Genomic DNA, 55,927 nt, shown 5'->3' with positions numbered 1-55,927 from the left:
TTTTTTGTACATTTGTTGGTTGTTTACTAGGTTCCGAAGCTGGAGTAGGAACTTTTGAAATAGTCACTGGATCAGTTTGGGTGAACGCATCAATATACAGTGTTTTTTTGCTAGAGGTAGATTTAGTTACTCATGAATATGTTGGTGTGAGTGCTGGAGGTGTACATTTTGCATTGGCAATCTGTCTTGCTTCTGGAAATCCAATGCTCTGTGTATATTTGATATGGAGAACCTGCTTTTTGATTTCCCATGTCCTGCAGTTACGAGATTTGTCTGAATGTGGTTTGCTGCAATTCAGACAACGCAACGGACGGCTGCAGGTGTCATGTTCATGAGAATGGCCATCTTGACCGCACTTTGGGCAAATGTAATCACCGTTGCAGTTCTCCGCGTAATGTTCGCAATTGTAGCATTAAAGAAGATTTTGTATATGTAGCACTTTCTGTCATGAGATAGCCAACTTTTATAAATGAAGGAAGAAAATTCAAAAGTAATAATAATAGAGTTTGTGCTTATTTCCTTTCTTAATCGTTTAAATTTGATACGTCTAGCAAAAGTGACATGTTGTTTATTAAGGTCTTGCATAATTTCCCTCTACGATACCCAAGCAAGGTCGGGATAGCGGATGACCACCCTTGAGGAATTCAGAGTACGTTGCGCAATGCACTCACACGGACAGTTGAAGAATGAAGCTTTGCCAAGCAGATTTTGCGCATTTGCTACTTTTTCAACCCTAACGAGAAGATCCCCTGTGCGAAGTTCCTTTACTGATTTCGGTACTCCAGCTTTACTTTACAGTGTTTGTTATTGCAAATGGAGAAAGTCTAGACATTCTGAAATTTTCATTGTTAGACTGAATAAAAAGAAATCGTGGAAATGCCATGTTGGATGTGTATGGTCGGTGAGAAGGATCCTCATCATCCGTGCCGTCAGAGTCTGTGTCGGTATGCGGTCGTTTATTTCAATTTTGGTTTTCAAAATTTAATGGTTTAGATTCGTCACTCGCAGCCACCACCCGCCGCGGAGTTCAACAAGGGAACATGTAAACAGTGCGGATATCCATCTTATACATGTTAGGGATACTGCAGTGATAAACTCGGCCGGGTATCTTGCATTTTCTTTTTATATCATCAGCAATATTACAAAAAGTGCAATATCAAGGGATTTTCACTTTACCAAACCGATTGACCCTATGCCACCGCCTCCTAGGAAATAGATACTGAAATTCATTTTACAATGAAGTGTTTACTAATTTTATGTGAATGTACTTTAAAGCTTACTGAATGCAGTAAAATATAATACAATAGAAGCAAAGTACATTTAATTTTGTGTGACAATAATTAGCACCCCACGCCCCCAAAAAATATATAGACAAATAAATAAAATAAAAACAAACCCGCAGATATTTGTGCAACGTAGAAATGAAAATAAATATAGATGTAATATATCATGAAGAATACGAAGATGTAAGCGTTATTGAAATGAGATTTCCTAGGGCTTGGTATGACCAGCCGATTGATTGTTCCGGGCCAGTACAACCTATAAAAACGACTAGACCGAATTAGAGGCCAAAGATGTGTATTGGAACCCACACCCCGAAAAGAGGATGAATACTTGTAAACAAGCTACATCACTCCCCCTGTGTGCTATGGTCACCTTAACATTCAGGACCTTCCTTTCCGGCTTACGGGCCGCCACCCACGGCAAACAGGCGTCTCCATTTTTGGGGGAGATGCAGCTGAAAGTTAGATATTTAGCATTTTAGAAATCAGGTTCTTCCACACACACATTATGGCCATTTTCGTTTTGAAGATTATAATTTATTACTTTTGTCTCATTAATATGTTAGCTTCGGAAGATGTTGCTTATCCTTTGTAAGAGATTATTATTTAGTAAATTACTAGTACGTTAACAGTTTAAAGTGTTTGAACTTAGCATATTGTCTTAATTTCGTCGGGTTGAACATACCGTGTCCGTTTGGAAAGCTAGGTAAATGAATATGATAGTAAACAAATTTACTCAGCTATAACAGTATCGCATGTTGTGTAGTATTCAGTATGTTTAAATTTGTTCTTTTATTTTTAAAAAATCGCGACCTTCAATATTTCACTCCTTGTTGTCAAATTTATACATTAGTCAGTTTATTTCTGTAGAATAAAAAATATTCGTGGTAGCATGTTGTATTTTAAAATGAAACGGCTTTCAGAATGGTCAGCAATAAATTATTATAAATTTAAAACATGCTTCTATAAGTCGACCTTGCTTTAGCATTATCTTTCAGATTTTGACAGCATTTTTATCTCACCAGAGCACGAAGTACTCAATGTGAGCTATTGTGACCGGCCATTGTCCGGCAGCCGTCGGCGTGCGTCGTCCGTCGTGCGTCGTCCGTTGTGCGTCGTCCGTCAATATTTGCCTTGTGAACACTCTAGAGGCCGCATTTGTGATCCAATCTTTATGAAACTTGGTCAGAATGTTAGTCTTGATGATCTCTAGCTCAAGTTTGAAACTGGGTTATATGGGGTCAAAAACTAGGTCAGTAGGACAGATCAAAGGAGGCCACAGTTGTGGCCCAATATTTATGAACCTTTGTCAGAATGTTTGTCTTAATAATTTCTAGGTCAAGTTTGAAACTGGGTCATGTGGGATCAAAAACTAGGTCACTAGGCCAGATCAAAGGATTAGCTTGTGAACACTCTAGAGGCTACAGTTGTGACTCAATCTTTATCAAAATTTGATAAGAATGTTTGTCTTGATGATTTTTAGGTCAAATTTGGATTATGTGGGGTCAAAAACTAGCTCACCCGGTCAAATCAAAGGAAAAGCTTGTGAACACCCTAGAGGCCATAGTTACGAACCAATCTTTATGAAATTTGGTCAGAATGTTGTCTTGATGATTTCTATGCCAGTTTTGAAACTGGGTTATGTGGGGTCAAAGTAATTCAATCGTTATGAAACTTGGTCAGACTGTTTGATGATCTCTAGGTCAAATTTTAATCTGGGTCATTTGGGGTCAAAAACTAGGTCACATGGTCAAATCAAAGGAAAAGTTTATGAACACTCTAAAGGCAACAGTTGTGACTCAATCTTAATGAAACTTGGTCAGAATGTTTGTCTTGATGATCTCTAGGTTAAATTCGAAACTAGCTCATGTGGGGTAAAAAACTAGGTCAGTAGGCCAGATCAACTCTGGTGAGCGATATAGAGCCATCATGGCCCTCTTGTTTATAAAACGCTTTACCCCCACAAACAGCATACTTCCATTGATCATTTCAAGCTATAGACCATAACAAAGTTATTAGTTTATTTGAATTTGTCCATAGAGAAATGAAGCGTGCAACACTTCATCAGAAGTAAGACAAGACATGTAAATAAAGCATTGCCAAACCTTTCAGATTACACTTGTTATGGTGTAATAACATGTTGACCTTGTTGACGCCGTTTCAAGTATATAAGATGCTGGTCAAGTTGACATTGTCTATAATATGTAAAGAAAGAAGGAATTTCATTATTTCAGCATATAAAGCTTACATGTGAAAAAAAAAAATATATTTGTTTCTGTCCACACTAAATTTATGAAACTTGTTGAAAAGCAATCCAACTCGTTTTGTAGATTCAATATGAAAAGACACACCTCTTTAAACCTCCATTCATGGTATATTATATCTGTCTTATAGAATGGTCATAGACATGGTTTCACACACATGTTTTATATCGGAAACCTTTGACTATCTGCGTCAATATTGTCTAATGTTTTCGTTCTAAAAACAGGTTTTTTTTCTTCTGAGAGGAATATCATACGAGCCATCTCGTTGGAGACTGACCCAATCGTCAGAAACGGTTTGCATTAATACTAAATGAAACATAAATGCATTTTTCATTTTTTTTATCACATATTATAGACCATCAATTGATTAGCTTAATTCTTATTATATTACAATGCTAAACTTATTCATTTGTGTCCTTATAGTATATACTCATGTAAATACATGTATGTATATCATATATTTTTAATTGGCATTTATATTAATTCCTTGATCAAAATTAAATTAAATGTTTTTCATCGAACCGGGTGCTTTGAAATACATGTTTCTTGAATTAATTAATTATACAAAATGTAGCTATGCATACACTTGTCACTGCAATAAACAATTTCTGAGTTTCCATTAGTGCATTTAAAGGGTGTTTATATGTTACAACAGCTTTAAGTTGTCTAGTCATAAATATTACATGGTTCCTTATTAACTGTCTTCCTTTCGTCAATTTGAATACTTTAGTAGTCGTTCACCCTTTAAGGAAGACTAGGCTGTTGGGTATGATACTATACGTCAAACTTGCTCGACTGTATGAATAGCGCATATTGTCTATGTGCTTAAACTATATAGATTTTATCTTTGTAGTTCTCATTATGTTTAAAATAATATTGCTTTCAAAATTTTACTTCCTGCTGGTAAACATATATACACGGCCTGTAAACACTGGCTCGTCCTCTTTAAGGAGATGAGTTGAAAAAAGAGCCAATGATACTTCCGAGGAGGCGCTAATGACCGGAACTTTATGCAGAATGTAAACAAAGAAGAAGGGTGAGTAGATTGTTTCCTTTCTCAGATAAATGTAAGGCCCTATTTCAAAAATTAGCCAATGTAGTTCCACTCAGAAATGATTATACTTTTTATATATGCAGGCCATTTTGCAAGGTAAATGCATTCCTTGACGTGAGAACTTTTGAAAGTTGGAAAATGGGGCAAGTTCGAACCAAAAGTTGAGATTTACCTATATATTTCGTCCCAATTTACACATATAAGAGTAAATATACATTGTACCAATTTTTCCCATAATGGTATGTTAAATCTGTATTATTTATGTGTTTTAACGGCGGGTTTTACCCCTCTATGCTCGATTTTGGCTAAGAGGAGGAGCCAAAGCCTTGGAGGAGGCGCAAAAGTCCAGAGTCGGAGCCACTGACCAGTTCATTTCCTAGGTGATGAACACTCGTATAAAGCGTTTTCGTTCTCGCAATGTAATATCTATTCCGTTTTAATGTTATAATTTGATGCTTGAAATTGTATTATACTACCCAAATGCACATAATCTACCTAAAATAACAAGAGCTGTCCGTAAGACAGCCCACTCGACTTTTCTCAGTACCTGACTCTGAATTAGAGCTTTGCCAGTAAAACTTTATAAAACTTAAAACTCTAAGTTAAAAAGGGGCATAACTCTGTCAAAATTCAATCAGAGTTATAGAGATTGTTTCTCCTGGTGAAGACTTTGATAGTAAATAACTGTTTTAAGTTTCAAGTCAATAGCTTTGATAGTAACAGAGATATTTGACTTTATAAAAAAACAATTTCCAACGGCGACGCCGACTCCGACTGCGACGTGAACACAATATCGTTTTGACGATTTAAGCATTGCTGGTCATGTTAGAATGCACACTTTATTTATAAAACTCCCTCGATATTTTTGTTCAATTGTTTGTTTTTTTTATCTTTTCAATATATTTATGTCTTTTCTAATTCATTTAGAAACAATTTTTTTAAGAGTTATTTGAAAACATAAATAAAATCGAGAAAGGCAGCGATACTATATAATGTAAATATAAGAAATGATTTATTTTTTCGATATTCCGCAGAATAGGATCGGCAAATCAGTGAATCGCGCTAGCTGGAATTAAGTATCAACATACATGTTTCCTTACAAACGTTATTTAAGTAAAATTAGAAAACTGTATTTATAATTCTGTAACTGTAAGCTCAGTAACGGTCAATACCCATTCTTACTACGTAGCATTAAGTAAAAACAAATCTGACATCAAATATTGCCTCAACAGATAGCACCCTCCCAGTACTAAATAATAACTAATTAATATGACTTTGACTGCAGAACGACGACTGACAAACGGACAAGAATAAGACAAAAGCTATATGATACATGCGGTTCGACAGGGGAATAAATATATAACGTTTTCAGTTTCTTTGTTATCGTTACAACATCTGGGAGAGGTATTTTGAGTGTTAGCATTTTCATATACGTATATGTAATCGAATTAAGCAATTTACAAGTAAACAATTATATTTATTTAGCATTTGTAAGTACCTAGTGAAGTACATATTGCAATTGCATTTCAAGACTACCACAAAGTTAACACTAACTATTAAAAAATCCAAATGCGTTGGACATGAAAAACCGTTTGTGCATTAGGAAATGTCCCTTTCACAGAAAATATCATAATTATACTACTTATAACGCCATGATAGCCCATCATTAGATAAGTGCAAAAGAAAAGAGAAGTGCAAATATCTCGTAATACATTCTAAAGAAATGGATAGGATGTTGTTAAAACATCAACCATCAGAGGTTTGTCACAATCCAAGGAAATCATGATAAAGATCTGGTATGTGAGAATTGACGACACATTAAAAAAAAAAATTCAAAGTGCTTTGGCTCCCACTCCGGTTCTTAGCGCCTCCTCTGCGGCGTTGGCTCCTCCACATGGTGATAAATGCACGTGTACGGGACAAACACGCTAGTAAACTACGTAAGTTATGCAGTAGTAAGATATGCTTTTCAGCAAGGTTGATGCAGGGACTATAAAATGTTAAATTTGTGTAAATTAGGGTGAAATATATGGGAAAATGTCCACTTTTGGTTTGGACTTACTGTATTTTCCAACTTTCAAAAGTTCTCACGTCAAGGAATGCATTTACCTTGCAAAATGGCCTGCATATATAAAAAGTATAATCATTTCTGAGTGGAACTACATTGGCTATTTTTTAAAATAGGGCCTTACATTAATCGGAGAAAGGAAACAATCAACTCACCCTTCTTCTTTGTTTACATTCTGCATGAAGTTCCGGTCATTAGCGCCTCCTCGGAAGTATCATTGGCTCTTTTTTCAACTCATCTCCTCAAAGAGGACGAGCCAGTGTTTACAGGCCGTGATATAGATATATGTAGGCATTGTGCCTAATTTAAAGAATATTTAAAAAATGGAATAAAAAAGTAAATATTGTCATATATGATGTCATTGCATGATACAACAACTTTTATTTTCAATGTTCTGTCATCAGAAATGGAATAATGTTCAAAAGATGATCATCAACAAATAGTCCTACCTGTGTAAAGGGAAGGTAACTGTGTAACAAAATATTGGTTACTTAAGACAGTACTTGTTATCTCCCTTATCAATTTGCATATAAAGTGTCAGAACTGACCCTAAATTGACCTATGGTCTGTTTCATGTAGCAATCAAAGAAAACACTGATGTTCTTAAATATTTATTTAATTCTGTTTATATGAAATATGATGATTTATATAATGTTTTATGAAAATAGTACAAGTATGTTAATGAAAGTGATATAAGTATGTGGTATTGCACTTAGTTGACAGTAAAAAATATGAATTATATAATAATGGACATTTTCATGAGATAAAAAACATAGCTACAATTCATTAAAAACATAAGATCATCAAAAATAAGCCAGCCAATTTATAGGAAAAGACAACTTCATAGTAACAGAGAAAATCAAAAAGTACTGGAAAAGAGGTCAAATGTTGCCTTATAGTACTACTTCTTAATGTTTGAATAATGCCAGCTCAAATCAAAATACAACATTTTTGGAAACTTTTATGAAAGTTTTATGAAGGCTGCTAAAGACCAGTAGCCTGTAATGTGATATAAAATCTGAAATACAAAACGTTTGACTAGTACAGTGGTGACATCACTTTAGTGTTTCTAAAGTAACCATGCCACTATCAAAGTTGACAGGGAACTTAAGGAAATTAACCTGCAAAGTTTCGTGAAGACTAATCAATAATATATTGTCCAGACAAACAAATCAGGACAGGCACAGGCACACATTTGGACAACTAAGTCTTCATTTCCGTAAACTGGCACAACAAAAAGTAATGACAATATAAAATACTGAAAACATACTCATGACAAGTACAAAATGGCCAACATTTCTGAGTCATAGAACTTTCTGATCTTATGATGCTTAATGAGGTAACATGTTACACAAAATATTGCTATGGTAAGAAAATGGCAATACTTATGAAAAAAAGCCAAATGCAGTTATGGAACTAGTGCATTTAATGTCAAAATATTACAGTTTGTAATTGTAAGAAGTTTGATACATTTTTCATTAACAAAGACGAAAGTGGAAGGTGTTTTATGTATTTTTATGATAAAATATGTCTCCCACCTATGTATACCTTTAGCAATAGTATGGCAGCTATTTTGTGCAGCAAAATGGAAAGTGTCGGTGATATGCAAAAATATACTTGGTACTGATCACTCCTGTGAAGTTTCATCAAAATCTGTTAAGTAGTTTTGACCTGTGAAAGCCGACAAGATTTTTCTATTTTTAGCTCTGGCTGCAATTTAGTGCATCGAAACGAAACATGCAAGCGATATGCACAACACTATGCTTGGTACTGATCAGTCTTGTGAAGTTTCATCAAAATCTGGCCAGCAGCTTGTCCTCTTAAAGCCAGACAGGCTTAATGCGGACAGACGAGAAGGCATAAACAATACCTCTCCCCACCTTTAGATGAGACATAATTCCGAGACAAAACCTTACATACAACACTTTACAAAATAGGGATGCTACAAAAATGGATGTGCAATACCTCTACCTATTCTTCAGTGAAACTAAAAAGGACAAAACACAAATAATATGGAGGACTTATGGGCCATGACACGTACGATAAACAAATGTTTTAAGACTGAAGAAAATGCATTGACTAGTTCAAAAATTTACATTAGTGTTTTAGTTCAATATAAACTTTGTCATACTAAAATGATATTGCAATTATAATGACCAATCACTTTTTAGATTTATGAAGGAGAAAAACAATTTATGCCAACTTTAAACTTACAACTTTTAAAGTGAAAATTATCAAACGTTTTACTGTGGTATTGCATGAAATTAAATTTTGTCACCATACAAATAATTTATGATTTTAATAATACTGATCACTATGGTCTTAAGTTTGATTTGTGAACAAATTGTGCTATAAACTGAGACAAAACAGTATTGATACACTGCAAGACACAGCATTTTGAAAATTATAACAATGTAATGTTTACATATTCTCAAAGTTTCTGAATCACATTTACATGCACGGCTGGACAGGACTTGTTGCTCTCTACATGTGTGTCCTACAATAACAGCAAATATGTAACAAAATTGATTCAGAAGGCTCCTCTATACTAAACTGTGCAAGCTGCAGACAATGATCTTGAACAATATCTGAACGGTGACACTGAAGATTTCACAGGTACATATCTGAAGAAAGAAATGCATAATGTAGTAACTGTATTCGAGGTGTCTGCAGCTCTTTAATATTCAAAATATGTATATTTCTGAATATAAGGTAGAATAAAAGTGTTACTGGATTAACAAAACTTCAACATATCTTATGCATAAGACCCATTTTAGTAGAATATATCAAGAGGCCAACAGTTACCCTAAGTCACTCACTTGACCTTACCATTTGACCTAAAATATATGTATGACACACTTTGTATTTTGGAATATTATGATGGCAGGCTATATTTTATTCTGTATCTTAAATACTTTGAAAATAACACACCTTATACTTGACATTTCATAATTTATATCTTACATTCACCTTTTAAGCTTATAACAATAGAATTGTGTTTACCTATTTAATTACTTTCAGGAGAAAAATGTAAGATATTTGGAAAGTTACATTCATAAGTCTGTAATTATTTGGTACTGTATAATTTCTTTTTGTAAGTGTAAAGTTTATATAATTATCATACTTGACCCTTGGTCTCATGTGAAACAAACTTTACACAAGCCTCTTGAAGTGATATATACCAAATCAATAACTGAATTACATTGTAACTCTTTGAATATTGTAAACAGTTACCTGAAGGTATCAATATCTGTGTTTAATTAAGTCATACAGATCAACACTGGCATTCTCATCATATGAATCCACAGAACATTTTACACTGAAATAAAGAAACAACTTCCTATAAATTTTGTACTTCCATTACTGAAAAATACAGAATTTACATTAAATTAGGACTCTAATCCATTGAAAACATCAAGTGACAGATATAAAGAAAACATTGCATTAAAAATATATTTAAACAAAATGGTTATTGCTATAGTGTGTTTAAAAGCTTTGAAACATGGTTAGTGGCTGACAATAGTAGTTCTTTTATCTCTGTATCATATGAAAGGCTAGGAGTTAAGAAGTCTGAATAGATATCTTTACCTAAGTCAAAATTTCTTGATTCAAAATGGTTGGGTGTACCATCCTTCATGAAACTTCATAAAATCATTTTAATTACATTTACAATGTGTGTCTGTTAAATGTTAAGGGGAATATAATTTTAATAACTGGCATTATATTACCCTTGACATCTTAAACTTGTTAAAGAGTATCATTATACATCATTGTACCATCAGACCATCTTTCACTTCTGTCAACCTGACTAGACATGTTTGACACCCTGAAATATATAAATGATAAAATCTGTGAAAAGACTCATCATGCAAAAACCATAACACCATCTTTATAAAATCACCTTAACACCTTGATGTTAAAAAATATTATTTCAAATTATTATTGTCCATTAAAGTATAATGTATCCCATCCATAATTATTACATGACTCCTTATATAATTTACCAGTTCATAGTTTGGAATGGCTTCCAGTCTAAACCCAGAAGTTGAAGAAAAACAAATTATGAAAGTTTATTTATGGTGTCATTTAAAAGAATGACATGCCTGTTAATTGTCAACTGTTTGCTCTTTTTAATATTGATAGGCAAACCATTCAATAATTGCATTTTATTAAATGCTGTCTAATATCACCTGTCAATAGTTTACAAGTGTTAATTAGATGTCACTGACTTGTTTACTCTCAACATCATAAAGAGAGATAAAACTACATGTAAATTGTAAAACATTGTATGTGATACCATTCCATCCTGTATAAATTGTCTTTAAAAAGAAATTACATAGAAGTATTGTCCCACTGTTTTGACTGCCCCTGCTCTATCTAACTTTTCAAGCTTCTGCAGCCACTTTAATATGTCATCTGTTCACTTGTACTTCTGTCTGAAATGAGGTAATTATAATATTTCAATAACTTATAATGACTATATTATGTTATTCTTTCCCTACAATTTGCAACAGTTTATTTTGAAAATTCATTTGATCTCATTACATTCTGTTCTGACTACAGCTAAAATACATAGAACAGACTATAAGCTATTATAAGGTCAAAGGTCACTCTAAAAGGAAAAATCGGTAAACTTAGGCCCAGTTAATCACAGATGCTTTAAATAAGCTGTCATTTCACACAATAATTTGCTATAGGATTATGTATCTACAAACAAAAAACAAGAAAAAACAAAAATTTAATAGAAAGAACATTTTGGGCAATTTAAAAAGCGACAATGAAAGTGAAAGTAGAAAGTCAATATTTTCTTATCGGCTTTTCTTTCACAATTTCCATTTAAAGCGTAACAGTTTACTTTCATACTATATTGAATAATCCATAAACATTATACTTACCGTTTAAATGCATGAAAAATCCTCATGGAACCCGTAAACTTATAATTTGTTGATAACCTCTCGGTTTTCGGCCGTTTTCACGTGAAAATACGAAACCGGTGTTGACATAAATGTTCTACTTCCGGCGGTATTCGATTGCGTAAATCGGCTCTAGTACTATGTCTAATATATGTCATTTCAATTCTTTAGGATTAGGATTAGTATCTGCAGATGTGAAATTTTTCGTGTTAGCAGGTCGTGTTTAAAAATGAATCGGACATTTAAGATGGTATGTAACTAAATAGAATAAATTGTTAGATCAGTCGACCTTAATTTAGCATTATTTTTCAATTGTTGTCAGTATTTATCATCACTACATGTATCTACTAAAATAAAAAAAAAAAAGATTTGGTTTAAATGAGTCTGTTCGTGAAAACAAAATGAGACGTGCAACAAGTAAAAGAAGATAAATTGTCAATGGCATGTTATAACGCAGTGACTATTTCTTTATTTCATCCATACGCTTTGCAACCTGATAAAAAGAAATAATGACATTGCTGTTGGATTAAGTATTGTTAATTTTTCTTTATCTATAATTCCTTAGAGAAATGTTGCTATGTAAAATGTTCTTATGCTCTAGGCTATATTAAATTATTCATGGTATATTGTAACGGTGATATACGTTTTTGCCGACATATACATTGAAAAACCTAACGTGGTAGCATTATCTTTAATGAAATTTATACGTGAGCAGTTATAGCTTCATTTTTTTTTAAATGATTCCTGATTTAAGTGCTGTACGGCAGCCGTTTTACAATAATAGACAGCACTCTGCTAGGGGCACTGCGCATATTAGTACCGCTAATGAAACACAGTTAAACCATGTCTGCTATTATATTTTTTTGTTGCGTCCTTTTGCAAGGATCTTATCGATCCGACTCATGAAAGCAATATCCTTTCATAGTTTTGAAATAATTGCTTATCCCGTTAATCTGGAAATCCACTTTTATTAAATTTCATGCGGATAGGATATAGCCATGAAATCACGACCTGAGAAACAAATTCGTGAAATATCTTTTATGATATCATGTAACTTCTGTCATGGGCGTCAGTCGGAATGTCATATGTAAATACGTTTCAAGGAAAAAGATACATTAATATTTAAGACTGATTAATATTAGACATTTTCAAACAAACGACTTTAAGACGAAATTTTGAATATTCACAGAATGTATTAGCGCGTTTCTATTAATGAAATATTGAGGAAAGACACGGCTGGGTTGGCTTATTTACAATTTTATTACCAGTTTAAATTACTTGCTTATCAATATAACAAGAATTTTGATTAATATTAGTTTAGAACGTGTATCATAACGTTGTAACTTGTACTATGTTTCATGTAACGGTATCCATTATTTCATATTTATATGAATAATTTTGCATCCTTTCAGAAAAAAGATATTTTACCAAACAAATAAATTTTCTCTCTAAAATAGTTATGCAATTGATAGGATATGTTACAGAAACAAAAGAAACAATATTATTATATTCTTAAATGGTTTAAATGTTCAACTCATTTAGAAAGTAGATATGGCATTGGCTCAACAGTGAACCTAATTTAAACCATGAAAAAACATTGTGGATGTATGATCGTTTCCAAACGTCTAATTATCAAAAAAAACCAAAAAAACACTAAGTTTCGAGACGGTTAGGATTTGCTCAATCAATGTAAGAGGATAAGGAAATTTTAGGAAAAGACAACAAGTGTTTCAATATTTAGAATCTAAAAAATATTCTATCTGCTTATTACAAGAAACACATCCATCTATACTTATAGCTGAAAAATGGAAAAGAGAATGGAAGGGAAAATCATTTTTTAGTGGAGACAAAAGCAATAGTGAAGGGGTAGCAATCCTTTTTAATCGTAACTTTACAGGAGATATTTTAACATATCATGAATTACTTGAAGGGCGATTGATTATAGTTAGCATGATTATAAACGAAAAACAAATTAATATTATGAATGTATATGGGCCGAATGAGGATAAAGCTGATATTTTTACGATTATTGAGAAAGAAATTAGTCAAAACTTAGAGGAAGATTTTATAATTGGTGGTGATTTTAACACCATTTTGAATACAAATACAGACAAAAGAAATGGAAAGATTGATAGCCATAACAACTGCAGACAGAAAATAAATGATATCATTAACATCGGAAACTTAATAGATATTTGGAGATTATGTAATCCATCAAAATTACAATATACATGGCATTCAAATACAATTTCAATCATCTCCAGTAGACTTGACTATTTTTTATTATCTGAGTGTTTAACGCACTATGTCAAAAATTGCACTATACAACCAGGCTACCAAACAGACCATTCATTGGTTGAACTAGAATTGGATTTTATTAACACAAGAAAAGGCCCTGGTTATTTTAAATTAAACAACAGCATTTTACTTGAAAAAGAATATCAAACAATAATAAGAAATGCCATTCGAGAAACCGTAACAATTAATAAGGACGCAAACCCAAACATTCTATGGGAAGTCATTAAAGGCACTATAAGAAATCAAACAATAAAATATTCCACCTATAGAAAACGAGAAGAAAATAAAATAAAATTGAAACAGAAATAAACAAAAATATAGAAGTATTGGAAGAAAAGATTTTAAGCGAAAATAATAATAGCATTAATATAAAAACTTTAAAGGAAGAACTGGACAAAAAAACAGGAGGAATTGAATCAAATCATTGATAACAGAATTAATGGAATGTTGATCAGAGCAAAAGCAATAAGTATTGAAGGAAATGAAAAAAATACAAAATATTTTGCAGCCTTAGAAAAAAGAAACGCAGAAAAAAAACAATATACAAATTGAAAATCAACGATAAAGAAATAACATATCAAAATGAAATTTTAAAGGCAGAAGCAGAATTCTATAAACAGCTATATAACAAAAAAGAATCCAAAACATGCGATTATGATTTCTTTAGACCCAATTCGCGAACTTTAAATGAAAACGAAAAACAAAAATGTGAAGGGATATTAAACGAAAATGAATGTTTTGAAGCTCTTAAGGAGATGAAGAATCAAAAAAGTCCAGGTTCAGATGGCATGTCTGTTGAATTTTATAAAACATTTTGGACAGAGATTAAAACGTACTTTATTCAATCTATTAACTACTCTTATAACACCGGACATCTGACTAGTTTGCAGAAACAAGGTATTATTTCGCTTATGCCGAAATCAAATAAAGACACACAAATTTTGAGTAACTGGCGCCCTATAAGTCTATTAAATATAGATTACAAAATTGCCGCTAAAGCCATAGCAAACAGGATAAAAAAGATTATCAATTCTATCATAAGCAGTGCACAGACAGGATTCATAAAAGGCAGATATATAGGGGAAAATGTTAGGTTAATATATGAAATAATAGATTTCGCACAACAAAATAAAATACCAGGACTTTTACTGTTCGCAGATTTCGAAAAAGCTTTTGATACACTAGACCATAACTTTATGATAAAGTGTTTAAAACACTTCAATTTTGGTGACTCTCTTATACAGTGGGTAAAATTATTTTATAATGATATAACCAGCATGGTAATAAATAATGGCTATCTATCAAAACCCTTTTCAATACTACATGAGTGAGACAAGGCTGTCCTCTATCCTCTTCCTTATTTATTATTTGCATTGAAATCCTCTCAAATTATATTGAGACTGATGAGATCATTAAAGGCATAACAGTTAATAATGTTGAAATAAAACAATCCCTGTTTGCAGATGATGCAACCTTTATCAATAATGGTGCAAAACATTCATTTGAACAACAAATAGATGTTATATCGAACTTCGAGTGTATATCCGGATTGAAACTTAATATCAACAAAACTAACATACTAAGGATAGAATCATTTAAAGATACAAACCTCCGGTACTGTAAAGATAAAATGTTTAATTGGACATCCGAATCAGCTCAAACATTAGGAATGATATTTACAAATGATAAAAAAGACAGCATAACGTTAAACCTGATACCTAAGATTCAAAATTTTACTAACTGTTTAAAACAATGGGAACATAGAAAACTAACACTACTTGGAAAAGTAACTGTTATAAAATCATTAGCTTTACCAAAACTAATTTACCCTCTTACAGTGTTACCAAACCCATCACATGTAGTAATGAAAGAGATTAAAACACAATTGTTTAAATTCTTGTGGGATAATAAACCAGATAAAATTAATAGGGAGATTATTATACTGGACTACAAAATGGGTGGTATAAAAATGATAAATCTAGATTACTTCATAAATGCTCTAAAAGCTTGTTGGATCAGAAGGATAATAGATAAAAGTAACCAAGGACAATGGAAGATCTTTTATAGTACATTATTATCTAATGTTGGAGGAGAACTTTTATTTGAATGCAATTATTCTCAGAAAGAAATGGAAACTATATGTAAATCCAACATTTTTATGAAAGATTTATTAACAGCTTGGGTAAATATTAATACACAGGACAACAATAAGAGCATAAGTAAACAGGTAATATGGAATAACACAAGCATAAAACTTGAAAATAAAACATTTTTCTATAAAGACTGGTACGAAAAGGGAATAAAGCATTTGGAACATTTATTTGATTACAGAACAAAGGCTTTCTATACTTTTGACGAATTTAAATTTTTATATAATATAGAAAACAACCAATTCTTGAAGTACTACAATCTTATAGCAAGCATTCCACAAACTGTTAAACAGGTGCTTAAGCAAGAGAATATATCTTATGCACGAAATGAATTACTTATAGATAAATTAAGAAAAACAAAAGAACCAAATAAACTACTTTACGACACGCAAATAAGAAACAGACCAAAACCAATAATTAAGGTTTAGGAGTATATCACCAAAATACAGAAATATTTTATAAACGAACAACATCGTTACCAATATTTTACCTGACCATTACATGTTCTGCCGTACTGTCCCGTACTGAAAATATTCTGAAAAGTTGTCCCCCTTTGAAAATGAATGCCATTTGTAAAGAAATAAAAATAAACAATCGTTGAAAACTGTGTTTCACCTAGTTATGTGAAATTTCAACACTCGCACGCTATTACAAATGTATCAAAACAAACATGTGTTACAGTTCCTTGAAAATGGTGAGTTTTTAAAAGCGCTTGACTGTCTGGAAGTGGGGCCTGTTTAAACAGTTCTTTTTTCGGAATTCAATGCTTATATCAGTATACTGACACTTGTTTTCTAGAGTAATATAAGTAATATACACGCTATCATTACAGAAACAACAAAACAATTGTCAGTATACTAATATAAACATTGAATTCCGAAAACAGGACTGCCTAAATGGGACCCACTTCCGGGCAGTCAAACGCCTTCAAAAACTCACCATTTTCAAAGAACTGTTACACATGTTGGTTTTGATTCATTTGCAATCGCATGCGAGTGTTGAAATTTCACATAATTTAGTGGAAAACAGTTTTCAGCAATTGTTTATTTTTATTTCTTTACAAATGGCTTTCATTTTCAAAGGGGGGCAACTTTTTCAGAATATTTTCAGTACGGGACAGCACGGCAGAACATGTAAAGGTTAAGTAAAATATTGGTAACGATGTTATTCGTTTATAAAATATTTCTTTGTTTTGGTGATATACTCCTAAACCTTAAGTCGGAAATGAAATGGTCAGTGATTATATCAGAGAACCCCTCTCGTTGGTCAAACATATACATGCAATCACAGAAAGCAACAATAGATACAAAAATACGAAGTTTTCAATACAAACATCTGATGAGAATTCTCCCAACAAACAAATCATTATTTAAATACAAATTAACAGAATCAAATTTATGTTATTTCTGCAATATGCATGTTGAAACTTTAGAACATATGTTTTGGGAGTGTAACTGTGTACAACAACTATGGAACAAATTACATATTTACATTGACAAGAAAAATCTCAAAATACAATTTAGCTTAGAGGTAGTCAGTTTTGGTATCGCTGAAAGGAACGTAAAACGAAAAAATGTGATAAACTTTATAATATTTCTAATGAAATCTTACATTTTTCAAATCAAAAATAGAAAACAAACACTCAGTTTTGACAGTTTCATATCATATCTTAAAATCAGGATAAAACTTGAAAAAGAAATTGCATTATCAAATGACAAAATAAACCAACATAATATCAAATGGTCTGGTTTTGAGGTATGAATGTAGATGCTGTTGGCTATAATAATAATAATAAAAAAGAAAATATCTTACATATTTTATTCTTCATCTATATAATAAAATGATACTTTCTAGAAAGTGTGCTTACAATTTGATTTTTACATGATTGTAGCATAAATAACCATTACAATTTTTAGACAACTATATGAGTTTGGAGACGATCTAAACATCCCTTACATCTACTCTTTTTAACTTTTTTCCTCTCTTACATTTTTTGTTCTCTAATTTTTTCATCTAAAATATATATATAGAAAAAGTCTTCTTTTGACATCTAATACTACAAATGTTTGTTTATTTAGATGACCATAAAATACATGTTTTGTATCTATTGTTAAAAACATTTGTCCAAGTCATCATATTTTGTAAATGTATGAAGATTGAAAATTAAATTATAAAAAAAATAAATAAATAAATAATAATAATAAATGAAAGAAGAAGATAAGTTCCGAAACAGAAACACTTTGTAAGCTCTATAACTGGTCTTGAAAATATATCGCTTACAAGTATCTTGTGACGAGTGCACAACAATCATAAATCATAAGTGGAACGAAGACACATCTATCGAGAAATACAATCACTGCTACAGTAATTGTACCAGTCCTTTTAAGCAGCACGTTTGAAGCTCTGGGAAACAACGTTCTCTCTCTCTCTCTCTCTCTCTCTCTCTCTCTCTCTCTCTATATATATATATATATATATATATATATATATATATTAAGTGTATTTTGACTGCGTTTATGTTGAAATAACCTCCATGTGAAAAACTTTGTAATTTCATGACATTAAAGAAACCGGCATTGCGTGATTCTTATATGTACTGAGTATGTAGAAAGTAACCATAATGTCGTGTTAAAGTAATGATATAGAGAATATTAGGTTACTGTCTTTCTTAATTAAACCAGCAAGTCATAAAAACTTTATCCATCCAAAACTCTGCTAAATAGAATAAACTTTTCAGAGACGAGCTGTATAAACTTGTTGATATAACACAGTATATTTTAGAAATAGATTTTCCAAAAAAATAATCCTTTCACATTTTAATGATCTTTAATTTGCTCCGCCCATTTTTTTCGCTTCGGTTAAACAAGATTACTTAGATATTACAGCAAAAATATTCATCATTTCCTTACAGTTCGACTTCTGAGTAATCAAAATTATAGGGGCTTACTGGGTACTCATGTACAAAACAGGTGATGAAGTTTCGACTTGTACATAAGACAGCTGAAAACGACTCTAAAATAAAATTTAATGTCGACATTCTGATATATTTACAGGTATGGTGCCTCTATATACTAAGGTGGATATTTTTTTCTTCAAGATTTCCAGCGAAAGTGGAAGGTGATTCATTTTCTTATAGAGTGTTTTACGTGAGAGATATTGTACATACCATTGCCTATCAGGAACGGACCAAATAAGCCATTTCTGCTGTTATTTTGCTTATTTGCGTTAATACATTATAAATATTAATTAAGGTATTTCAGACGGGTTGTATATGTACTTCTGATGATCACAGAATTAAATATGTTAAGAAAATAATGGAATAACGTTTAGTGTTACTTTTGTTATATACGATATGAAGGTATAGTTACAAAACATATAAAACATGGTCACGACGATGTATCATTTTGTAGGTGTTGTCCAAGACCAGGAATGTATTGACAACTGTAACTGTTGTAAGAACGGTAAATGCCATCCTGGAATTCGTAATTGGCCTAATGTCTGCTCAGATGGATGCATCGATCGTCACAGGGGTGCTAGATGTTACGAGCTTTGTACATACAATAATTGTTTATCGTGTCCAGATAGTATGGATGTATGTACAATATGTTTCGACGGTTTTCATCTTGGGCCGAAGACGGATTGTACATCAGAATGTCCCACTAACTGTAAAGCTTGTATTTCCAACACAATGTGCACTGTTTGTAAGGACGTTTATTATAACAAGGATGGGTCGAAAACATGTCCGTACTCCCATTGTCCAGAAAATTGTATGTGCAATCATGGTAAAACATGTACAACTTGTTAAAACGGTTTCTATGACATAGCTAATGAATGTAGTAAAAGATGTCCGTCTAACTGTATGTCCTGTTCATCCAGAGAACTATGTACTGATTGTAAACATGGATTTTATAACGGGTATGAATTTGACAATGATCTAAGACATCTGTTCAATAATTGCACACTCAGGTGCAGAGATAGCTGTTCAGTATGCCAATCATACGACAACTGTTTGCGATGCATAAGAGGGAGGTATGGTAAAAAATGTCAACATGATTGCGCAGTTGGTTGCAAAGATCAAACATGCAATATTGAATCTGGTTATTGTTCCTGTTCCTCAAACTTTGATGGTAACAAATGTATGGGTTGTGTAAGTACAAGATATGGAACATATTGTAATGAGACATGTCCAGAATACTGCAAAAATGATAAGTGTAACAAAACCTTGGGCTACTGCAGTGAAGGCTGTATCACCAACACAATAACTGGCGCAACGTGTAATGTTTGTACAGTCGGGATGCACGGTATATTTTGTAGTAAAACTTGTCCTACAAACTGCAAAGGTAAAATTTGTAATCGAACCACTGGATTTTGTTCTAAGGGATGTGAAGGAAACTTTAAAGGTCTATTTTGTGAGACTGTCATTGATTTCAACTCATTTAGATTTGAAGATTGAATACTGCTTAAGCCGGTGCTAGGGGGCGTGGGCATTGTTGCATTTTCCATTACTGCTCATGAACAGACTCAATCAAACCGAGTCTGCAATTTTCACTGTTTGCCTTGTTCTCGGTGCTTCCGAGGGATCTACTTTCCAGATTTTATTTACTTCACAACAGCGGGTGTTAAGTGCTGTGTGGCGGCCGTAAAAAGTGGCCCCGACTTCATCTCAGTGTTGTTATATTTTCTGGTCCTTCGGGATCATTGATTTCAACTCATTTAGATTTGAAGATTGAATACTGCTTAAGCCGGTGCTAGGGGGCGTGGGCATTGTTGCATTTTCCATTACTGCTCATGAACAGACTCAATCAAACCGAGTCTGCAATTTTCACTGTTTGCCTTGTTCTCGATGCTTCCGAGGGATCTACTTTCCAGATTTTATTGTATTCAAGGAAAGTATGGAGCAGCATGTTACCAAGACTGTCCAGTTAAATGTGAAAATTCTTTATGTAAGAAAGAGATTGGAAATTGTTTCCAATGTACAGGCAATTTTGATGGGGACAAGTGTAATATATGTAAAGATGGATTCTATGGGCTGAATTGCGTTAGTTTATGTCCTTGTCACTGTTTCAACAAATCATGCGATATTAATAGCGGAAAATGCAATTACGGTTGCAAAATCAATTATTCCGGTGATAAATGTTGTGTACAGAGCAATAACTGCATAGACTGCTCCTCTGATACTGAATGCCAAAAATGTAAATCTGGTTATTACAGTAAATTGTGTAAGAAAAAGTGCCCAGTTGACTGTCTAGATTCCTGTGATATCTCAACAGGCGTTTGCAGCGATTGCATAACAAACCATTTTGGACCCTTCTGCAACTTAAAATGTTCTGAAAATTGCTATGCTTCACGAAGCAGCGCCACACATAATTGTGCGTCATCCGACGGAACATGTATGTTTGGCTGTAAACAAGGTTTCTTTGGACTTTATTGTAATGAGACATGTAGCAGTCTGTGCATCGACACATTGTGTAGACAAGAGAGTGGTATATGCATGAAAGGTTGTACAAGCTCAAAAGACGACCAGATTTGTCTACTCAGTTTAGGTAAGACATCATGTGCTGTATAGCAGATGTTGATAATGTTATTGCAATTTCGTGTAAGCTTATCGGCGGTTTGTTTCCAGTTTTTAAAATACTTTGTTGATAATGACATCTAAAATGTTCCTTATCCAAGGACAAAATCTAAAACAACAGATACATACCACTATATGCATATATACGTGACGGACTATCACTACTCAGTCTGGCACTTACGTATGATGAAAATAAGAACGTTATTTCAGATGCAATAATCAATGTAGTCCAATGTGCTGTTATACAATTGAATAAAAAGGTGCTGGCAATTAATCTTAATGTAAAGGACATATTAAATATATGGGTATGCGGGTAGCTATCTAAGGAAGACATGATGACGAAGTTTGGTGTTATAATGGCATTTCGAAAAGTCACCCACCTCACCTGTGTATAAAATCAAGTTGCAGTAAATTTATCTATTAACATTTCAAATGTATTTGTCGACCTGTCAGAGTCTAAATGTTATTTTTCAATTTTAAACACAATTCAAATCAGCAGACATGTCCCAAATGAAACTCATGCATATTACATTAGTTTGTATGATTTCAAATTACCGGTAAGTAATTTTATTGTATACCGTTGTCTTTTACCTTGTGCTTGCGAAAACATTTTATTTCTAAACCTATCATTTTAAGAATTTAGGAAAGTTTTGTTATATGTCTGTTTTAGTCATTAAAAAAACCCAGTTAAAATACATAAAAATACAAAACCTTTAAACATGTATCAATGCCAAATATTAATTAAAGTATTTAATTAATCGCTTTTGTATGTATATATCAATGTTTTATGAAATAATTCGAATCAGCTTCAATGGCACACTTCTGTCTGTAAGTTCATGTATGATTCAGGGAAACCAAAAGACGTATCTGACAGTAAATCAACAACAACTACAAATATTATTTTGGCAACACTCTTGGCGGTTACTTCTACTGCATTATGTATTTTAATTTTGAAGAAATTAATAAAGAAAATACGTTCTGCTATCAGGTAATCCTTGTGTTATTCTATTGAGTGAAATTTAAGACATTAAAGGGGTCAATTTTATAATCATTTGAAAGTTTAAGGGAGATATAAACATAAAGCAATTCTTTTATCATGCATTTGCTGAGTTGAAAGCAAAATTTCATTCATGGCCCGTGTTAAAGCTCTTATTTTAATTGAGGTTAATGACCTCTAACAATTTTTTCCTACTCTTACCAAAAGCTATGTACTATATTTCAATGATTTACATCCAATTTATGTTAAATGAAACCGGCAATTTAGACACTGCATTTCCAACTCAAATTGTTTTCTTATTGTTCTATAAAACCTCAACATACAACGTTTTCATTTGATATTCGTGTTTTCAGTTTCTACTTTAGTTTCTAAATTATTAAATTGTTATCTGCTAAAATATATTTTTCATCCCTTTACAGGCAAATAAATGCGACCGCGATTCAAAGTCCTTTTCAAAATTTGCAAAACGAAGGTATGTGTGTAGAGCAGCGAATTAAAAATGATTTTACAATATATTTTGATATCGTTTAAATGTATCTTATACGGTAAACATATTTCAATGACCAAATTAAACATGCACTGATTTTTATACTTGTAGCATGTGTAGATGTTAAGTTCTGCTCAACCGGGGGCTAGAGGGTGTGGACGATAGCATGCATTTCTGTTACCATCCACGAACAGGCTCAATCACACCGAGCTTGCAACATTTTCGTTTTTGTCGTGTTGAGCGATCTTTGGAGTTTCCTGGTTTTCTATTTTATGATCATTATTATACAGTTACTTTCTAACAACCTGTGTTTGAAACAATCTCCTCTTGGATTCTTCTTTATTTCAAAAGAGGGAAATGAAACAGTTTAATTGTTATAATACTCGCAATGTTTTCAAGGTAGTTCTGCACGTTTGAAAAATCGGAAGTAATAGCGTAATGTCATTTATCCGGAAAATGTAGAATAAAGCCTGAATTCGGCGTACGGAAATGAAAATCAGTTTATGAATTAATCGAAACCTCTGAGTAAATTTATCACAATGGCACTGTTGCTATATTTCTAAAGTCACAATATGATATTAAAAATATGGCACGTTAAAAAATCAAAATAATATTTTAAAATTAGCGTGATATGTCCGGTTCACTTTAAGCATGATCACATATCTCAAAAATAAGCATACAGACCTATATACTTTATTTCACCAAATTATAGGGCATATGTTTATTAACAACCGTGAGAAGTTTCACTAAAATCTACATTGTAGAAAAAAATCTATTTTTGAAAATGTTATGAAAGTTGGGATTTTCACATAGTCTCCCATTATGAAATATTGCATGAGGTCCAAATTTTTCAAATCAGTCTCGCAAAAAATCAAGCACACGACCCTATCTTTTTTATTTGCTGAATTTTCTAGGTATATTATGAAGTTTTGAAAAATCAGAGTTTAATCAAATTCTACATTGTAGAAAAAATTTCGATCCAAACGTGCAGAGTTACCTTAAATGCTCTTTACAAAAATATATTACATACTTCGGGAATGAATACTAATCATCTTGTAATCTTGTCATATGTTTGAAATACATGAACTTGTTAAAGGTACAATGGACTAGAAACACTGTCATATCTTTACATCCAAATTCGTTCTCGGGCTGCTACAAATGTTTAGTTTTCTAACATTTTACAGTATATCAGTATACTGTTTGCTTATTATGTATGATATTTAATACGTAAAATGCTATAAACTCAATAAAACCGAGTGAGGTATTATTTTGTTTAATTGCATTTCATGCTCCCAAATGACCTTCTAACATATTCTATGTATTTCAAAATCAGTATTGTCCAATGAGATATATTAATATAAAATATTCGTCGAATCCCCAATTATGAAACTTTGGACTACGTAGATTTTCTCAAAGGTTGAACTGACTTTTGATGGAACTGTAGTAGCATATATTATATGATAACACAAAATATTGATTATGACATATTATTAAAACGTAAGGAATATCTATTATAGATGCATTTGTTATTCTGCATATACATTACCTTTTTCCTTAATAGTATGTCAATGCATTCAATAAGGATTCCGTAACCAGAGCCGAACATCTTGTTTTTTTCAGAAGTAATTGCCGTTACTGAACTGGACAATATCGCTTATGAAATCATTGGTAAAAAACAGGGTGGTATGTATATAGTTCCTTTACATTAATGAATTACATGTAATGTTATAATATGCATTAAAACATTAATGAACAACAATTCATTCAGAATAATATGCATTATTTTAGTTTAGTGATGTCGATATGATGATTTATCGACCCGAAAAAAGTGATACCGATCAAAAGTAAAGCCTTTTTTCCTCGGTCAATAACTCCTCATATTCACTGAACGTAAAAAGCAACACGTTTTTTATATTAAATGCAGCAACCCGTGGGCTACTTTAGAATATGGCAATTCATATAAAACATAAACAATTTTTAGTCTTTTTAAAAAAATATTTCGAGCTGATTTTGTGTAGATCACGTTAATGTAACGTCCAAAATGCAATGACGCCACTGATGGAAAACATTAAATATGTTGGCAGCATCTATAAGTCAATAAATCATTTTATCATTAATCGTGTGGATATAATATGTAATATATGATTTAAAATTACAGCTTCGGAACACACTTATGATACGATCTCTCCCAGTGCACAAAACCGTAAGTATCGCTGTCATCCATACAAAAATACCTCTTCATAGGATTGATGGCTTCTGTGAACTTTATTCATATTTATGTTGTATAAATAATATAGAATATCATTTCGCGCATTACAGATTAAAAGTCAAATGCAAATATTAAAATTCGTCGAAAATTCAAACCAAGTGAACAGTTAAAAGCTAATCATTATATACTTTTTATTTAATAACTGAAATCGACGTACCCATTAACGCCTCATTTTATGCGTTAATTTTCTTCTTATCCTTTCAATATTGAAACAGTTGAAAATAAATACTGTAAAGTACTGAAAGAGCGGGGCTTATTTTGTTGCCCGCTCTCTAAGTCGAACAGTTTTCATCCGGTCTTCACCAAACTTGATGAGTGATAATTTGTGGGCATAATATCTCGGCCAAGTTCGATAACCAGCAAAATCGCTCCAGGCACTCCTGTGTTATGACCCTTGAATTACTCAGAATCCGCAAATTTAGCCTTGTCCGCCCTCTAAGTCAAACAGTTTTTATTTGATCTTCACCAAACTTGGTGACAATATTTGTAGCCATAATATCTCTGCCAAGTTCAATAACCAGCCAAACCGCCTCAGGCACTCTTGGATTATGGCCCTTGAATTACTCGAAAAACTGCGAATTTAGATTTGTCCCTCTCTTAGTCAAACAGTTTTCATCCGATCTTCACCAAACTTGCTGACAATATTTGTGGGCATAATATCTCGGCCAAGATTGATAACCAGCAAAATCGTCCCAGACGCTATTGGATTATGACCCTTGACTGAGGCCAAGTTCAATGACGGGCGTATTTTATGACAGTCTGCCACTCTTGTCTCAGTAGTGATTATTCTAAGGAGGCACTGTAGCGGTAGACTATCTGACTCCTAATACGTAGTCGGAGGCTGACACCCATTGAGAAACCTGTTTTTGCTATTCCCTGACATCGTTGTTAATGATTAGGATATTAAGGAAATATTGATTGGCAGTCATGGATTTGGTTATTATAAATAAAGGCAATTTCAAAGTAATCAGTTCAATGAGCGTACGCATTGACGCGTCTTTGGTACTTGCAAAACTGCTGAAACTAAACCGAACGGAAAATATAAGCAGTTTAAAGTTTTTATTCGACGATTGTGGCAAAGAGCTCCGTGCATAGTGTATAGTTGTACTGATTTATTGATTACTGTGAAAGCGGAACTTAATACTGGGAGAGTAGAAAGGGCAGCTAACGTTACAATGTAGAAGTGATATGTTTGTAAATAATGAATTGAAGGCTGCATAGTCGTTTATATTGGCCCTTTGATTTATTTACTTCTGTTTGTACATCAAAAGAATTTTTATTCAGTATTTTACACGCCCATCTTAGAAAAATTTGGCGTAAAGGCAGGTGGTGAAGGGAACATATAGATATATTTCTCAAAAGTCTTTCCTCATATTGCGTGTCCGGAACATAAAATATAAACTTAAAGTTATTTCTTTTAAATGTTGCAAAAAGGTCGATGTGCAGAGCTTATGCACCAGATCTGTGGCTCAAATGCCAAGGTCCCAGCAAGGTCAAGTCCGTCTGTCGTATTCTATGACACGGACATAACTTTATAACTTTGAAAGTAGATGCAGTACGATGGTTGGTATGTCTAATACATGTATCATGGCCACGAAATAAGCTGAAATATCTTCGATGTATTTTGTATCTGGAGCACAACTTCAAAACTATTACAAAATTGGAAATATAAGTGTGTGGTGAGATGGTGATTTGAGGAGTAAAACAATCCACTTCACTCCCATCCCTCCACAAAAAAACAACAATTCTATATTCTTGCTTCTTGTATTCGACAGCAGGTCAATGTCCCAAATGGAGTTCAAATGTCAGTTTGGTTCTTTGTATTTTGTGTAGGAAGCACAACTTCAAAAATATTCAAAGTGTTGACTACAAACCTGAAATATACATAAGAGGTATTGGGTGTGCGACAATCCACATTACGCCACCCAATCAGAAACACATATTAAACTCTCCCCCAAACCCATCCCAAGAAAACAAATTCGTTTTAATTTTCTCATGGCTTAGTATTCCATCACTGACGCCGCACAAAACCCTCGTCCCCACATAAAAATGTTCTTTAACTTCTTCGAGCATATATTACCCTGCTTTGCGGAGTTCTTTAATAGTTTAGCACACGCCTGCTGATATAACACACATGACATGACATCTTTGTCGCTTGCATTAGCTACTTAAAGAATTAACTATAAACCTCACATCTGCTTCCAACATCTACATCTACAGTCAAAGATGCTTGAGAAAGAAACCACTTGTACTAAGATACCACTCTTTCGTTCCTTTTTATGTTGTTAACCCTTACCAAGCTAAATGTCTATAATAAACTCGTCCATCTTTCATTTTGGACTGTACCATTAACTGTTTAAAGGGTTGCTTACCAAAAAGATACTGACTGAATGGCGAACAGTGCAGACCATGATCAGACTGCACGCAAGTGCAGACTGATCTTGGTCTGCACTGGTCGCAAAGGCAGAATCAATTGCCGCCAGCAGGCTAAATGTTAAAAAAAAAACAAATTATACTGTAAATCGATTCTATGAAGAGACTGCCTTTGCCGGTCCCTTAGGTGATCTCTTAATGCAATTTTATCTTTACGTCCCTCTGTTTATAGTTAGTCGTAATACGTTTATTGTTGTTCAGGCAACTTATAAATAAGGAGGAAACCACGTGGTATTGTTTGAAATCATGTTCTGATGCTTAGAGAAAAAAATCATTTTGATTACCTTAGTCTCAGCGGAAAATGTTGCGTACCGCATTTGGACCTTAAATGTGACAGCGTGTTATACAGTGTATTACGTAGTTACAACGTTCTATAGTATTAAAATGAACTGAATATTGTCATTTGTTTCAGGTACAGTCAGTTATGGAGACACAGAATATATGAATCTGAAGATTTAAAAAATCATGAAATGTTAGTATTCATTCGTGACCGTACTGAGTAATGAGACTTGAATAGTCATTAAAGTTTTTGGTTTTAATGTTTACTTCTTTCCAAAAACATTTTTACTCCGCAAAATATTTGAAGGATTGTGCAATTATTACGCAATCCTGTGAACGATCACATCACCTTAATTTTTATCTTTAGTTTTTTTGAACAGATCCGTGTTTTATACGGTCCTTCAATGAATTTGAGAGGTAAATTTGATTGGTAAGGTTAAAAGACATGACCATTGTATGTAGATACTGTTGCATCAGACATGACAGTTCTCCATGTTTTCCTCTAGTTGCTGATTTTGTGCTTGTTTGATATATTTGATCAAATTAAATTTATATATATGTTTAAGGTTAATATGACGTTAACTTACTCTTTTTGCTTTAATATCATAATAATAATGTCTGAACAATAATTCCAATTTTCAAGAAATCATATTCCTGTGAATACTCATTTTCTGTAATATATGAGATTGCCTTTAATATTATTCTTTCATAACAATCAAAAATAACAAAATAATGCAGAGGCAAAAAAGAAAATAAACATAACTTTAGTGTCTTTAGGTTTGACATTTCCCTACCTATGTAGGTCGAAATATATTTTGATTTAAGAAACCTTTTAGTTTGGTTAAAGAGATGGAAGGTGAATGCCCGTAGCAAACACTTCTTAATATTTGATTTTAAAAGATTAAGTTGATTAAGACATTCCTTACTTCAACCTTTATGTATTTTTCTTTATGTTAATATTCAAATGATTTTATAAATCTCATATTTTGGCAGAAGCTATATTTCGAATTTGAGTATGTCTTGAATTATTTTTTGCAACGGACAAATGTAATTTTAACAAGACAATCATTGTCTGATTAAAATCTGGAATGTATTTCACTGCAATATTTATTACTAAAAAACGCACAATCCTTACAAAATCATGTAAATGTAAAAGATATTTATATGATATCACTGATTCTTCTATATAGGAAAACGTTCTACATATTACTTCTAAATCTGACTCCTTTTGATTGTAAATAACTTTCGCCGTTCTGCGGTAAAATCACCCATTTACCTAGCCTTTCAATAATTTGAAAACAAAAAATGAGGACTGGTGGATCAACTTCCATATAAAGATGGTATCAGTATATCATATTAACTTCCGTGTTTATTCTTTGCAAAAACCATTTCAAATAGTCACACATCTATAGTATTCTTAAGTGATAGGATTTTACAGATCGTTTACATTCTATTCTATTAAAATCGATTAATACATTTGGAGTTGTTTTTACTTTTATTATGTTGATGTCAAATAAAAAAGGTGTACAAAACTTTTGTAAACATACATGTATTTATAACTTATGCATATATAACAGAAAATTGGTAAAGTGGCAAAATATAAAACGCACTACATATAACTTGGCTGATGAAATATGTCTTCTTTGAAATTTTGATTTGTCAGAATAATTTGTATATCTGATATATTGATAACGTTACACATAAGCAGAAGTAGTGCTTGACTCCCGTTTTGTGCAACCATTGCTGTAATTATATTTGAATTGCTGTAAATAATAGGAATTTGGCCATTTATGGACGATTTGGGTTAATTACAGTGATAGCTGGATCCTAGCATTACATATATTATATATTATATTATATACATGGAACCAGCAGGTACTCCATGTAAAATACTTTAATCGATTTTGGACCAATTAGAAACAAGTTCTATAAATAGCATCGATCAAAACTCAAGTCAGCTAAGGTATAAATAGGTAGATGGACGACAGAGAGATCATTCTGTATCCACACTGTCAGGGTGAATGAATCACTAAACAGTAGTTCATAGACTAAAGAAGAGTTGCAGAATTTCAACGAGATTTTGAGCTATAAGGCCAGCGCATAGGCGTTTTACCTTAAGGGTAGTTGAATGCTATCGACGATAGCAAATATAGGCTGAGCATAGGAAAGCTGAGACAGGTACCCAGAGTTTGGTAATTACTGAGATAGTAGGAGAGTTCCCGCTTATAGACGCTTCAGCGTTATTGGCGAAGTACAGCCAAGGCATCGGGGTTATACATTTGTACTTATCTTCATATAAGTAAATTGAATGTGATAGCATATAGGCGCTGAGGATCCAGGAGCCAGGGCAATCATATAGAGTAAGAGGACAGAAGCCGAACATCTATGCGATAGGACTGGGCTCGTATGTTGTTGATTCAAAGACATTGTCTGACGGGAACTTCAACAAAAAGACCAGTCAAGTATATAGAGTTTCCAGCCATAGGAGTTGGAGCTAATTATCATTAATTGAAGATTGTTAGTTTGTAACATTTAGTGATTTGCCTGATCCCTTAAATTATCTAGCTCGTAATAGAAATCATTTACGAATCACGACTGGACCCATTTCATTGTTCAAGATACTAAAGGCGTAGGCACTCCCCTGGGTCATATAACCGTATCCTGACAGACCTAAGTTGGCTGGGTTTACTCCGTAAACGGATCTTTTCTTACACTAAAATTGTATAATACGCAGTACATAATATTGCCTAGAATCAATTCTACGAGAGTCTATCAATAAAACAAGCAAATAAAGACGCGTTAAGTTTGTATCATTTTGAAGATTTTTATCTCTGCTACACATGTACCAAATATCTTTATTAAATTACATGGGGTTTTTTTGTATTGATTTCATTCAATAGAATAAACATATATTAAACCACTTCTGTGGTTGACATGTAGATATTAGATTTCTTGTAACTTTGGTTTCATTGGACAAAATAAAATAATCTATTTATAGGTCTTCCATGCCTTATCAAGTTAGTGTAATAATGCTTATGTTTAATGTTGCCGGCTTAAAAGCAAATCACTAAAACATGTTCAATGTCATGTAATGAAACTTCATACTTAGGCCTGGATCAGCTTATGATTTGTTAATACGCATTAACAGAATTTTAGACGGCTCAAAATCAGACATTTAAAAGCGATCTTATCAATGTGATGTATTACTAGAATTTTACATTTGAAAACAGATTACATCATGATGTGTCTGACCGTGCTCATTGACTGGAAGCTATGAAACAAGAGTTTTATATAATTCTAAAAGAATCGATACTGCTGTTACTATTTTATTTTTATACGATTTAGATAATAAGCATTTCGTTAAACAGATAACTCAACAATACAATATAAGGCCATACTATTTTGAACAAGAAGCTGGATTGCCATAATTATTAATTCTCTCTCATTAATATAAATCAGTTTGGGAACACGTGGGAAATAAATATTTACATTGTACGTCATCTAACTGTCAACATCTTCCTTTCGCCAGTTTGAATAGTCGTTCACATTGTTACCATGTCCATAATGAAAGATTGGGCTATGATACTATTCAAACTTGCTAAGCTTTATCGAGATCGCATGTTGCCTTTTATTTAGCATATTCAAATTTTATCTTCATTGTATCATAGTTAAACTAAAATTGGTTTCAACATCTTACTGATGTTAAATTTAAACATTTGTTTGTTTAGAGTTTTAGGTTCTTTAGGATTTTTAGCTGCAGGTATGACAATATTTGTGGTAGCAGAGAGTGTTGGAAACTGAATTGGACTTTCAAAATGGTATGTAACAAAATTTTTAATATAATACTGTACCAGCTCTCTTGAATTTAGCGTTCTGCTTAAATTGTTGGCATTATTTCGTTAATAACGCAACATCCCTCTGTTAGTAAACAGTCTATTTTCAAATTGGTTGATTAAGCCGAAGCCAGTAAAACATATTTGGTTGAATCGAGTCTGTTCCTGTAAGAAAATGAAACGTGCAATAAGTAAGACAAGATATGTCGCTGTATTTTTATTATTGCATGTTTGCTGACAAAATACTGCTAATGTCGTAAAGAAAATAAGTATTTATTTTTCACCAAAATGCCTCAAAAGGTATTTGATACAAAGAGATGTTGACATTATTTCTTTTTTTTTTACTTATTGACATTATGTTGTCTGGTTCTAAAAACAGTATTCAAACACAATTATCAATATATACATGTATATATAACACTGTTTTAAAATATATTGTCACAGTAAAAAATAAGTAGAATGTTCGAAAAGCTTATAATAAAAGATTGAAATAAATGCAAACTTAATCAAACTGTTCAGTTTTAAAATTAAAGTTAATGTATGAACAACTATTCCCGGGAGTCCATATTCCGATGATATACGGGAATCGACCCATATAAATGCAAAACAATCTATCGGAAATATATAATTACGATGGCAAGAAACTAGTCCTCCTCTTAGTTTTTCAATATATCTCATCACCAGTTCATTCCAGATACAGTCCGCAGAGCTTTAATCTAACACACTGGTGAATGAAAAATATGTAAGCCAATTTGTTTCTTGATCCGATGACATCAGAAACGTGCACTGTTATGTTAAGCACTCAGAATTAACTTATTGTTTAACTGACCTGTACAAATTTATCAATAAAATGTCCCAGCCACACATGAACGTGCAGAAAGTTAGAAAATTTAACTGTTTAACTGTTCTGTAACTACTATACACATTTCACGCATGTTTAAGTTGCTCTGCAGAGACACAATCGAGCCACCGTTATCGCTTTTCAAAGTACTACTTTACGGCACTTTCATGTGCCATTTTGGCTCTACCATGTTCAAGTAATCAAGGCTTCTGAACCTTAATTTCAGGCCATCTAGACAAAAAAAAAAAAAAAAAAAAAAAAAAAAAAAACAAAACTCATCCGCTTCATACTTAATGGACTATCTTTAGACCACTTCTCAAGCACAACAGCATAGTCACGAGCAATGTCTATACATTCCCGTCTGAAATACCCATACCCAAAACTGGCCATAGTTCTTCCAGATAAACTTCTTCGAAGTTAGTAAGCAATGGTGAGTAGACGCTCTTTTGACTGAGGTGCCACCACGAAGAACATACTCGTATGCATTTGTAAGGACTGTGGTTTGCACGTGGAATGGAGTTCCGCTTAAGTCGGTGCAAGGGAGCGTGGGTGGTAGTGCATGTATGAACAGACTCAATCAACGGACTCAGACTCTACAAAACCGAGTATGTTATTATTTTGCTTGGTTCCATTATATGCCTCGTAAGAGGCTTACAGATTTAATTTATATTTGACGTGCAGGCCGGAAGCTTTTTCTACCCTCTGTTTTGCTCAGGGGTCGATAAATGTGGTATCCAACGTACAAATCCTAACGCAGGATTAGCCTTTCTTTTAAAATAAGAAAATCCGCTGACGAGTTAAGGTCTTACATTTCCCCTATCTGCTACACTTTGCAGCTTGCATCTTTCTCGATTATTACTTTAACAGCAACAATGTGTAAAAAATCTTCAAGTGAAAATCTCACGTGTATTAAGAACTCAGTGAACACAAAGGAGTTTAAATGACCAGTCCTTTATATTTCAGAAATATCAATTTCTTTATCAAAATCTGATTTACTACCTTTTACAAAAGAGATACACATCGGCCATAACTATGGTATGGCAGCGCACTGTCTCCGTACACTTTGTCCAAGTCGGCATTATTATCTGATGCGACGATGCTAAGCAATCCGTAATTATCGAAATTTGCAGCTAAATTCAGCTATTTCCAGACAGTATGATACATTACATGCTAATTAAATGTACTTTTTGTGCAATATTTTAGTGAAATTTTCAGTCAGTCGGACAAAAATTTCTTTCCATTGATATGCAACAGTAGAGTGTGCACATGCAAACGCTGTGAAAACACTGGACTGTTACCACTACGTTCTAAATGCTCCTCGTGCACCTTGCAAGGATTTTTTCCTAAGAATACTGCGCAAAAGAACAACAATAGGTTTGAGAAATAATATCCGTACTTTTTCGTTAGCCATTATAAAATCAGTTTGTGACATATTAACACTATTTCTAAAATAAAACGTATGTCGAAGAACTTTATATCAGCGTATATCCCGCATTCTGTCACCAGGTTTTATCTTACCGACAACCAATTACTTCCAAGCTACAATAGAAACATTTTAGGAGTTAATAGATCAACTTACAGTGCACACTGTTATCATGCAATCATTCATTTGGTCATCATAGTTTGATAACACCAGCCATAAAATACACATTGGCCTGTATTTTGACTGAACCACAAAATACAAAAGCTCGTTTATACAGGTTATGAACTGGTATAGATCAGAAACACACAAAAAACCCTTTCTGTTCCATTCTTTCGAAAATCGTCAAATTTCACGACGTCAGAAATCTCTTGAATCTTCTGCTTTCATCCCGTTTCCTGTTACCTTGCACATAGATTAAATGATCCTACAACAAACTGCTGTGTAACAATATGTTAATCCCTCCGTTTTACGATGATTTAACTTGAAACAAGATTTCCAACGGCTAACTAGTGTCCAACTTTACGAGGCTAAACTAGTTAAGAGAATAGAAACGGTAAGAAAACACAACATTTACTCTCGGGAAACAATATCCATAGCTGGAGCTTAAGAATAATCTGACTTGATTCTATTACGCCATATTGTTTTTAATTAACATTTATATCTGAAATGTACTTGTAGGATATGGAATATCTCATGTCTCCACGTGACGTCTATAATCCTATAGAAACTTGTTGCAGGATAGATGAAAGCTACTTATATTGTAAAAAGAGTTGATTATTATTTTCTATTTTTTACCTCGTTATTGTTTGAGTAGCCCGGCAATTTTCATAGAATTTCAATTGACTGCTCATACATTGTATTTCTATAACAACAGGTACGAATACTCCGAATACTGAAATGGACATGGTTTTGTTTTATACTTCCCGTTGAAGGTAAATTCGTATTAGACAGTGCTTTAATATTTCTATATGTTTCTGTAGAATATTGAAATTATAAAATATTTTTTACTTTATTCTCATTTATAAAGCTATTTCAAAAAATTGAAAGTCATATAATGCTTCATGAAATAATTTCACAAGATTGACACAGCCGAATCAAAACATGTGCGTCGACTACTTTCGTGTATTGAATTTTAAATATACATGTAGATTGTGATCAGATGTATCAACTTTACCATAATTCAGAAATAACGTACTAGGAATAAATAGACACAGTGTAACACGTAAAGTGCTTCAATAAGCGAATGGTATCTAAGCAATCTATCGTTTTTCTCAGGAACACAACGTAATGCGACATGTTTCGACAACTGTAACTGCTGTAAGAGTAATGTATGTCATACTGTGCATTATAGCAATCATACTTGGATGAATGTTTGCTCACACGGATGCATCGATGGTCATAGGGGCGCTAGATGTTACGAGCTTTGTACATACAATAATTGTGTATCGTGTGAAATGGACGTGAATATATGTACTGTTTGTAAGGACGGCTTTTATAATAAAGAAGGGTCGACCACATGTCCGTACTCTCTTTGTCCAAACAATTGTAAGTGCAATGATGGTAAAACATGTACAACATGTAAAAACGGTTTCTTTGATACAGGCAACGACTGTAATAAAGAATGTCCGTCTAACTGTTTGACCTGTTCATCTAGAGAAATATGCAACGAGTGTAAAACAGGATTTTATAACGGGTATGAATTTGTCAATAATGTTAAACAGTTGTTCAATAATTGCACATTTAAATGCATCGACAGCTGCAAAGAATGTAAATCATATGGCAGCTGTTTGCAATGCGTTAAGGGAAAATATGGCCCAACATGTCAAAATAATTGCTCGATTGGGTGCAGAGGCCAAACATGCGATATTGAATCTGGTAATTGTATATGCTCCTCAAACTTTGATGGTGACAAATGCACGGATTGTGTTTCTACAAAATATGGAACCTATTGTAACGAGACATGCCCTGAAAGCTGCAAAAATAGTAAGTGTAACAAGACTTCGGGGTATTGTAGTGAAGGTTGCATCACAGATACAATAACTGGGGAAACTTGTAATGTTTGTGCACTCGGGATGCACGGAATAGTTTGTAACAAAACGTGTCCTTTAAATTGCAAAGGTAAAACGTGTAACCGAAAATCTGGATTCTGTTCTCGGGGATGTGAAAACAACTTTGAAGGTCCATTTTGTGACACCTGTATACAAGGAAAGTATGGTACATCATGTAAACAAAATTGTTCATTGAAATGTACAAATGCTTTATGTGAGAAAGAAACTGGAAATTGTTTTAGCTGTATCGCCAATTTTGATGGGGACATGTGTAACACATGTAGAAATGGATTTTATGGGCTTAATTGTATAAGTTTATGTCCTTCTCAATGTTTCAACAAATCGTGTGATATTAATGGCGGACAATGCGATTTTGGCTGCACATTTAATTATTTCGGAGATAAATGTTGTGTAAAGAACGACAAGTGCATAGAATGCTCCTCTGACACGGAATGCCAAAAATGTAAATCTGGTTATTTCAGTAAATTGTGTCAGAAAAGGTGCCCTGTTAACTGTCTAGATTCATGTGATATCTCATCGGGCGTTTGCAGCGATTGCATAATAAACCATTTTGGACCCTTCTGCAAATTGAAATGTTCTCAAAATTGCAATGTATCACGAAGCAGGGCCACACGTGACTGTGCGTCATCCGACGGAATATGTATGTTTGGTTGTAAACAAGGTTTTTTCGGTCTTAAATGTAATGAGACATGTAGCAGCCTTTGCATCGACACCCTGTGTAGGCAAGAGAGTGGTATTTGCGTAAAAGGTTGCACAGGAGCAAATGACGACCCGATGTGTGTACTGAGTTTAGGTAAGAAAATACGTGCTGTTGAACTGAATTTGATAATGTAATTTTAATTTCATATTCGCTTACGGTGGTCCTGCTTTTAGTTCTTAAAGCCTTTATTGATATTGGCATCTTAATTTTCTGGTTAAGCAACGTTCAGAATTCGAATGCTTAATAAATTATTTGACAGAATTTGGACAAGAAGCTTTGCGCGTAAGCTATCGAAGGACACACTTTGGATTCTTTCATAAATCAGATACATTACATTATATTATAATATACATGCTAGACTAGCACTACTCATTCTGGGTCTTATCCATGTTGAAAAATGTACACTTACTTAAATTTTCTTAATTTGTGGAGAGCGACTTCAAAACCGTCTCCTAAAAACAACGTTTTGATTCGCACATCTCTGATGCTTATTGGATTGTGTGCTAGCATTGGGATAACAAAAATCAAATATCATTCAGCATTTAACAAAACCAAAGAGTATTTTGGTTACATTATTTATTGATCAGTTTTGGTATTGTTTGTTTGAAACCAAAACGCTTTGTTCCATCTTAAATGGCAAACTCATGCCTGTGCTTTTATTATGTAATTCAGGGAAACCACAAGATGTATCCGACAAGAAATCAACAACTGCATATGTTGTTTTTGCAACACTCTTTGCGGTTACTTCCACGGCATTATTTGTTCTTATTTTGAAGAAACTAATAAAGAAAACACGTTTCTCAGTCAGGTGATTTTTATATAATGTTCTTGTACGAAAGTTATGTTATTATATGGGTCAATGATATAATCATTTGTAAAATTTAAGGAAGGTATAGATCTACAATGATATAAACACGTTCATTATGTGTTTGTTCATTAAGAAACAAATTACAATTCATGACCCATATAAAGAAACTAATTTCATTAGTGTTTGTACCCTCACTGTTTTGTACCACCATTGTGGCTTTCAGTTTAACGTACGTACGTAACATAAACTGTTTAATTTTTATAATTGATATTGGCGTTTCTGTTTCTTGTTTTAATGTTTAATTTCGAAAATATTAATGTCATCTATAAAGATGTAATTTTCAATCCATTTACAGGCATACCGTGGAATCTATGATTCGAAGTCGCTTTCAAAATTCACAAAACGAAGGTATTTGTTTTGAGCAGTTTAAAAGTATATTTGAACGTCATTTTATTGTAATGTTATGAGGTTAAATATTGCGATTGTCCAAATAAACATGCTCTTAGGTTTCCAATATTACTGTTACAAAATTCCGGATAAATCTTTCATTCTCTGTTATCATAATAAGGGAAAATTAGACAATTTTGTTCACAAAATACCTATATGATAATAAATGACTAAATGTTCGTTACATTTCATTCCAAGGCTGAAAAAACTTATATCCATTAAATATACACATGTTTTAGTTAATAGAATATTCTTTATCCGTTTTATTGCTCTCAGTAAATCACATAAAAGCAATCAATAAAATTTCATAACTAGAGGCTCTAGTTATGAAATCTTATTGATTGCTTGTATGTGATTTACTGAAACTCTTGTTCCTTTCAGAAGAAATCGCTGTTTCTGAAGTAGACAATACCGCTTATGAAATCATCAATACATGTCAAGGTGGTAGGTATTCTATAATGTTCTAAATTATAATTGTATGATAAGCATTATATTGATAAGATATGAATTGAAGCAAAACTTAGTCAATGGTCAACAATGATACGATTGCATATTGATCAATCATAACATTTTAGAAAAATAAAAATAAACAGGAGTCGCACATGCATGGACACCAGAAAAACAAATCATATAATATGTTAGTGCCTCGTCAAAAATGATCTTGGCATTCTTTTAATCAATGCGAAAGTATAAATCTCTTTACACATTCTTATTCTCAATTTGAGATATGAAAACTAATATCACATGCGCAGAAAAATAAAATAACGCTCTTTCGTATGTAATATGAAATCTTATAATAATAATAATTATTATTATTCCGGATATATATAGCGCCTTTGTCATGATAAACACGTTCAAGATAAAGGCGCTTTACATATAGCAAACGCGGCCACAAAGAGCGCGAAATTGATCCTCTACTTGTACAGACACAGATAAGCCCCCAGAACAGAGAGAGAGAATCCTGTTTAGAGACAGACTTGTCCGACTAACTAAGCCTAGCACTTTGCGAATAGAAAGTCTGAATCTTTAACGTGTCCGTTGTATAGGTCCGATACACGCGAAGCCATTTTCCCTCGGAAGAACCAGTACATGCCTCTAAGTTAGTTGGGAGACACTTAAGAGCATCTCAGAAATATCCAGTGCCTGGACCGGGATTCGAGCCCCGAACCTCTGTATTCGCAGTCAAGCGTGTTACCATAAGACCACCGACCCACCTTGATATATCATTCAAGTTTAACTAATGGGAAATTTGCATTATGCATTTATGTGAGGAATAATTAAGTAATAGTAAGTTCCCAAGTGTGGTTTATCGTAGATTTGACTGTTGAAATTTCTTCCATGTTTTCTCCACATTGTTTAAGGATTGCATCACATATTGTGTAACATTGCAATCAAACCTTTCATCAATTGCTCTCCAATTACCAAAAACCAGGGCAAATATCGCATATTGTTCCAGTACGCAACAGATTAGTTGTTTGTTCTATTTTGCAGCCGAACTTTGTTGTTGTTGTACGCGGTTTTATAATTTTTACGCTAATATTTACAAACGTCACATGACTTTCGTTCATAATAAAAAGAACAACCGAAACAACCCTTTGCACGCACATGGGTTATCCTAAAATAACCGTGGATTGATTTTCTTCTATGTGTATGTAGGTTATTCGTTGGCCGTGTTAGAATAATATTAATATATCATTTTTTTGTCATGACATTACCTTTTTTACTGAAGTAAACTTAAACTAGGCACTGTAGCGGCAAATTATCTTACTCCTCATATGGAGTCGAGGATTCACATCCCGTTGAGACACAAGTTTTCACTCTTCTTTTCAATCGTTGTTAATGAATAAGATGATGTAGCATTGTTTGGTAGTCATGGAGCGGTATTTTAAAGGTAATTATTCAGTTCCATGAGTGATGTTTACATATATTCACATTTAGGTTATCATCCTCTTTGAGTGCCTTCGTGAGTGATTGAATATTTAACTGGATTGCATCATAACTTGTTTCGGGTATTTTGTATGGTTTTGGTAAGCTGTAATAAAGATCATACAATTCTCTTTCATTCAGATGTTTGAAGAATTAAGACTCTTGACTAGTCTGATAAAATTAAAAAATATAGTGCAGTCGCTTTCAAAGAACCCAACTTTCACTATTATATATTACCAAGGCCACTTGTAATGCGTTCGTTCATTATCTTTCCAACGTTTTTAAGGCAATGAGAACTTAAAAAATAGGAAAAAATAAGCATTACAATTATCCACTTTTCACATTAAATGCTGCGTTTGGACTCTAAATGTGAACGTTTGTTTCATATATAACATGTATATTGATACAAAGTTCGATACTATTATAATGTACTTAATATTTACCATTTGTTTCAGATACGGACACTTGTGGAAACACGGACTACATGAATCTTCGAATTCAAGCATCATGATATGTCATTCTCGTTTCGTAACTTTTTTCCATACCTACCAAGAAAACGGACTTGCATATTCATAACATTTATTAGTTTTACTTTTTGAAGCCTATTTCAAAGATATTTACCCTTAAAGGATTTTATAATTGTATGCGATACTTGGCATTTTCACAAACGATCAGTTTATATGAATTATTCTAGTGGTATAACATTTGGTTATACATGTGTATATTCAAAAATAGCTTTTGAATTGCTGTTATGTACTTCAATAGTGTAACAGACTCGATCGAGACCGGATAATAATTACCATTTAATTAAAATACTGAATCTAGCAAGATGCTTTATATTTATGCTTTGAATCTATGTAATATATGTAAACTATTTTTATAATGTGGTATTTTGTCATTAATTCAATATTTTTGTACGGAAAGTTATTACTATGCTAAATCAGTGTGTAAGTAATATCTTTGTCATATCGTTCGTACTATGCAAGAACAGTATTGTACTGCCTTTACATTAAAAAAAGGTAGAGATAGTATCAGTATGATAAAGTTAACTTCCGTCTTTACTGTATTTCAAAAGTTAATGTATCTAAATAGTCTGCTTTTTTGATGACCACAAATATGGAACTTGTAAGGTACTTCTTTCCGCAGCAATTATCTCCCCTGTCGCTGTTTTATTGCTGGGGAGACAACTTCATATGAGATAACATTATTACTTATTAGACTTATCGCTCATAACATTTAAACTGTAAGACTTTATTCTAAAACATTTTGAAATGCGAAATATTCAAATTACCTCCATTATTATGCAAATGACCTCTGAAATTTCATTTGATATAAAATGAAATGTTTTAACTATAGTTGTACGACGTATAGTCATTGCCGTACTGTATTTACGTATATCGGAGCTGGCACTAGAATTTATACCGTTTGAAATTTCTTTGCATCTTATTTTCTATTCAAAAAAGTGGTTTAAAGATCGAAAACAACTTGAAAATTCAAAGTTAACGTTTTGATTTTGCCTTAATATTTGGTATGGATATTCTGATCTTTCTTATTGACTGTTGATGTAAATTGGTTTATTTGTTCTCTTGATTTAATTAATTTCAATCATGTGATTCAAATCAACGTAGCCCATGTTTGTCAAAAATAGATAAACAAACAAACAAACAAACAAAACCCAAGAGTTTTTTTTAATATTAATTTAACTATTATATTAGTCAATGTGCTGAATAAAATCTGTGAAAAAGAGTCTGTTTGACTGAGTCTGTGTATAAGACTTAATAAATGTCCTCCATGATTCCAATGAACCAGAAAACATATCATAAATTCCTAGTAGAGGTGACCTTTTATGGTTGCCTTGGTGGTAAATAAAATCTGCGAGAAGATCTTTGGAAGCATAGAAGGCAAGCAAGCAACATGATAGCAAACCCACTTTGATTGGATTTGTTCATGAGAGGTAATGAAATTGCAGAACCCTTCATACCCTCTGTCGTGGACGTGTGATGAATGTTCTCTATGATCCAAACGGACCAGAAGTATGGGCCGACCTTTTACAGCCCCACATTACAAGACACTTAAAGGCTAATTTTGCCATAGATAAATCAGTGCTCAAAGAAATAATACACGACTAAACAAGCTGCATCTCTTAATTCACTCTGTACTCTGTACGTGAAGTTATTAGGAGAAAAGAATCAATGCATCCTATACTAGTAAAAATAAAAAAAAATAAAACTGATGCCCGTCAACGGCAGCATTAAGATGAAAACCGCCTGCACTATGAACTGCAGTCTGCCTAAAGAAAGTTTCATTCTTCCACAAATATCTTAGTTCCGTTCATTTTATCATGCTTTCGGTCTCTTTCTATAGGTTTGACACCATGGAACATTATAACATCGCATTGAACATCATTGGAGTCACAAACAAACCGTATACATTGGTGCAGTCATATATAAACTTTTATATATATGTCCTTGAATTCAATGGAAGTAGGCGTTGCACCATATTGAGAGCTGCATTTGTGATATCATGTCATTGACGAACAAGTTAACTGCAGATAAAACAAAAGTAATGCTATGGCAATTTACCAATAATTTTGTTTTGTACAGAACATGATTTCCTAACTACGCGTTGTTTAATTCTTGTTATTTCTAATTCGACATCGGACAATAATAATATATCTAGAACAAGACAGCTTAAATTATAACTAATATCATAACTATGAAGGATTTCATAGCTACCAGTTAGAAACAGATCACAGTAAAATATTCTGATCTACATCATGTGTTTATATGGTTTTTCAGAAAGTTCAATCACAAATTCTGATAAACAGAGTGTTTACATTATTTTGAAGTCTGTTTTTTCTAGGTTGTCTAGAATCTTCTTTCCCTTCTTGGTGATACATGAATGTTCTGGAGTCTTTCATAATGCTGTCTGGAAACAGAAAATACCTAGGTACTTGGATTGTTACACATCAAATTTAATCATTGTCATAGCAGAGAAGTAGATTATGAGTAAGTAAAAACACTGACAACAGCTGTAAACTCGGTAGGAATAGTCATTACAAAGATAAAAAGACAAGGACAAATTGGAACAGCAACGTTAAAAACCCAGCCTCACGAGCATCTTATGCATGTACAATTACATAAATTGCCATATACCGGTATACTCTTAACCCGGTTTAAATAAGATCACTCGTAAAATGCAGTATTCGAGTACTGGTCAAGAGTATCTTAGAAATGTCCAGTGCTTGGGCCTGGATTCGAACCCAGTACCTCTGGTCAAGCATGTCAGTCAACCATGTTACCACTAGACCACAGGGCCAGGTAAATATGCAAGGAATATCGATAGTTACTACTTGTACAAATTCTGCAATTGTTTTACGATATACAGTCATTTCATTATTTGCCACTTACAGCATGTGGAGCTGGAATTGGAGTTTACTCTGTTTTCATTTTGGTACATGTCGTGAAAAACATGATTTACAAAAACGCAAGAAGTAACTGTTCTGATTTTGTCTAGTCTCTCTGCAGGACTTGTTGATGTCAGTTTAGTTGTTTTATTTCCCTATTGGTTTAACAGTTTTATCAAATCTTTTACTAACATAAATGCTATTTTCAATTTTCCGTATTTTGTGAATTAAGATCCCATAATACTTTAGGTGTGCAATACCAAGTTAAGAAGTGTTTTATTACTTTTGTTGGGTTTGACGTCGCACCGTTAAATTATCGGTCATATTCTGATGGTTGACGAAGACCCTAGGTGCGTCTCCTTGCTTTATTTCATCATGGGTTAGAACTTTTGATTGTTGACGAACACATTGGTACCTCTCCTTGCTTTATTTCATCATGGACGGGAACCTGTATAAAACACTGACATTCCGAAAGCCAGCTGAATGGCTGCCTCACATGAAGAATTTAACGTCCAGGGTGAGGCTCGAACCCACTTTGGTCAACAGCAAGTGATTCAAAGTCAGCGACTGTACCACTCGGCCACCGCTAAGAAGTGCTTTAAGGTTTGTGTTGTATATAACAGACTGTGGAAAGAGTAAGTGTCGAAATATTTCCGTAGTTTATTATAGCAGTAACCTTATCAACAAATTTGTAACATGATTTAAATCCTCTAATATGGTGTAAGCTCTAGCAAAACGAATAACTTATGATCTATAGAACCTGTAGGATATTGCGCAAAAGATGTCTGTATTTTGTGTCTAAACTTCCATTCAAACTTATTAAAGCCCTGGAAGTGTTTTAACTTTATGATCAGAGATGATAGCCGTATTGTATCACATAGTATTGTTATTGATTGTTTCTTACTTAATACACTGGTTATTCCACGATACACTTGCGGCCGCATTTGCATTTCGGTATGACATATGGCAATTCATAAGTTTAAGCAAACAATGTAAAAGCAATAACTGCATGATGTCTTCGCGTCCAGTCGTTACTTGTAGTTCCTATATCTTATGTGAAAGTGATGAACAATTCGCCCCACTTTCTTATCAGCTATTTACTTAATCGAAGGGCAACTACCCTGGTCGACCTACATCAAATTAAAAAAATAAATGCAAAAGTAGCCTGGGGTAAATCTCCATCCAAATGGAGGAAATTTACAATACTAAAATTAAAATCATCTCTCTTGTCATAAATTTTGGTATGAATAATATTATTATAAATAGAGAGATGTAAATCTAGAAATGAAGCAGTAGTATCCGAGTTGTTAAATTTATTTTCCTGCAGCTCCCGGGGATAAATACTATCCAGCTACTGAGCAAGAAAACGTATTGTCCATATTAAGTATATCATCTAGATGGTGTGATGTACTATTAAATGCAGAAATAATGTTGGCTTGTATATCTGTAGAAAGGCCCATCATAAAATCTCTTTCATAACAATATAAAAACAAATCTGCGACAAGGAGTGCACAATTTGTTCCCATGGGAATACCAATTACTTGTCTGAAAACTGCTTCCCAAACCTGAAGTAAATATTGTTCAATAAAAAGGAAAGGGCTTTACTAACCGAAGGTGGTATTATTTTGTTTAACTGCGTTACATGCACCCAAAAGATCTTCTAGCAGATTCAGTGTATTTTAAAATCAATCTTGTCCACTGAGATATATTTATATTAGGTATTTGTCGAATCCCTGAATATGAAAATTTGACATACGCAGATTTTCTGAAATGTTGTAGTGATTTTGATGGAACTAACAAAAATATGTTTATAATACATATATTGTTTAAAGGAATACCTATTATATATGCACTTGTAATTCTGGGTAGACATTATCTTTTCCTTCTTTAGAGTAATTTGCTATGGTAATAGCATGTCAATACATTCAATATTTAGGATTTTGTAACCAGATCCGAATATCTCGTTTATTTCAGAAGTAACCGCTGTTACTGATGTAGATAATATCGCTTATGAAATTCTCGATGCAGCTCAAAAAATATATAGTTCCTTTATAAATGAATTACGTATAATGTTAAGTGAAATGGTCAACACTAATGTTCAGAGTAATATACAATTATTACCTTTTATTTTATGCTCTTTAGTGAAATACTGAAATTTATCAGTGAAATAAAATTGATATTTTCACTGTTTCAAACAGTGAACATATCATTTTTATTTTTCACTGGTACGGACCTACATTTGAATGCGAAAGTATATGAATTATAAATGATAGATTCCTTGCAAAATATTCTTCAGTAAAGGTAAAGATGTAGAAAAGTAACGAAAGGATCATAAATATTTACATTCTATCATAATAAAATGTAAAAGAAATCAGGAAACGTAATAGAACTATTTTTAGTTTTTCTACAAAAACATTATGACGTCACGAACATATTACTGTGCGAACATACTGGATATAATTTGGTTAAAATCATTACAAATGCATGAAATAAACAGAAAATGTGTTTGTTTCAGTGTAAAATCGAAATAAATTTTTTTTTTGTATTTCACTCACGAACACCATAATTCACATTTTAATTCGTGGCTGCGCCACTCATGAAAATATTACATTATAGTGTTCACTCGGTGAACATATTTCGATCTTACACTAAAACAAACAAGTATCCTCTATCTACCGAGGTCGATATGATGATTTATCGACCGGGGAAAAGATATATCGACCGAAAATGTAGCCCTACGTCGATATCAATTTTCCTTGGTCGATAACTAGGACATTGAAGATTAACTGTGTCATTGAAAATGTTAGAATGAATGTATTTTGATTAAGGAAAGCAAAAAGCCATAGTTTTATAACGAGGAGGAAGCATGTCCATAGCAATAACTTCATATTTGATATTTTAAATGTTATACTGAGTAAGTCCTTATCTGATTTTTTAAATTTCTTTTTTAGTTTGCACATTATATGCTCTTTAGATATGTTAGGGTGACAGTAGTGACATATTGAATTTAAATAGGTATTGAATTATTTTCTTTTAATAGCATGAAGTGATTAAGTATGAAATTGTTTGTACGATAATACTTAAAAATGTTTCCGCAAATAATTATAATTTGTAAACTTACTTATTAGCTTCTCCGTAAAGATAGTTCAGTACATCATATCAACTTCATTATTTATCATTTGTTAGAAAAGTCACACGTATAGTGTATTCTTCAGATTTAAAACAGACTAGTATGTTTCGAGATCTTTTATACGCTATGCTAATGTCAAATGAAATAGAATGTAAAATACTACGGTGAAAAACAGTAAATTGGCAAGATTATAAATGCACTTGGCTCCTTTCCCAATAAAATATTATTCTTTCATACTAATTATAGCATTACCAACACAAATTTTGTATGCTAGAGTTTCCGCTTAGATCTCAATATAATGAATGAAGCATGCGAAATAAGAATCACACGTATTCATTTAAGTTTTACTTGACTGGGTTTAATTTGTTAACGGATAATTTCTGTCTTTAGTTTGACAGTCTGATTTAAAGAAATCAATATAAATAAGAAGGTCATCCCATTCTGTTTTCAGAAAATTGTTTTCTTAAGATTAATGTGAATAGACAAACTTTTTATTCGGGCTTAGCAAGTTTGTGTAAATGGAGTACTTGATGCAACATTTATTCCTTTAAAATATCAACATCTTAATAACACATTTTGAAAATTTGTAAAATTACAGTAGCCATCGCTAAAAAATGGTTACGTTATTTTAAACTCCAAAACTGATACCTATATTTATATCTATAGATTCTGACTGATGAATATATTACAAAATCAGTGTACCATCTCAAAGTAAAACATTTTGAGAATCGTAAGCTAGTTCGACAGGCCAATATGTCGATATCCTCGTTTTGTGGACTGGTAAAACTGTTCTCCTGATTTATCTTTCATTTATATAACAGAAAAATGTGGAAACTCCACGGATCGCCCTTACACGTCAAAACTGAAAATGTTGTAGGTTTCGTTTGATTAGGCTATATACATGTAGCGGTGGGGTACGCAGAACTCACCTCAACATTTGCTCATGTTACACGTGACACAACAATTTGCATATGGTCAATATGGCGGTGTAAAACTCAATAATACACAGAGTGTCATTCCATGAAAAGCAGCCTATGGTCTCGTGTTAAAATGATGTGCATGTCCTAAACGAAAACTAATAAGCAGTTCTTATCAAACCGGAACATAGAAAAGAAATCTAAGGCGTAATGTAGCCTGCATATCAAAGAAACTACTAAACAAGAGAAAACTAAAAAGCAACAACTACATCGAATGGTGATTTTACCATACCAAAAGCTATAAAAGCTGGAGTACTGGAACCATCCACGCCGAAATGTTAAAGCTGAAAAACTTAACGGTACTACTCGTAGATTTTCTTGTTGGACGATCTGAAAACACTGAAATATAAAGGCTCTGGCTGAATGTACAGGTAGACCTTTTACGGATCCCACATTGACTTGTCGGAGGAATTTGATACTAAAAAAATTCGTTCAACCATAAACATACCGTATTTTATTCAGGTATTAACCATAACATGTAAAAAGTATCATGATTAAACTGGTTTACTTCCTGGTGTAAACATATGCCATTTGTTTATTCCCATCTTTAACGAATATTGACTACTTGATTTTCTTATGAAGTGAAATTGTACGTGGAAACAATATTTTATTTGAAATTTAACAAAATGGAGCGGATTAACAAAACGGTACGTATGCGAACTTAAATTTGTTATAGTTGTGTAATACAAGTGTGTGGGCTTTACAACTTATTGTGCATAAAGGCAAATATTTCTCTTTGTAAATCTTTTATGAGCAAATAAATACAGAATGCGTGGATCTTCATTAAATAAATGTTTAGACGGTTTTGGATTTAGTGGTTCTCAAAGCATGGGCGTAGTATGAGAAGCATACATTTGTCTTGTTTTAAATTAAACGAAACATAGCAACTCTTTTCTATCATGTTTACTGTTTCTAAAATGAGGTCATGCTAATTGTCCTTGAGTTTCCATAAAAATCGCTATCACGGTCTTTTATACTCTCATGAACCTATCGTATCTTAATTTTCATTTGTAGCGTTAATATCATTACTTAACAATTACTTATGTCGGGTATCGGCAGGATTTTTCAAGTCTTTTAATCGATGCAAAATAGCACAATTATCGATTAATCGCGTTTAAATTTGGCATTATTGTATATGTAATGATTATGGTGGTAGTTGGATTTTTAAAAAGGTTGTTTTTGGTTTCCTCAAAATTAGTCTGGTTTTGAATGGAACTAAATCATTATTAGAACAGATCTGTCTAATATCGGGATTGTACCATAGTGTTAGTAAATATGAGTACTGTTAACATTTGAAATGAATAAACTAATATTGTTTATTTACATAATATTCCTACTACAATAAAAGCATGGCAGTGTATTTTTGTAATTCACAACTTTTCACAAAATGTTCAAAAAAGTTTTCTAGTAGATATTATTATTATTATTATATACCACATTTATATAGCACTCTTTTCATATAAAAATACGTTCAAAAGTGGTTTACATAAAAACATTTATATAATGTTCAATAAAAAATGGCAATTGAACTATTATAGAAGAACTTAAAATTACATTACGGTAATAAGATACAAAGCATTTTAAATTGGAAGGTAGGCTGATCAAAACATGAAACAAAAATATAATATCATAAAACATTAACTGACCTATCAAAGACACAGGTCACAGCAGAATAGAACAAAGATATCTTACATTTTGAACAGACAGAATTAAACGGTATGATGTCTGCGAAATGCATCACAGCATGCAAACCGTCCCGGATGATTGGGTCAATCCCCACCTAAACGGTCCGGAGAACATCCATGATACATCCCACAGAAAAAAAACCCGCCAACATTATTCTGTCACACTGGAGTTCTTAATTAAAGTAATTAATTGGCCGGCAAAGTACCTACATTATAAATCAGGTAATCAGTGAGATGTTAGTTCCCAAAGAATTGTATGAAATAATGCGTCTTTAGCGCTTTTTTGAAACTTTGCACGGTCTTGCACTCTCTTATGCCAGATGGGAGGGCATTCCATAACCTCGCAGCAGCTGCCTGAAAGCTCCTGTCACCAAATCGCATTGTTCGACATTTGGGCACCACTAGTTTTAATGCATTATTCTGCGATCTCAGATTTCTGGATGGTGTATATATTTCTAGCATGTTCGCTACATAAGCTGGTGATTAATCTTTGAGTGCCTTATATGTATGTGTTATAATTTTGTACTCTACCCTACATTGCACAGGAAGCCAATGGAGTTCACGCAGAACAGGCGTTATATGGTCGTATCTGGATGTTCTGGTTACGATTCTAGATGCCGTGTTTTGGACATATTGCAGTTTGTTCATTGACTGTTTTGGAATTCCATATAGAAGAGAGTTGCAATAATCCAAACGTGATGTAACAAGAGAGTTGATTAGAGATTTGGTTGCGTTTGCGTTTATATATTGTCTGATGTGACTAATTTGCCGCAACTGTGCATAGGAATTCCTACACATACTATTCACATGTTGCTCCATCCTCATGTTCGAATCCAGGAAAGCACCGAGGTTCCTGACACTGCCTGACTGTTTGATTTTAGAGCCGTCCACTTTCACAGATATGTTTGAAACAGATTGTGTCTTGTGTTCAGATGAAAATATGATTAATTCTGTTTTTTCAGCATTGAGTTTCAACATGTTAGTATTCATCCAACTTACTATATCCTTTAAACAACTTTCAACGCGATGAATGGTCTTTTCAACAGACATTTTGTTTATTGGTTTGAAGGATTGATATAACTGCGAATCGTCCGCATAGAAATGGTTGTTCAGTCCGTGCTTTCTGCAGATAGCTCCGACTGGTTTTGTGTACATTGTGTAGTTCTTTGGCCCCAGGACAGACCCTTGGGTACACTGTACTTCATTAGCACTGGTTGTGATAGCTCGCCATCTATGCATACGGTCTGGTAGCGGTCACTAAGGTATGACATCATCCATGCGAGTGGCTTGCCTGTAACACCAAAGTGGCGTTCAAGGCGATGAATCAACGTCCCGTGGTCAATAGTGTCAAATGCTGCAGAGAGATCAAGCATCACAAGAATAGTTACATTATTCTTATCCAACGACTGAAGAATGTCATTTTGGACTTTTATTAGGGCGGTTTCGGTTGAGTGGAATTTTTTATAAGCAGATTGATTAACTTCATGGAGTTCGTTGTTCCTCAGATGATTTTCAATTCGAACATCTACCACTTTTTCTAAGATTTTAGACAGAAACGGCAAGTTTGACACAGGTCTATAGTTTTTTAGGACATTAGAATCTAGGCTCGGCTTTTTTAGAAGAGGTCTTATTCGTGAATGTTTGAACGCTTTGGGCACATACGCAGCATCTAGAGATGCATTCATAATTTTTGTTATCACTGGTGTTAGTTCGTCAAGACATTCTTTTAATAACCATGTTGGGATAGGATCTAGTTCACATAATTTGTTCGCTGACTTTTTGATAATTGATTTCACTTCGTCTTCTGAGGTTTGAGTAAACTCTACATAACTGACACCTGTGTATTCAGTTTCTATGTCATCTAAATCAGATACAGATTGTGTTTGCGATGCTATATCGTTTCTGATTGTTTCGATCTTTCCAATAAAGAAGTCACTGAAATCTTGTGCGAGATGCTGTGGAGATGAATGTGATGGTCAAATCACCTCATTTGTATCGCCAAGAAGATTTTTGGTAATCTTTGATAAACTCTTATGATCACTGCCACGTGAGTCAATTTTGCCTGTATAGTATTCAACACGAGCTTGTTTTAGCATCTTATTCAATTCAGCACACTGTGTTCGGTAAATTTGGTGATCGAATGTGAGCTTACTTTCACGCCATTTCCGTTCTAATTTTCGTTTCTGATGTTTTGCTTTGTGGAGTTGCTCGGTATACCAAGGACATGAAGGTCTTAACACAATAGTCTTGGTAGTCAAAGGGACGTGTTTTTCTACTATAGAAATTAGCTGATTTGAATATTCCTCCACAAATTCATCGATATCAGTATCAGATGGAGTGCATTGTGTGTTAAAGAAATCTATTCTTCGTATGTCTTCTCGAAATGAGTCAATGTCGATCGAACGTAATTTCCTGTACGACACAGTTTTTCGTACTGGGGGTGGTTTGGAAGCTTTAGCGTCAAATATCACAGCAAAGTGATCACGTGACATCTTTCCGTTTGAATCAGAGAGTCCAGGATCTATGACCTCGATATTTGAAACCGTGACATCATTATCTCTGGTTATCACTACATCCAACGTATGCCCAGCTACATGTGTTGGTTCTTGTACATGTTGACGCATGCCACATGCATCTAGACAGCTTGTAAACTTTTTTGTGTCACTATTTTCCGGTAAATCAAGATGGAAGTTAAGGTCCCCTACAATGATAGTGGTCTTGTCATTTGTAGCATATTTAGTTAAGAAATTGGGCCATTCTTCCTCCAGGAAAATATTTGTGTTTAAACCGTTCTCTTTGAAAGGGGGTGGTCGGTATATAATGGCAAGCCGTAGGCCTATGGAGTGTCCGCCTGTAACTACATTGCAATCCATATACTCAAATTGGGAAAATTCGTTGTCTTTGCTTGATGTGACAATGTTCACTTGTATGGCTGTCTTGTGAATAATCGCTACGCCCCCGCCGCGCCTACCACTACGAGGGACATGTTTCATTTTGTAACAGTCGGGCACGAGTTCGCCGATGCACGCTTTGTCAACAGAGCGAGCCATGTTTCAGTTATGGCACAAATGTCGAATTCATTTGTAAGGATGAAGTCACATAGGGAGAGTGTTTTATTTTTCACTGATCGTGTATTGACGGAGCAAATTTTGATGTTTTTCTGCCCCTGAACTAATGTACAGTTTTCAGGTTTTATCCGTATCAAGTTGTTATTATTTACCCCATTGTTAGTGTCCCATGCTCGTCTAATCTGATTTTTCCCACCTCGAGTCCCTCTGTATTGAATTAATCGAAACTCTTTCAATCTTTTGATAATCATGGGATTAGGTCTCTTTTGTGCACTTGGTAATTGTCCAATATTGTGCAACTCTGATCTTTTATAAATAATCCTCGGTGACATTCGCTCACTGAAACACATTATTGCTGCAGGCTATGCTGATATATGAAAGTTTGGCAATTTAATTGCAATAATGATTTTTTTAAAAATCAAAATAACTTCAAAATCACAATTATGATTCACCTTAAATTTACAACACTCCAACCACGACAAGATGATATCCAATATATCCAATTTTCAGAATTCTGAACAAAGTATAAATGTCAGAAAACTATCAATATTTGAGAGCACTGAAAAATGCAGCCTACACTTGGCGCATAAAGTATTACAGATATAGATATGTTCAATGTAAGACGGTAAGCAGTTTATTTCATAACAATTCCAGCTAAATGCCAGCTACATGTAATGTAAATGTTATCTTGGTCGTTTCAGATTGCTTTGACAGCAATTATTCCAGGACATTTTGACCTGTCAAAATTGTTATTTTGGCGGATATTTGTCTTGAGTGCCATCAGTAATCAGTGGCATCAAATTAAATTGCAAAGACCACAAAATTAAGTATTTGCAAAATTAATTACGTAAATAGTATATTGGATGTAGAAATGTCGTGAAAATATCATATATGTGCCATTTAATACCAATAAAACTTATATGAACTTAACATAATATATGAATTAATTCAATAGTGTAAAGGTTTAAGACTTTTCTTCTTCTATTTTAAAAAACACACTTCGTTAAAAGGTCGGTGGGAATGTTGTGGATTTCATGATCATATTGATAGGAATTTATGACTTTAGGAGAATTGTTGTGATGCTTATTAAAACGGCAAATGTAGTAGTGTGATTCATTGCAAAATTACTAAAGTCTGATAAATGCAACAGATGATGAAATACAACATTAGTGAATGCAATTTTGACGACGATTTTCTTAAGTAAAAGAAAAAAATCTTTGATTGAGTTTAGAACCGTTTTAGCTATACATACGGACATACGGAGTCTGACTGATTATATCTGGTTTGGACCGAGCCGATTTTGAGGCGAAAATTTTGTTAAGTTTTGCCGCTTTCTACCATTTAGCATAGTATTTTTACATATAAATTGATATTATTTTTCTCATCATTCTAAGCTCCAAACTATGGGTTATAAAATGATCAAAGCATTTCATTTAAAATCAGTTAGTGATCAAAACGTGCAGAAAATGACATTTGTATCATCAGTAAAAAGAGTAAGAAGAAAGAGGAAGCATTTTTGCATATGTAGCTATTGGTCTCTCGACTGAAAAAAATAGAATAACTGCAGCAAAAAACAACCTGAAGTCAACTACTATGTAACGGTTTGGATACAAGTAATCGAACAACAGTTAACTATGTGGATTTAGTATTTGTAACGTTTTGGATAGTAAGTGAATTCACATGACCGGTATCAGGGTTGATTTAACCAGATATAACTACAGTTTTCTCTTTACCTAACGTCTAGGATATCAGAGTGGTCTTGTTCTTTCATGGAATTACACGCCACAATCCGTGTATCATTGAAGGTTCCATGTTCACCGCCGTTTGAATACATCTGCGGATGTCTCTAAATTGCTTTTGTACTTTTAGCATGTGTAAATGTTGAGTTCTGCTCAACCCGGGGCTAGAGGGCGTGGACGGTAGCATGCATTTTCACTACCGTCCATGAACAGGCTCAATCAATAAAATCTGAAAAGTAGATCCCTCGGAAGCACCGAGAACAAGGCAAACAGTGAAAATTGCAGACTCGGTTTGATTGAGTCTGTTCATGAGCAGTAATGGAAAATGCAACACTGCCCACGCCCCCTAGCACCGGCTTAAGCAGTATTCAATCTTCAAATCTAAATGAGTTGAAATCAATGATCCCGAAGGACCAGAAAATATAACAACACTGAGATGAAGTCGGGGCGACTTTTTACGGCCGCCACACAGCACTTAACACCCGCCGTTGTGAAGTAAATAAAATCTGAAAAGTAGATCCCTCGGAAGCACCGAGAACAAGGCAAACAGTGAAAATTGCAGACTCGGTTTGATTGAGTCTGTTCATGAGCAGTAATGGAAAATGCAACACTGCCCACGCCCCCTAGCACCGGCTTAAGCAGTATTCAATCTTCAAATCTAAATGAGTTGAAATCAATGATCCCGAAGGACCAGAAAATATAACAACACTGAGATGAAGTCGGGGCGACTTTTTACGGCCGCCACACAGCACTTAACACCCGCTGTTGTGAAGTAAATAAAATCTGAAAAGTAGATCCCTCGGAAGCACCGAGAACAAGGCAAACAGTGAAAATTGCAGACTCGGTTTGATTGAGTCTGTTCATGAGCAGTAATGGAAAATCTACACTGCCCACGAAAAACCGAGCCTGCAACATTTTCGTTTTTGTCGTGTTGAACGGCCTGTGGAGTTTCCACTTTTTCTATTTTGTAAATGGATGGTATAAAATATAGTTAGTTGGATTTTGCGGCGAATAGACACGTAAAGGTCATATAACACCCAGAATAACATCTTGGGAAAGAAGCAAACTTCCGTAAAGGTCATATAATTTATTACCTACCCTAAAAGGAAAAACTGTGTATGAACGATTCAAGAATTAAAACTTTTACATTTTCTTTGTGTGGTTCTGATGCATGAGAATGTGTAACGTATAACAAAGGATTTGTTTATTTGTGTACCTCATTTGTCAGTTGCTTTAAAAACATCGATCAGTAAGTAAATGAATAGAAACTAAAGTGGACCCTATTAAAACGTTTTTTATTTTGCCGTCTCTACAACTAATTTTAATGCGTCCTGTGCAATTTTTTATAAAATCAGTTTGAAGAACACGCACGGCTATTGCACGCATCTGTTCGTCCACTTCAGCGTCGTGATTTGATAATAATTTGTTTTGAAATGAAACACATTTGTTACTGTGATGATCTGGCATGTAACGCACATGTTCAAGAACTCTAGTGTGTTTGACAAACTTGTGCCACTTTTTCGGTATGACAATATCAACATTTGTAACGTTTCTGTAGGTACGCAGGTATCTCAGTAACAACTAATTGGAATGAATGAAAGCTTCACACACCCGTTTTCTGAGAACATGCAATAAACAGGTTTTGGATTTGTCACGCCGCCTCTTCTACTAAACAAGTTTTGTTAAGCGTTTTGTTTGCATGTATGTATGTTTATTTCAATTAAACGAACTTTACACCTTCACACACTTTTTACTATGATGATCCGAGGGGCCTCCGTGGCCGAATGGTGGTAAAGGCCGCTGACTTT

The 55,927-nt window shown here is 33.5% G+C and overlaps 3 protein-coding genes and 1 long non-coding RNA gene across 5 annotated transcripts; 3 read left to right on the top strand and 1 right to left on the bottom strand.

Annotated features, from left to right (window-relative positions):
• Positions 1–6,969: 6,969 nt before the first annotated feature.
• On the bottom strand, positions 6,970–11,723 carry LOC123526389 (uncharacterized). The gene is made up of 5 exons (XR_008367164.1): positions 11,565–11,723; positions 11,006–11,105; positions 10,398–10,495; positions 9,904–9,988; positions 6,970–9,293 (listed from the first exon to the last, which is right to left on the bottom strand). It is a non-coding gene; the product is annotated as an uncharacterized LOC123526389 (long non-coding RNA).
• A 34-nt stretch (positions 11,724–11,757) lies between these two features.
• On the top strand, positions 11,758–20,441 carry LOC128548563 (major surface-labeled trophozoite antigen 417-like). The gene is made up of 3 exons (XM_053523815.1): positions 11,758–11,832; positions 19,084–19,147; positions 19,441–20,441. The coding sequence occupies exons 1-3, from the start codon at positions 11,812–11,814 to the stop codon at positions 19,833–19,835; spliced, it is 480 nt and encodes a 159-aa protein (XP_053379790.1). The 5' UTR covers positions 11,758–11,811; the 3' UTR covers positions 19,836–20,441.
• A 54-nt stretch (positions 20,442–20,495) lies between these two features.
• LOC123526968 (cell death abnormality protein 1-like) lies at positions 20,496–28,247 on the top strand. The gene is made up of 6 exons (XM_045306221.2): positions 20,496–21,573; positions 22,452–22,590; positions 23,019–23,071; positions 24,707–24,769; positions 25,245–25,289; positions 28,201–28,247. Exons 1-6 carry the CDS (start codon positions 20,874–20,876, stop codon positions 28,245–28,247), a joined length of 1,047 nt encoding a protein of 348 aa, XP_045162156.2. The 5' UTR covers positions 20,496–20,873.
• Positions 28,248–31,589: 3,342 nt separating this feature from the next.
• On the top strand, positions 31,590–41,910 carry LOC123528296 (multiple epidermal growth factor-like domains protein 10). 2 transcript variants are annotated; one of them, XM_053523813.1, is made up of 7 exons: positions 31,594–31,885; positions 35,039–35,096; positions 35,440–37,026; positions 37,606–37,741; positions 38,097–38,149; positions 38,570–38,632; positions 40,570–41,910. In XM_053523813.1, the coding sequence occupies exons 1-7, from the start codon at positions 31,883–31,885 to the stop codon at positions 40,623–40,625; spliced, it is 1,956 nt and encodes a 651-aa protein (XP_053379788.1). In that variant the 5' UTR covers positions 31,594–31,882; the 3' UTR covers positions 40,626–41,910. The 2 variants fall into 2 exon arrangements, with proteins under 2 accessions (XP_053379789.1, XP_053379788.1); XM_053523814.1 differs by lacking the exon at positions 35,440–37,026 and having other exon boundaries at positions 31,590–31,885.
• The last annotated feature ends 14,017 nt before the right edge of the window (positions 41,911–55,927 follow it).

The sequence above is a fragment of the Mercenaria mercenaria genome, chromosome 14 (genome assembly GCF_021730395.1).
Source record: "Mercenaria mercenaria strain notata chromosome 14, MADL_Memer_1, whole genome shotgun sequence".
NCBI classification, from domain to species: Eukaryota; Metazoa; Mollusca; class Bivalvia; order Venerida; family Veneridae; genus Mercenaria; species Mercenaria mercenaria.
This window is presented reverse-complemented; position numbering and strand designations above follow the sequence as displayed.

Bases quoted from the DNA above. Each gene is read 5' to 3' on its own strand.
- LOC128548563 (XM_053523815.1), top strand. From the start codon at position 11,812: ATGAATCGGACATTTAAGATG. The intron at 11,833-19,083 runs GTATGTAACTAA...ATATATTTACAG, and splicing joins TGAATCGGACATTTAAGATG to GTATGGTGCCTCTATATACT. The intron at 19,148-19,440 runs GTGATTCATTTT...ATCATTTTGTAG, and splicing joins ATTTCCAGCGAAAGTGGAAG to GTGTTGTCCAAGACCAGGAA.
- LOC123528296 (XM_053523813.1), top strand. The intron at 37,027-37,605 runs GTAAGAAAATAC...TATGTAATTCAG, and splicing joins GATGTGTGTACTGAGTTTAG to GGAAACCACAAGATGTATCC. The intron at 38,633-40,569 runs GTAGGTATTCTA...CATTTGTTTCAG, and splicing joins CATCAATACATGTCAAGGTG to ATACGGACACTTGTGGAAAC.
- LOC123526968 (XM_045306221.2), top strand. From the start codon at position 20,874: ATGCTTCCGAGGGATCTACTTTCCAGATTTTATTGTATTCAAGGAAAG. The intron at 24,770-25,244 runs GTATGTATATAG...TTAAAATTACAG, and splicing joins CATTGGTAAAAAACAGGGTG to CTTCGGAACACACTTATGAT. The intron at 25,290-28,200 runs GTAAGTATCGCT...CATTTGTTTCAG, and splicing joins CTCTCCCAGTGCACAAAACC to GTACAGTCAGTTATGGAGAC.